The following is a 69,291-nucleotide window of genomic DNA, read 5'->3' as shown; positions in this document are numbered from 1 at the left end:
GGGTGCAGTTGCTGGTCTCTGTACATTCTGGAACCATGCGTGGTGAGTGCCCACGTGGGCAGAGATCCAGCACTGCCCGCTGCACTGGTATCTGGTAAACATTGAATAAATGCTGCTGGTATTTTCCCATCTCAACTCCACGGGCCTGCCCACAAAAACACCACCAAAAAAAAAACAAAAAAAACACCACCAAGATCCTCTCCCCATGTGTGTGTGTTTTTGTTTTGTTTTGTTTTGTTTTACTAATGCTCTTTTTTTTTTAATTTTATTTATTTTTAAAATTTTTACTATTTATTTGGTTGCGCTGGGTCTTAGTTGCAGCAGGCAGGCTCCGTAGTTGCCGCTCACCAGCTCCTTAGTTGCAGCATCTGGGCTCCTTAGTTGCGGCATGCATGTGGGATCTAGTTCCCTGAACAGGGATCAAACCCGGGCCCCCTGCATTGGGAGTGCGGAGTCTTATCCACTGCGCCACCAGAGAAGTCCCCCCACCGTGTGTGTTTTATATCAGTACATACAAATAGATTCCCAAGACGTTGCTGGTCCCGTGGCCCATAGTGTCCGGTAAATACTTAGAAAAGACTGGAAGGAAGAACCCCAAATGGAAGCCAGGATTGTCTCTGGGCACAACTAAAACAGGTGATTTTTACAACTGGAAAAACTGATGAAATTGAAGAAAGAGACATAGGACAGATTGTGGCAGGGGCGACCATGAGGAACCCAGGGTTGGGAAGACACTTAGGGGAGCATCTCTGGTTTAGATTCACAGTTAATTCCATGTTAGTGACACTAAATGGTGTTAGCTGAGCACTCACTGTGTACCAGGCCCTGCACTGAGCCCACAGGTGCATGGCTGCGTTTCCTCTTCCCCCCTGCCCTGGGAAGGAGGAGCGGGCCCTGCCTCTGTTTGTGCATTAGTCAGCTCCGGCTGCAGCAATGCTGTGTAATAACCACTCCCAACACTCGAGGACTTACTGCAGCAGCATAAGTTTTTCTGGTTTGTGGCTCTGCTGGGTTCAGGCCTGTGCCTCATGTCTCTCAACCCCTTGGACCAGTGGCTTCCCAGGGCATGTGCTTTTGAAGGTCATGAGACAAGTGCCGGAGGGTATCTCTCAAGGTCTGGGCTCAGAACATCACTGTGCTTCTGCGCGCATTCCAGGAACCAAAGCAAGTCACATGGCCAAGTCCAATGTCAATGGGGTGGGAGGTACAGGAGAGTTACCGGGCAAGGGGCATGGCTGTGTGATTCCCTAAGAGGGAGCAATAATTCCATCTACTCCAGAGCCCACCACCTGCTTGTGACCTCATCTCCTGGCTCAGAGTTGATGACTCCAGCCTGGACCTCTCCCTGGAACCCCAGGCTTGGTATTGATGCCCACTCCATGCCCTTCTGCGAGGTCTACCAGGCACCCCACACTTAACATGGCAGGGACAGAACTCCTGATCAAAGAGCCCCAGCACGCCTCCCCTGGGCTTCCCCTGTTTCGGTAAGTGGCACCACCATACATCCACCTGGGTCTCGGGCCCCAGACCTCAGCATCACCCTTGCTCTCTCCCTTTACATCATTTCCCACATCCACTCCATCGGCCAGGCCTACTGGCTCCATCTCTAAAACGTGTCCCACATCTGTCCACTTCTTTCCATATCCACTGCTAACTCCCCAGTCTGAGCTGCCTCCATCTCTTACTAAGAGGGCTGCAAGCAACCTCCGTGGTCCCTGCCCTCCCACCCAGAGCCTCCTGAAGCCCAGCTTCAACAGGGCAGCCAAAATGAACTCGCAAAAACATCCATCAGCTCACACCATGTCCCTGTTACAATCTTCTGATGGTTTCTCAATGCAACCAGTGTAAAATCCAAACTCATTCCCTGCCCTGCCATCATCCATCCCTCCTTCCCTCTCCAACCTCACCTCTGCCCCCTTGTCCACTGTGCTCCAACCACAAGGCCTTTGTCAGGTCTTAACATATGCAGATCTCGATCCTACCTCAGGGCCTTTGCACTTGCTGGCACGTCTGCCTGGAGAGCCTTCCCTCAGAGCCTCCCATGGCTCCTTCTTGTCCTTCAAGCACCACCTCCTCCCCAACCACCCTGTGTGACAGCACCCTGTTCTATTTTCCTAGAGCACATATCACCATTTGAAAGTATCTTATTTGTTCATTAGAATTAAGCTCCACATAGTAGGTGCTCAATAAATATTTGTTGAAAGAACTCTTTGATGGGTTGGACATGGGAAGTGAGGGAAGAGGTGAGAGAGCAAGCACTCTCCCTGGAGCTCAGCTGGTCTGGCGCAGGGTGCTGGGGGTGTGTGTGGGGCTTTCAGATGGGTCTCCAGAAGGGGGCATGGATCGCATGGGAACAACGGCTCTTGAGCCCTGGGCCCCGCCAGAGGGTGGTCCAATCCCTGCTGAGGCTTGGGACATTCTCACCCGCAGGAGCTCTCAGGGGCCGGTCTACCTGCTGGGCTCTCTCTATCTGGCCTCACCTGGCACTCCGGGTGAGACCTGGAGCATGAGATGGGGGGCACCTGGACCCTCCCACTCCAAGGCCTTAGGCTCCAGGAAGGCAGGGAGTCAGAACCCAGCAGAAAGCCAGGGCCACACCCTCAGTGAACAGGCAGACTGAGAACAAATCCACCTGCAGGTAAAGGAGCCAGGAGAATAACAAGGAAACAGTGTCTCCCACAAATGTGTGGCCACAGGCTTGTTCTCACGGAGGCTTAGGCTCTGAATTTATTCTGCCCCTCATGGCGCTAATGAGAGCAGCAAGTGCTACAAGCACGCTGGGAAGCCATTTGGCCATTGTTTCATGAGGGCACGGCCCTCGGCCTTTGATGCTGGTGGGTGCTGGGCGGTGTACCTGGAAAGTGGGGGAGTGGTGGAATGGGAAATAGAACGATGATCGACAGGCCCCTCCCCACGCTGACACATTTCTGAGGTTTGACCAGGATGCCAACTCTGGAGCACAGATGACAGCTGAGCTGCCCTCCCGGCCACGGCTGCAACACAGACTCTCTGGCAGGCGTGATAGGAAAGGACACCACCCGCACGAGCAGAGCGGCACATGGGGGAAGGCTGCCCGGCCACCCTGAGGCCCAGATGAATGGGGCAAGGCAGGTGGGGGTAGGCCTGCGGGACAGGTGCTCAGGAGATATCTGTGGAATGACTGAGTGAGTGAGCAAGGGGGCTTCCAGCAGACACACCAGAGCCACCATTACCCACGCGGTACCCACAGGTACACCGGGAGAAAACCAGGTGTGAGATACAGAGTGCCTGCAGCCCAGATACTGCTAGTGGGGTGTCAGACGGTATGGCCACATTGGAAAGCAATCTGGCTGTTTCATATACAGTTAAACTTACTCCCATCCCATCACCCAGCAATTCCAAGGAATGTGTACACGTGTGCACCAGCATGGGCGTACAAATGTTCACAGCCACACTGGGCTTGACAGCCCCAAATGGAAACGTCCCAAATGTCCATCACCAGGAAAGCGGTTAAGCCAATTATGCAGAACCATAAATAAAATACTATTGCCGTAAAAAGGAACAAACTACTGAAATACACAACGCGGATGAATCTCATCAGCCTAATGCTGAGCGAAGGACGTCAGACCCAAAAGAGCAACACGCCATGTGCTTCCATTACATGAAATGTAAGAAAAGGCAGAATGAAGCGATGGCGACAGAAATCAGAGCGCTGGTTACCTCGGGCCATGGCGGGTGGGCAGTGCGTCGGGGGAGGGCCATGAGGGAACTTTCTAGGCTGATGGAGATGACAGGTTTGGTGGCCAAAATTCACCAAACTCTACCCTTGAGATCTGTGCATTTTATCATATATAAATTAGACTTTATTCTTTTAAGTTAAAAAAGGTAAATAGGCATGAGAGAAGAAGGGACTTTTCAATAATATGGTAGACTAGATGCCTACAACAAAAGAGCCTACAAAAGTTGGATATGATATCACAAATATTCTTTTAAATGTGTAGTTAAACTGAAAAAAAAAAAAGGAGATCAACAGTGGCTAGAAACCAAAAGGTGGCAGGGAACCTGCAGGGAGATGGGCAGAGAGTAGGAAAAATTCCAGCTTTGGGGGAAGGGAAGAGAACAAGGAAAAAGTCTCCTTTTTTTTTTTTTTTTTTAAAAATTGGAGTATAGTTGCTTTACAATGTGTGTAAAAGCTTCCACTTTAGGGACTTCCCTGGTGGTGCAGTGGTTAAGAATCCGCCTGCCAGTGTTGGGGACACAGGTTTGAGCCCTGGTCCGGGAAGATCCCACATGCCACAGAGCAACGAAACCCGTGCACCACAATTACTGAGCCTGTGCTCTAGAGCCTGGGAGCCACAACTAGTGAGCCCGCGTGCCTAGAGCCCATGCTCCGCAAGAGAAGCCACCACAATGAGAAGCCTGTGCTCCACGAGGAAGAGTAGCCCCCGCTCGCCGCAACTAGAGAAAGCCTGTGTGCAGCAACGAAGACCCAATACAGCCAAAAATAAATTTAAAATAAATAATTTTTTTTTTAAAGTTTCCACTTTAGACTAAAAACTACAGGTCTGTTCTCATGAAGATTTGGGGTTTGAATTCATTCTACACGCAGGGTGAGAACTTAAAGTAGCCCTGAGTTCAGAGCGTCCTCAGGTGCCCAGTGGAAACAAAAGCCATTCTTCTAGGGAAGGACAAATTCTCATCCCAGAACACACTGGATTCCCCAAAATAAAGCTCTAACAAAGAAGGAACACACAATCCAAAATTACAAAACACACGGGGAAACAATCACCATGAGTGAGAGTTGGCAGACATAGTGACCGACAGGATTAGCACTGCGGGAACTTGAGATGGTGGATCCAGTATCTTACAGCACACAGAAAGCAGCAGAAAACAAGTCATGCCATTTTGGAAAGTCTGGCCGCTTGTAAGTTGGGATTTTTGTTTGGTTGGTTGATTTTTGTTGGCTGCAAGATTTTTGTTTTCCACGCCCAGTTCCTTTCATTCAACAACAAGCATTGGTAACCCAAGCTTTCACTGCATAGGGAATTCGGCAGCTGTGGGTTCTGGAGAAGTGGGCTCTGGGGCCAAATTGCAGAGCTCAAATTCAAGCTGTGATGTTTATCAGATGCGTAACCTTGAGCAAGGTACTTGGCCTTCACGTACTTTAGTTGTTCCTTTATCTGTGAGATGGCGTAAGAAGTAAGAGCATCTGCCTCTTAGGTTCTTGTGAGGGTTTCAGTGAGAAAATCCAAGTCACCTGCATGGTGCTTGGCACAGTGGGCATTCAATAAAACGGCACCTATCCTGATTCCTCTAAAATGAAAACGGAAACGGCTCCAGGTCAGGTCACCTGCTGGTCGGATTTCCTGCTTGGCCCGAATTCTGGACCTCTGTAGCATCCCTCCCCTGCCCTCCCATAGCCGGACCTTTGGACCTTTCTTTCACCTCGCCTTGCGCTGACCTCGGCGGGGGCGGGGCCCACTCCCTCCATTTCCCCCAAAGCCTTGCGAACACAGGCTGTTGCGCAGAGCAGACTCTTACCAAAGACCGGGGGGGTGGGGGTGGGGGGGGTTGGTAACAGATGGGATCTCCTGCAGCACCGCATGGAAACCACAAACCTGCCTCTCGTATTCATAACCACTCTGGGGTTCCCAGGCCAGCCTCCTCCCGAGGCCCCCATCCGACTGGGTGGGCTTCAACCTCTCCCTCTCTTGTTCCCTCTGCCTCCCTTCTCCCTCCCTCACGGCCCCTCCCCTTCCAGCTGCTTCTGCCAAAACCACATTTCTCCCTGGGTTTCTAGCCTCCCTCCTGGGTCCTGCCCTCCCCTCGCTGGCCAAGCCTGAGCCTCAGCTTTTCACACCCAAATATTCCATCAGGATGTTCTGCTGAATAAAAAGCCAGAACTGTGCCTCCAGCTTTTAAAATAACGGTGTTCCTGTCCTGCTCCATATTTCCAGGGCACTGATTATGTCTCAGAGACCCATGGGGAGGTCCCATCTCGCCCATTCTGCCTGAGTTATCCCTCTCCCGGGTTCCAGACGCAGGCTTGAGGGCCCAGCCTTGGCATGCGTTTCTCTGGTTCCCTCCGAAGGGCACGCCGCAGAGATGCCACACACAGAATCCCAGTGGACTCGGGGTGCAGACCCACCGGCCCGTGCACAGCTCATCAACGCCAAGACCTCACACACTCACACACGCACGTTCTCTCCATACTAATTCTCGCCTTTGATCGCGGCCTCTAGTCTGTCATCGCCACTCAGTGTTGACAAAGCAAAATACAAAATAGAAAGAAAGAAACCCGCCCTGTCACTTGGAATGTCCCTACACCCACCGGGCTTGGCAGTCCCCACTCCCGCCCCCGCCTTTGTATTATGGGTTTATGTCAAGGTATGTTGGATGCTAAATTAAATGTCAGCTCACTGTACGTTTCTGGCTCCAGCCGCAGAAAATGAGGAGCTGGCCTTGGAGACCATCCAGTTGCTCCTCTCCCCGTGCCTAACCGTGAGGGGTGACAAGCCCATTGAATCACTGCACAGTAGCTTTCCATGCCACGGGAAGCCAAGATAAATTTATTTTTAATGATAAATGTGACTGTCAGAGTTAAGTTGAGACAGCTTTTCAGTGAGAGTTGAGTGCCCTCGGCAGCGTGGGGCAGAGGCTGGGTGGACGAAGGCCAGAGGTCCCAACAACCCTGCCAGCCGGTCCCTGGGGCCCCATGAGACAAAGGTATTCAACATTCAGCCCACTTTCACTGAGCTCCACGTTCACTGGTCTCAGGCCCAGCTCTAGCCAACCAAAAGGATGGAGGCAGGGGACAAAGGGAGATACACTCCAGCAGTGCAGAGCCATGGGTTCAGATTCTGGTCCCATCAGTTGCTGTGTGATCTTGGCCGAGTTACTTAACCTCTCTGAGCTTCAGTTGCCTCATCTATAAAATGGGAATATTAATGACACCCATAGGCGTTTGGTGAGGATTACATGAAATAAGATATATTGCTGGGGCTTCCCTGGTGGCGCAGTGGTTGAGAGTCCGCCTGCCGATGCAGGGGACATGGGTTCGTGCCCCGGTCCGGGAGGATCCCACATGCCGCGGAGCGGCTGGGCCCGTGAGCCATGTCCGCTGAGCCTGCGCGTCCGGAGCCTGTGCTCCGCAACGGGAGAGGCCACAACAGTGAGAGGCCCGCATACCACAGAAAAAAAACAAAACAAAAAAAGAGATATATTGCTAATGAATGGTACACAGAACATGAAAAATGCTTCCTGAAAAGTAGCTATTATTTACATCATTTTACTAAGAGCACTCTTACCCAAGTTATGTAACTTACCATTTGGAGTCAGTTTTGTCATCCATAAAATGAGGATACCAATAGCTCTCGTTTATGAGGGTGGCTGGGAGGATACAGCGTGCCTGGCACAGGGCTGAGTGTAGGGAAGATGGGCAACGGATCACAGCTGGTCAAACAGAATTAACCTGGATGCTGTCACCCAGCGTCTCTGAACACTCTCTCATCTCCTTGATGAGAAGGCTCTCTTCCTTTCCACCTTCCTCATGTTGGCATGTCTCACTGCCTGCCCTGTACCCACTGCCTGCCTGCTAAGGGGGGGTGCCCTGCGTCAGGATCCCACAGCCATGCCCTCCTTTGGACTATGGTGGGCACCTGACCAAGGACAGCTGTCTTCGGCCGGCTAATGACCTATGATTGATATGTCTCGGCTCCAAAGGATGAGCAGGTCGAATCACAGCCCATCTCTCTGGAATTTAAACTAAAAATCCCAGACGAGAGTTTTCTGTTGGTGGGGCCATCACACCTAGGTGGCCACGGGCAGGAAAGACAAGAACACAGGGAATCGGTGAGCCAGAGGGAGAAGGGTGAGTGGACGCGCAGGGAGTGGGCAGTTGGGGTGCCAGAGCAGCCTGGGGGGTCCTGGGTTCCAGCTCCCCTGAGGCCCTGGCTGGTTCCTGGAATGCCCTGTCTTGGGCTGGCTGGAAAGCCCTGATCCCACTCTATCCCGCTGAGCGCACGTGGGCTGATCCCTGGGGCTCTGTGGACACCAACTTTGTCCAAAGGAAATCAGAGGGCGGGGCACTGTCCCCTCTGCGGGGTCAGCTGCACTTTTGCTCACTGAGATCTCCTTGGGCCGCTGAACAGGGGGGCCCATCCCCTCCCCAAGACACCACCCCAAGCGTGTCAGGTGAGGGCAGTGTGTAAGGCGCTGGGCAAACGCCTGCAGGCTCCTGGCAGAGCTGTGCCAGGGCTGACTGTTCTTCTGGGGGGCTGAGCAGGGGCCTCACCACAGAGGGGGTGATGGGTGAAGACCACGCCGACACATGCACTCACCACAGCCCCGCGGGCAGGAAAGTGAGGAGTCTATGGCCGAGCATGTGAGACAGCCTGACAGCAAACAGTGCCAGGAGGAGCCGCTAGGTGGCCCCCGCTTAGCTGTCCTACCGCCCTTCTGCAGGCCTGGGAGGCGATGCTCCAGCCAGCGGCCTCCGGTTGGCACCTGCCCGTGCAGGCTACTGTCGCTCTCCATCCTCTGCCTTTGTTTTTTGGCTTCACAAAATGCCTTCCCCCCAACATCCAGTTGTCCCCACCTTCACAGCCTGGCTCACACCCCTCCTTCTCCAGGACGCCTTCCCTGCCCACCCAGAGCAGATACCCTGAAACTCTTTTGGTCCTTTGTATTCCTCCCAACACTTAGAATCTCAGTTCAGGGTCCCCCCAGGGTGGTCTTCTGTCTGTGCATAGACACGTCTGGAGTTTACATCCTCTCCCCAAACTGGAATCGATTTGCAGTCCCATCCTCATGCCTACAAACCTCACAGTTCCCCCATTTAGAAGGGGGAGATTGTGATTTCTTATTCAATGAGAAAATTGAGGCTTGGAGAAGACAGGAAATCTGCCCAAGTCATAGTGGGAAAGTTGCTCAGGTGTTTCAATGCACTATCTCTCAGAACTTCACAAGAGCCCTTCTGAAGAACGTGCTGTTAACCTTTTAGCATCCATGGGGAAACTGAGGCTCAGAGGCACAGCTGCTTGCCCCAGGCCATCTGGCCAGGGCCCTGTGCTTTCCACTACACCCTTCTGCCCAAGCCTGATGGCCCAAGCCATCACCTGCCAATCCACAGGAAAGGCCTCTGGGGAGATATGCCATCCAGAAAGAGCCACGGGGCCAGGACTCCAACCCGGGTCCCCTGACTCCCAGCTAGTGCCGTGGGACCCACTCCGGGTCGCTGGGCTGCCTCCCTTGGGGCAGAGCGGGTGGGGCAGCAGGTGAGGCCGGCAGGCAGCCCTGGAAGGAAGAGGAGGCTGGGGACAAACAGCTGGCAGTTTGTGAACCCAGCTTCTCTGGGCGAGTGACAGTCTGCTTAGGTGGCAAGGGGCAGGGAGTGCCCCGGACCCCCACCCCCAGGTAGTCTGCTGCATCCGTGAGGGGCCGGGAGAGGGAAGAAGATGGGGCGACAGACTGGCAGCCGGCAGGAGAGAGACGAAGATGGTGCCAGGGAACAGCGTGGCGGGCCAAGGCGCCCTGGGAGCCGGGAAACAGCTTTGGGGAGAAGCGGGGAGCAGGGAATAGGGGGGTCTATTCTGAAGCTGGGGGAGCGGAAGATAAGGGGCCGCACAGAGGGACGGGGGTGGCAGTCGGTCAGGCGCCCGAGGCGGCCCGGGGAGGGGGCGGCCCGTCAGGAACGCGGCGTCGGGCCGTGTGGGCGCCTCCCGGTCAGAAGCCACAATGGCAGCTCGTTAACAGCGCAGATTAAGGACTTTGTCAATTACCTCTGAAGGCTGCACCGGGCGGATTAAATGCTTTTAAAAGTGCTGCCGATGGAAAGGGGCGACTAAGAAACCTCTCCCGGCACAAATCCCTCCTCTCCCGGGCAGAGGAGGAGGCGGGGGCTGAGGCAGCACGGGGCGCGCCCGGCAAACGCGGGCGATCGGCCGGGAGCGCGGCAGAGCGCGGAGCCGCTGGTACTCGAGACCGCGGCGCTGGCGGCTGCCGCGGTGGCGGAGACCCCCATTCAGCCCGCGGGCCGCCTGGGCTGGGAGGCGTCGGGCCGGCTCACCGTGCGCGAGCGCCGGGACACAGGTCTACCGACTGTGGCCGAAGCGCCCCCAGAGCCGGCTCGCGGGTCGGGGTCCGGAGGGGGCGGTCCCTGGTGGCTGGAGACTCCGGGACTGGGCGCACTGGCCCCGGGGTCCGGACTCAGACCTCGGAGACCGGCAGGGGGCGCACGCCGGCCGGCCCACACCCCAGGCCCAGCCCGGGTCTCAGGGTGAGCCCAGCGCCCTGAGGGGGCCAGGAGGAGCGCGGCGCCGCTCCTCAGACACGCCCGACGGCCCATCCCGGGCGCCCACGGGGCCCGCCCGGCGCCGCGCCCCCCGCGCACGGTGAGTTGGCGAGGGTCCGGCCCGGGAGGAAGTTTGCGAGGAGGCGGCCCCAGGGGCTCTCGGGCCTCTCCGGAGCCGGCGAGGGCCTGGCTGCCCGCGGCTGTTTACTGCCCTCCGGGCTGGGCCCGGGGGTCTGGGCCGGTCTGCCTCCTCTTTATTAGGCTTTGGGGAGGTGGAGTTTATCGCCGTCCGCAGTGTGTGCGTGTGTGTCAGAGGGAGACCGGGGGAGCAATAAAAGGCAAAGAGAGTACGAGACAAAAAAGACGCGGAGATTGAGAAGGAGGAAGGGAGGAGGGAGGAGGGAGGCGGGAAGAGGGAAGAGGGAGAGGAGCGCGCAGGGGGAGGCGCGGGAGGTGGGAGCGGGGACGGCGCGCAGCGCGAGCGGCGGGCAGGCGGCTGGCGGCCGGCGGCTCTCGCGCTTCCGCTCCCGCTGTCGCCCGCACACACCCGCGCATACGCCGGCAGGCACACACACTCGCACACCCGCACACGCACGCCCGCTGGCCCGGGCCGCCCCGGCGCTGGGCACCGAGGCGGGAAGCCGGCGAGCAGAACGCGCCCCTCGTCCGAGCCCGCGCCCACGTCGGCGCCTTTGCGCTCCGCAGCGGCGCGCCTCGCCCGGCGTCCCCGCCAGTCCTGCCGGAAGATGGTCAACGACCGGTGGAAGACCGTGGGCGGCGCTTCCCAACTTGAGGACCGGCCGCGCGACAAGCCGCAGGTACGCGCGGCCCGGATCGTGGGGACATGGGGCGGTGGGCGAGGCAGTGGCCTCTCTGGCCTGCGGGCTGGGCACCCGGGCTGGAGTTTGGGGCGTACCCCCGTGAGGCTCGACAGGCCCGGGTTGGGGCGGGCACCCTCCTCTCCTCCTCCTCCATAGGAGGCTTGAACTTGAGGTTCGGGCTGTGGATGGGGGCGGCACCCCTGCAGAAGCCCCTTTGCTCCACAACGGACTCAGGTGCACATCTGCGCAGAGGCAGTAGGGGACCTATGGAGTTTACAGTGTCACCGGCCCTTAAGTGTGAGTCTCCGTTTCCTCACCTCTACAATGGGCATCTGAACCACTAAGTATTCACCCTGAGCACCCCCTGTGCTAGGCGGCTGGCATGCGCCCCATCACCCCCATCTCCTCTGAATCCTCACACTTTAGCCAGCCTACCCCCGACCCCATACAGTAGAGAATCAATAAATATTTGCCTCATGTGAGAACCCTGGATATTGTGATTCTCCAGCTTTAAGACAAGGAAAGTAAGACTCAGGGAGGATTGCTTCTGCCCGAGGCTATGCAGCTCTGCTGGGATTTGAACCTGGATCCTTGGGCTCCAGGTCTGTTCATTCCACCCTTCCTGCTGCCTCTTCAGGGGCAGTGGAGGGTGCCCAGGGCTGTGGCCTGGAAGGGGGTGAGGGCAGAGCTCCAGGGCTGGCCAGAGAGAGGGCTGGAGATGGGAAGCTGAATGGAGGGGCAGCCCTGAGGCTGCCCCAGGCTGGGCTGCCAAGGGACTGGGGCAGGCAGGCGAGATGAGGAGTCCGCTCGGCAAGGAGAGGAAATAATGGAGCTGCCCGTTTTAAATTTCAAATTTCTCCCAGACAGATGTCATTGGGGAAGGAACAGTTCTTGTTTGCAGTGGCAGGAAGGGGGTGGCAGGGGCGGGCCTTGGCGGCCCCTCACTCCCAGGAGCGGCAGGCTGCGCATTCTGTCTGGAGTGACACTGCCGTGGCATGCCTCCACACTTTGCAAAGCCCTTTCCCGACCGTCTGCACAGTCTCACTTTCTGCAGCAGCCTGGGGGCTAGGCAGGGATGCACATGCCCACGTCACAGGGGGATGGTGGCTCAGAGAGAGGTCGAGGCACGCACCCAAGTCACACAGCATGTTAGCAGGAGAGCAAAGATTCAAAGCCAGGTCTGACCCCAAGCCTCTCCCAATGCCTTCCCGGGCTGGTCTATTCCTCTGTTAAATCAGGTGCACACCCAAGCCAGCCCCAGACAAAAAGTCCTCTCCTGCTGGGATCTGACTTTCTCCCAGCTTAGCAAGAGCAGTCTTACCTCTTCGACTTGTTCAAGCCATCTCCAGCCTGGCCCGCTCTCCCTTCCCGTTAGTTCCCTTACAGGTACTGGTTGCTTGTCATCTTGCCCTTTGCCAGCCTCTGGTCCCACACCAGACTGCCCATTTCCAAACCTTTGCTGTCTTATCTTCCCCCAAACACGCACACACACACACACACACACACACACACACACACACACACACACTTACTTCACTCAGGAAAACCCTACATATACTTCAAAACCTACTCAGATGCCACCTCCTCCAGGAAGCCCTCCCTGATGCCTGGTGGCTCTGCCTTGAAGTCCCAGCAGCATTTAGCCTGTGCTGCTCAGCTGCCTTTATCTCTCCCTGCCATGTTCCCTAGCCTTGAGTCCCTATTCCATCAGGAGCTCCCTGTGGACATGCACTCCTTCTGGGCCCCCATCCTGGGGTCTCCCCCTGAGTCCAGTCTCCTGTCCTTCCATGCAGCTCAGGTTGGGAGCTGAGGGATATTTGCTGAATTGAACTGCATGAAGCCCTGCCAGGAGGAACTGTGGGAGAGGAGCCAGCAAGTGCTGATGTGTCTCAAGGGGAGGTGGCTTCTGGGGGATCTATTTGAAATGTGGCTTTAAGGCCTCCTGGGTAGGCCCCAGCCTCTCCGCTGCTTCCTGGAAAATATATTCCAGCTGACACCAGGCCAGAGCCCAGCTGTCTGTCCCTTGGCATTGGAGGCTGCTGAGCGCTTGTGGTCCTAGAGGCCTGGGCCAATATCAAGCACCACTTCCCCACTCCACTCCTTTGGTGATCCAGCATATAGACAGGCTGTCCTATGCCAGCTCCAGGCTTGCCTGAAGATTCAAATACGAGACAAGGCCTTTCCTGTGCCCACTGTTGGAAGAGAGAACCTCACCTGCCCTGGTTCCCTTGGGCCTGGCCTTCTCTCCTCCTTTGCTTCTCCAATAGTTTCATCTTGACTATTGACATGCTGTGTGACTCTGGGTGAGTTACTCCCCCTCTCTGAGTCTGGGCTTTACCATCTGCAAAATGGGAAGAGCAATCCCTGCTTCCTCCTCACTTCACAAGGGCTGTTAACGAGGGCCGAGTGAAATACTGGTGTGCTTTGCAAACTGTAAAGCTCTGTGCACCCTTGAGGAGGGTCGCTCTTAAAGTAGCCTGTCCCTTTTTACAGGCTGTCAGTGTCCCGATCTCCCCTTTGCCCACCAGGGAAAGCAACTTGACCACCCAGTTCCCTCCAGAAGGGCCTGGCTGAGGTTCTTTAACAGGGCACTTCCTCCAGAAAAGATGCCAATGCCACACTCTTGAGTGCCAGCTGGGTTCATTTGCAGATCTCTCCTTTCTTAGTCAAACCACCCTGAGAGGTTGGCGGCAGGAACAATCAACCCATCTGACAGATGAGGAAACTGAGGCTAAGAGAGCCGCAGCCAGGACTTGAACCTGGGTCCTCCAGGGTGGCCGATGAGCCTTATTGGGAAGATGCAGGGAGAGACGCTGACTGCCCTTGGCTTAGCCCACTCAGGCACATTATGTAATTCCCAAGGAGAGGGCTCCAGCGCCCAGTGTGTGATCCCAGGGCATGCCCAGCACCCACTGCCACTGAAGGGCCTGCATCCAAGTGTTGCTGTTTCAGGGGCAGCCTTAGGCCGGCTCTGTCCCAGCCCTGTCTGGCCTCAGCTCCTCATTTGCTGGGTGACGTTGGACAAGGTGCCAACTTCGTTAGAACATCCCTTCTCCCCTTGCAGAATGAAGGGGCTCTCACAGCCTTAGGGCAGGAGATTACGGTGGAATATTTGCCAGGAGTTTGGAGTTGCTCAGATAAAAGGATATAGAAATAGACATGATTCTCCTAGTCTTGGAGTGTGGGGCAGGAAGTCACCCTGTAACCTTCTCCCCTGTTGCAGGGAAGGGAGGGCTTTTTTCTGAGCAGTCCCTGAGTCAAGCCACTCCACAGGGAGGTCGACCTCTGAACTATCCCAGGCCATGTCTCCTAATATTTTCAAAACTTTGAAAAACATTCCAGAAAGCAAAAAAAAATTCTCATTGGGAAGTTCTTCTTGATGTCTAACCTAAACCCTGCTGCATTTAATTCACTCAGTGACTATTTATAGAGTCCCTACTTCATCTAGGAGACGTAGCTGTGAACCTGTGCCTCGGGAGCTTAGAGTCTCATGGGAGGGACAAACTCACATCGTGGGATTATTACAAACCACGATGGGCACTATAAAGAAAACAATACACGCCTCTGTTGTCTTGTTGCTTGGGGTTTGGGTTGAGGTCACTGTGCCTGGGTTGAGAGAGAAGGAGGGTGAAGTAAGTGAAGAACAGGGACTACAAGTCAAGGACTCCTTCCTTCTCCTTCTATTTCCTGGGCCCCTCCTCTGGCCACGGGCTGCCCCACGGAGCTCACCTGCTAGCCCAGTGGTGTGGCTGTGATGGGGAGGCCAGGAGGCCAGGAGGCCAGGGGAGGCCAGGAGGCCAGGAGGCCAGGGGAGGCCAGGAGGCCAGGGGAGGCCAGGAGGCCAGGGGAGGCCAGGAGGCCAGGAGGCCAGGAGGCCAGGGGAGGCCAGGAGGCCAGGAGGCCAGGGGAGGCCAGGAGGCCAGGGGAGGCCAGGAGCCCAGGGGAGGCCAGGAGGCCAGGAGGCCAGGGGAGGCCAGGAGGCCAGGAGGCCAGGGGAGGCCAGGAGGCCAGGAGGCCAGGAGGCCAGGGGAGGTGATGCTTAAGCTGAACAGCATTTGCCAGATCTGTGCTTCAGGGACACCAAGGTGTGTTGGGGGAAATGACAGAAGCCAGGCAGGTGCAGAGAAGCACCAGGCGGAGGCTGGAGGAGGGCAGCTATAGCTGAGGCTGGTATGGGGGAGGCGGGGTGGGACCTGCTCCTGGGCCTCCGCAGCCCTGAAGGGGTCTGAGCACGAGTGTCCTGGGCCCTTTGCTATCAGGAGCGTCCCTGGCCGCCGGGTGGGGAATTGGTTGGCGGAGCCGGGAGGAGGCAGGGGGGCTCATGGGGAGATGGTTGTGGTGATGTAGAAGCAGATGACGGGGCTTGGACCAGGGCAGGGCTGGGGGCGTGGGGACAGAGGGGACCAGGGGATTAGAGGAGGTGGAGTGGACAGAGCCAGGTGCTGGCTGAGTGCGCGGGGTGAGGGAGGGGAGCACAGGGAGGTTTTGGAGGGGGCGGCTGGTGAGGCTGGTGCCATCCCCGGGTGGGAATCACAGGAGGGCTCAGGTTTGGGGTGGAGCGAGCCTGGTTTGGGGCTCCGTGGGCTGGAGGCCTGGAGCTGTGGGGGGTGGGGAGGGTGACCAAGACCCTCACAAGAAATACCTGGAGACCCTCCCTCATCTGAAACGGACCCGAGTGCCATCTGTGGAGTGACAGAGCTTGGGGGGCTTGGAGCCTCTGGGAGGGGGCAGATGTGAGCAGCTCCCAGACCCTTCTCTTTGTCCCCTAGAACACCTCTGGCCACTCCCCCCAGGGCCTTCCCGGTGGCCTGAGGCTTCAGATGGCCCTCAGCATAGGTCACATTAAGAGGCAGGACAGGGCTTCCCTGGTGGTGCAGTGGTTAGGAATCCACCTGCCAAGGCAGGGGACACGGGTTCGAGCCCTGGTCCGGGAAGATCCCACATGCCGCGGAGCAGCTAAGCCCATGCGCCACAACTACTGAGCACACGTGCCTAGAGCTCGTGCTCCGCAACAAGAGAAGCCACCGCAGTGAGACGCCCGTGCACCGCAACGAAGAGTAGCCCCCGCTCGCCGCAACTAGAGAAAGTCCGCGTGCAGCAACAAAGACCCAAGACAGCCAAAATTAAAAAAAAAAAATAAATGAATTTATTTAAAAAAAAAAAAAAAAAAAAGAGGCAGGACAGGGCACTCTTCCTCAGGGCTCATAGAACAAGCCAACGAGCCCTCTTCCCAAGTCTTTGGGACCCCAGAGTTTTGAGCAGAACATCCAGCTCCTCATTTTAAGGGGTCTCTGGGATCCCCCTTCTGCCAGGGTCAGGGGATAAGAGTCCAGCCCAGGTCAGGAGTCATTTGCCTGGCCGTGGGAGCAGATGTGGACTCCTGGGGAGAGGCGAGGAAGACTCCCCCAGGGGCTCTAGGCTGGGCAGGGGCTGGGCTGCCTGCCCCCTACATGATCCATGAGCCCATGTGCAGCTCTGAGTCCCTGCTGGGCCCAGAGCACACACCACGTCCCCCTTGGATTTCCCAATCCAAAGCCACACAGTGTGTTTCTGCCACGATGAACAGCCATGCTGCCAGTGGCTGGGGCGTGCCTAGGAGATGGGGGGGCTGGGAGCAGCCTTGCCTGGCCTCCCCCAGGGGGGAGACTTTCTTCTTCCCCCTTTGGTACAAGGAGTGTAGTCTCAGCCTACCCAGGGGAGCACGACCCAGCTTCCTTAAAAAACAAAGAAGAAGAGGGGGTGCGGGCTGGGCGGAGCACGGTGGCCGTGAGCCTCTTCCTCCAGAGCTCTCCTGGCCTCCGCCAGACCCCATGGCCACCTCTGGAGGCTGGGAACTCAGCGGAGGCAGCTGGGACGGACGCCACCCCTCAACCGAGGCAGCTCTGGGGCTTCCTACCCTCCACCTCTCCTGGCACGAGCCCATCCTGTCCTCCCCTGGGCTGGGACTTCGCGGACAGCCTTGGACCGTGGGCCAGCACTGGGGGTCACACAGGGGACGAAGCCACATCTCTCCAGCCGGGAGCTCACACAGGTGTTTAGTACCAGCAGTGGGTCTCAGACCCTGGTTCCTCTGAGGCTCACCGCCTGGGATACCTTCCCGATCTCCAGGCACCTTGCCCCTGAGAGGCGGGGGCCCTGTGTGCATCCTCCCGCCTCCCGCAGATCCCAGGGGTGTGGGCACCCCGTCTTCCCCAGCCCAGGGCTGATGAGTAAGCGCCAGACCCCCGCACGCCCCGCTGGGCTGCTCACGCCTGAAGCCCCCCCTTATCATCTCGGGCAGATTTCTTTGCAAGGCACGTAAGCGGCAGCCTATAAAAGCGAATAGCACTTCATGTTTAAGGTGATCTCTGAAGACTGATTCTCCTCTGCTGAGTGGCCTGTTTCATCTCCAGGCTCATCGTCCCCCTGCCCCTCAGGGGACACCTTGTAGCCTTCTCCAGCCCCTCCCCTCCCTTGTGCCCTCTGTCTTCCCACCAGGGACCAAGGGCCTGGGTGGAAGTGGATGCCGAGAGGGCTGGGATCCTGGGACACAGGAGGGACGAGGCCGGCCACTTTGCCTCGCCAGCTGGGGACCTTAATGCTCTTCAGTGGAGGACGTTGCTCAGAGCAGCTCGGGGCAAGGTGTCTCCCAGCGGACTCCGGGAGGGGCCTGACAGGGACTTACTTGCTGACACAGGGTTTGTCTCTCAAACCCCAGTCACACTTCTGGCAGAGGCGGGAATGGGGTCAGATGGCTCAGCAAAGAGTCTCGGCACAGATGGGCGATTCCAGAGTCACCCGGGCCTGGGTTCAAATGCTGGCTCTACCGCTTGCCTCCCATGTGACCTTGGGCAAGGGTCTTCTCTCTCTGAGCTTCAGTTTTCCCATCTGCAAAATGAATCCAACCACAGCAGGGGGGTGTTGGAGGTTTCAGTGGCAGGAACACAGTACGCACTCAAGGATTAGCGGTGATAAGGCAGTGCCTGCCCGTGTGGAACGTGTTGACCCGCAGTGACAGGGATGGGGCGGCCTGGAGGTGGCCTTCATTCTCTGCTACGCCATCCCAGGTGGGCACAGGGTTCAGCGTGGAGGTTATGGCCTCTGCCCTGCCAAGCACCGTAGGTCCCAGGGCCTTTGCCTCCTCCCCAAGCCAGCAGGGTCACGGAGAAATGACCTAGTACATCTGCCTGTCCCTCCGTCAGTCCAACAACCAGCCGCTCTGTGCCTTTTGTGGGGTGGAGGGGCTCATGGTCTAGGGCAGGTTTCCTGGACCTGGGCATTGCGGGTCCCCAAGTCCCAGATTTCCTTGTATCCACAGCTTTCATCAAATCCCCAAGTCCCCAAGGGAATCCGTGCCCCCAAAGAGGGTAAGAATCATAGTCTACGGGACATGCGTTCCCTCAGGGCAGGGCTGGGGTGATTTTCCCTCATTGTCCCCCAGTCAGGGACTGGCTTGGAGCCTGGCTCATGGGGACCCCGAGGAATATTGAACGGGTGTTTGAGTGAATGAATGAAGTCAAAGGTGATGACTGTATTGGTAAATGCCACCGTGGGGGGAGGGAGGGCTGTGGGAACACCGAGGGAGGGCCCCACCCATACCGGGAGAAGGGCTGAGGAAACAGTCCTGGAAGAGGTGACATCCAGCTGAGCCCTGAAGGAAGAGATCAAGTTTAGGCCGGTGGAAGAGAAGCAGAGGTCTCGGGCTGGGGGAGCAGCCTGTGCAGAGCTGACGACACCTTAGGGTCTGGCTGGAGTAAATCGCGTAGGTGTGGGGAGCCCAGGATGGATGTGCCCCCCGGGCCTGGGCAGGGATGGAGAGGGGAAGCGTGGAGCGTTGAACCCCATCACTGCAGCGACAGGCTAAGGAATCCTCTCCCTCATGTTGCCAGCAACACAGACCCCCTCCTTCATCCTCCTCTGGTGCCAAGTAGGAGATTCAGGAGTTACTTGTAGAATTTGAATTTATGGAAAAGAAGCTGTTTGCTCTACCATATTTTCTCATAGTAAAACGCGGGATGTAAGAGGCTATTTTATATATCACCAAGAAAGAAAGGAAAGTTGTCAATTACAATGGTAAGATTCCCCGCAAACGTCGGAGATGTTAAAATGCGAAGGGAAAAAAAATAAAACAGGGAAGGTACATCCTAGCATCGGTGACACAGAAATAGCACTTTGGGTGGAAAATAAAAAACCCAACACCTCCAGATGCTCTGTGCACATTGATCATGAGATAATAAAAGCCGCTAATATTTATTGCATAAACACAGCATGACAGGCACGGCTCCAAGTGCTTTAATATACTAACCCGTTTAAAGATGTGTCTTGGATTCAGAAAGTTGAAAATGTGGGGGAAATTCAGTGGTAGGAGATGCCTGGCCCTGGGGAGGAGGCAGGAGGCTGAGGGTCAAGTCTGAGCTCTGCTTCTAATCTGCTGTGTGACTGTGGGCAAGCCCCTGGCCCTCTCTGGGCCTCAGTCTCCCCATGTGTCCAATGCTCAGTGATTGCTTTGCAAGCTCCTTTTGGGCCATGCGTGATTCGGTCCAGCGAGTCTGGATTTGCTATACATCATGGTGCCTCCTTTAATTACAAGCTGCACTGGGTTCCAGCTTCCTTTGTACTTAGTCCCTACTGGGTCTGGGGGGTGGAGGGGGTGCTTTGTGAAGAGGTGGGGGGAGGAGGAGGAAGGAGAGGAAAGGGGGAGGGGAGATGCTCAGGTGGCCACCCTCTGCCTGGGGACTCGTGGCAGCCTTGTGCGCCTGCAACGGTCTCAGGACTCGGGATGTGGGTGCTCTGGGTTGAAAGGGACCTTCAGTGACAGGCGCCCGTGACCCCAAGGCACTCATTCCGCTGAGACAGCGCAGTGATTTGTAGCATCGCTGCTGTCACTGTTACAGCTCTCTTCCTGAGTCTGCACAGCGGGTACCTGCATATGGGGTGGGCATGTCATTATTGCCCCCATTTTACAGATGAGGACAACAAGGCTCAGGGGGGTGAAGTCCCTCACCCAAGGTCACCCCGCAGGAAATGACAGCTTGGGGACCTGAGTCCAGCCCGTCTGGCTGCAGAGTGGGAGTCTCCACCTCCCGCCCTTACCAGACCCAGGAGGGCTCCACGTGGGGAGATGTGCCTACCCCAGGCAGGCCACGTGGGCCAGGACAGGGGCAGCGAGGGAAGGGTGCCTCTCTCTCCATTGCTCTCCCCGGCTCTGCCTCTGTTTCTCTTGTCATCCTCTCCATCTTTGTCTCCCTACAAACTTTCGCTGTCTCCATCTTGCTATCTTTGGTGTGTTCCTGTCTCTGTCTCCCCTCGGGGACTCTGTTTCTCATCTCTGTGTGACTCCCTTCCCCCGTCCCCAAGAAGGGGACCCTCTGAGCCTCATCCAGGCCTCACAAAGGCCAGAGGCCCCATCCTAGGGCTGCCTGGGCCCTCCTCACCGGGCAGAGCTGGAGGCCCCGGTCTGCCCCTGATGCTGCCCCCTCTCTCTCCCGTCTGTTCCTCTGTCTCTGTGTCCATGTGCCTCGGGCTGGCCCACAGCGGCCGAGCTGCACGTACGCGCTGTGCACCGTGCTGCTATCCCTGGCCGTGCTGCTGGCCGTGGCCATCACCGGCGCCGTGCTCTTCCTGAACCACGCCCATGCGCCGGGCACGGCGCCCCCGCCCCTCGTCAGCACCGGGCCAGGCAGTGCCAACAGCGCCCTGGTCACCGTGGACAGGGCCGACGCCTCGCGCCTCAACATCCTCATCGACCCGCGCTGCCCTGACCTCGCCGACGGCTTTGCCCGCCTGGAGGGCGCCCAGGCCTCTGTGCTGCAGGCACTGAGCCAGCGCCAGCCTGAGCCGTGGCTGGCGGGGCAACAGGAGCGGGAACTGCTGGACACCTTGGCTGACCAGCTCCCCCGGCTGCTGGCCCGGGCCTCGGAGCTGCAGGCGGAGTGCATGGGGCTGCGGAAGGGGCACAGCACACTGGGCCAGGGGCTCAGCGCCCTGCAGAGCGAGCAGGGCCGCTTCATCCAGGTAAGGGTGGGCTCTGCGCCTCGGGCTCTGGGCAGGGGTGGCGGGAGTCAGGGGCACGCCGGCCCGGCTGGGTGCCTGAGGCCCGCGGCATCACTCAGTCCCCAAGTGCCCCCGGGCCAGGGGCTGTGGCCATTCCCGTCCACGGACTAGCAAATGAGGCTCAGGCAGGTGAGAGGGTCATCCAAGGCCACACAGCTGGTGCAGCCAGGATTCAAACCTTTACCTGAACGCCTTCCTGGTGACCTGGGTATTTGTGTAGCATCCATGGCGTCCAACAGTCGAGTCAAATCCAGGGCTGGAGGGGCTTCCCAGGCGCTCCAGAGCAGGTGAGACACCGGCAAGGCAGGACGTGGCCTCCGTCAGGCTAATGGAGGTTCAAGGTCATGTGGCTCGTCAGTGGCAAGCCCTCGCCCCAGTTGTGCCACGTGGCCAGAGAGAGCTGCACCCCCTCCCCAGATCCCCCCGTTCGCTGCCATTTGATGCCCACAGCTTTCCAGGGAAGGAGGGACCAGTTGAGGAGCTCAACCAGACCCGCAGACTGTCCTCACCACCTCCACCCCACCCCTGTGCCCGCCCCCTCCACCCCACCCCCACGCCCGCCCCCTCCCAGAGCCTAGCCAGGTCCCAGCAAGCACCAGGTAGATCTGGGTGAAGGGTTTCCAGCACTGACCACGCCTTGTGCACCAGCAAGAACTTCCCCCTTCATAGGATCGGAGATTCAGGATCATCTCATTGGCCCTCTGCCATTTTCCAGAAGAGAAAACTGAGGCCCAGAGTGGGGCAGTGATTTGTCCAGAGTCAGCCCTGGCATCTGGCCTCTGGAGCGCCGCCCAGCCTCCAGCCCTGTACCCCATGCCCCCCGTGACTTAGGTCCTTCGGGACTGGGAGGCGAGCCCCACCACTGCCATTGGTCCCAGCCCCTTCCAGACACCCGAGGTGACCAGGCATTCGGTCACCCAACAGCTCAAGAGCAGTGGGCCTTTTCCCTCCCTCTGAAGGCTGCAGCTGGAGAAATTACAGTCTTCCTCATCCTGTCTGGGTGACTGATGGGAAGGCGGCTTCCCCATCCTTGGGTGGGGTATTCAGCTGCCCTCCTGCTGCCCACCCCCCCTCCATCTGCAACACCCTCGCCCTCACATCAGCAGGGCTCGGGGAGACCTCCAGACGTTTGGGGGGCTCTGGGTGCCCCACCCCACTCTCCACATGGCTCAGCCCCTGGTCAGCCAGACCCGCCCGCAAACGCTCACCCTTAGGGCAGGGGTGGAGGATTGGGGGGAGGGGCCCGGGGTCTCCCACCCGCCCACCCATGCGGAGGCCTAGAGCTGTTCCTGTGAGACTAACAGTTCTGGGACCCAGCAGTGCCTTGGCTTACCTGATATATTCACTTCTCACAAGAATGTTTAATTTGACTCATTTCCCACAGACTCCGGGTGATTTCAGAGACCATGTGTCTTGCACAGTTAGGTCACCATAGCTCCTAGTTCCCCTTCTACAAGCTGCCCAGACCCTTAGCTGATCAGCCCAGACCCAGGTTTTTCAAAGCAATGCCTGGAGTCTCCAGAGCTGCTTGTTAAAAGATATGTCCCTAGACCTCACCCCCAAACCCCGCCAGGGTCCCAACAGTTCAACAAGCACCCACCCGGGTGACACATGTGCACGGATGTCGGAGGCCCGCTGGCCCGGGAGCGGAAGAGCTGAGAAGTTCTGTTGTCACGATTGGAGTCAGCACAGTGAAGCCTCCACCAAGCACCAGCTGTGGGACCTTGGGCACGTCAGGTGCCCTCCCTGGGCTGGGCCTCCTCACCTGTAACACAGGGATAGCACAGTCCATACCTGATAGGATGCGGGAGCTCGTGGCTGTACAGGGCTCGGCTGGCGTATGGCACGTGAGAGGGGCTGTTTGCATATCAGCAGCTCTTTTATTATGATGGTGGAAATTGTTTGTAAACTGAAGTTTCAGCCCATGGGGGACCGCCACTGAAAATCTTTTTTTGGGTCCACACTGGGTGTTAATAAGCGCTGTACAGCACAATAGCCCTAGGAGGTGGGGATCATTACCCCATTCTACGGAGTGACAGACTGAGGCTCGGCGTGGCAAAGTGCTTTGTTTAAACTCAAACAACTGAGAAGTGCTGGAAGCAGCAACTCCGATTTCACTGCCTCTAAAAGCTGCCAATTCCTCTTAATGCATCTGTGCGGCTCAGCGAGCAGGGACTGACTTTCCCCATTAATTCCGGGCATGTTTATATGTACATTTTCAGCTTTAATCATTTGCTGGTTTAAACTGAGGGCTTCCTTGCCCGTTAGCAAGAGCCAGCCGTGCCTGAGTTTCTCGAGCATGTCTGCATTGTCACAGAAGGATGGGCAGTACTGATTCGACTTAACCAATGCGCCCGGTGATCTTTGCTGCCCACACCCTGCAGGGCAGCCCCCTGCCCCCTGCTCCCTGGGGCGGCCTGCATCCCTCTTCGGGGCTCCCCCAACAGGGCCTGTCTACTGGACCCTGCAATGGAGTCCAGGGAGAAGCCCACCACCCTGCCCCGATGCTCCCACCGTCCCTCTCAGAGCCTCTCCCCAAGGCCTCAGCCCCACTGAACCATCAGCTCAGTCGAGGAGAAGCTGACAGGGCAACTAAAAGCTTTGCAGGGTCTCTGCTTCCAGACGAGCCGAGAATCGTATTTTGTAAACTGCCAGCGCTGTAAATTCCTGCTTTCCTTCTTCCAACGAGCTATTATTATCTGACAAGTGACGGATTCAGTGTGTAAAACCCAGCATGCTTCCACGCTCGCTGGCTGCAGCCTGCCCGTGACCCTGTCTCCCCTCTTCCGGGTCCCATAGCTCTCCTTTCCCGCCAGGCAGCCCGGAGGACCGCTCCTTCTGGGCCTCAGTTTCCCCATTTGTAACAAGCGTATGATGCCTCAAGCCCTCCCTCCTGGCAACACTGTGGGGGGCAGGTGAAGGGGTGGACACCAGAGGGCCCTGGAAAGTCAGAGCCATGGGGCATGGGTGGGAGTGCAGTCCCCAGGGCCCCACCTGTCCAGTGCAGACCCATCGCCCCTGCCTTCACAGCCTCGCTGGGGGGTCAGAAGAGACGTTGGGTGAAGGTGTTTTGTAACCTGGAAGGTGCCTTGCAGTGAGGTGGGCACCCAGGTACTGAGTACTGAGTGCCTGCTGTGGGCCCCACGCTGTGCTAGGTACTCCCCACGTTGTCACCGGTCCCCATAGCACTAGGGTCAGGGAGGCCAGGTTAGCCCCGTTTTGAGGCTTGGTTAATCACTCACCCGCAGCTGTGTAACTGGCCAGTGGGCGAGTTGGCGTTTTGAGCAGCAGGGCCCCCTTTAGTCAGCTCACTTGGGCTGAATGCACTGAACTGGATGAATCACAGGGCCTGGGGGCAGCGGGGGCACAGGTGTCTGCTGAAGCCACTCTGTCTCCTCCCACCCGAGCCCCTGCCCTCTGGGCAGTGGGGCTGAGACAGCCTCGGATGGGGGCCAGAGTAGGGCGGGGGCTGCCATCCCACCAGGAGCCCACCTCCACCTTTGGGACGGCTGTGTGCCCACCAGAGCCCCTGCCACCCTGGCACTCCGCCCACCCCGGTGCTCCACCCTCCCAGAGCCCCACCCACCCGGAGCTCCACCCACCCCGGAGCTCCACCCACCCCTGTGCTCCGCAGCTTCTCTCCGAGAGCCAAGGCCACATGGCTCACCTAGTGAACTCCGTCAGTGACGTCCTGGACGCCTTGCAGAGGGACCGAGGGCTGGGCCGGCCCCACGTCAAGGCTGACCTTCAGAGGGCGCCTGCCAGGGGATCGCGACCCCGGGGCTGCGCCAACGGTGAGTGGGGTGGGGCTGCCTTCCTTGGGTGACCTGGGTACCCAGGTTCGTCCCCACCTGCCCCACTAACAAGGAAACACTGCTGCTGTTTGCTGAGGACTTCCTGCTGCTGGGCAGCACTGAGCGCCCTACCTACACCCTCCTGTTGACCCCTCTCCCAGCCTGATGAGGCGGAGCTCATTGTACCCATTTTCCAGATGAGGAAAGTGAGGCTCAGAGAGGGTGCTCACTCACCAGATTCACCCAGGGAGAGGCAGGACCACGGTCTGACCCCAAGCCCAGTGCTCTAGAGCCCACTTGACATTGCTGGATGGACAGACAAGTCAGAGAGACCCGGGGACGGCGTGGGGGGCCGTGGCGAGGAGACACGGGTGCCAGGCCCAGTGCCCTGACGGCCTTCCCTGTCTCAGGCTCTCGGCCACGCGACTGTCTGGACGTCCTCCTGAGTGGACAGCAGGAGGACGGTGTTTACTCTGTCTTCCCCACACACGACCCCGCTGGCTTCCAGGTCTACTGTGACATGCGCACTGACGGTGGTGGCTGGACGGTGAGTCTCCGGGGCTGTGTGGCCAGCTCGGCCAGGCCCCGCTTCCTTTGGGCCCTGCAGATGGTCAGGGCAAACCCTGGGGTGACCCAGGAGGCTGTGCACATGAACCTGGGGTGCTCTGAGGGGCTTCTCACCCAGCCTTCCACCCTTGGCCTGAGCAGAGACCCTGGTGGTCTCCTGGCAAGGAGCCGTCGTGATTTCTTTGCACCTTTTGGTTCCTGCCTGGGAGGGAAGTGGGAGCAATGGAAAGGCAGGGGTGAGACAGCCGTAGGTGGCCCTGAGACCTCCCCTGTGCCAGGAGAAAGGGGTGGAGGTGGTGGGGCAGAGGCCCTGGCTTGAAGACCTAGGGGTCTCCAGATCTGCCAGCTGGGAAGCCCCTTCTAGAGCAGGGTCGGCCCACTGGTCTCCCACGGTCTCTGTCGCAATTGCTCAACTCTGCCTTCACGGGGGCGGGGAACGTAGCCACAAAGCAAAAATGCCTGGGGGCTGCATGGTGGCATGCAAGGGTGAGGGCGACATTGTTAACCATCCAAGCAGGAGGCGAGACGGGGAGGCCTGAGCGAGGTGGGTGGGCAGGGGCAAGCAGAGGCTCTTGGGGGGCGGAGCCTGCTGTTAGGAGCTGGTGGGAGAGCCGCTGAGAATCCCCCGAGGACCCCGAGACAGACACACCTCTAAACCTCTCTTCGAGCTCCAGAGGAGAGTTTAAGTGTACTGGATTCACATTCTGGGCCTAAAAGCGCTTTTGTTTTCCTAACTCGGAACATCTGAGTTACGGCCTTTGTGTCTGGGAACCCCTTGGCAGGCAGAACAGCTCCAATGCACCAGTCAGAGCCCAGAAATCAGAGTTAAGGGTTAGGACAGGCTAAATGAAGCACCAAGACGCCGGCCTGGGCCATGCATCTTCCACTCCAGTGGACTTGAAGCCAGTCTCCTGGGAAGTCAGTCAGGATTGGGGCTGGGAGGCGGGTAATTCCTCGGGCCCGGGCTTCGGGGCCGATTAGAGGGGAGTTGATGAGGTGCGCCGGCCTGCTCAGCCCTCCCTCTAGGACATCTGGATCAGCTGGCCTGGAAGAAAGGTCCATTCTCAGCTGAGAAGTGCTTGCGAGGCCGATAGACATTAATATCCATTTGGGATTCCGTCAAAAGCAATCTCGTCCCAGATACCTCTGGGCGTCTGTCAGGCTTACCTCCCTGCCACATGGAATCGCTCGGAAACCCAATTGCTTGGGAGGGAGCTGGCCGCCGCCTTGCTGGACCCCGACACCATCCACCCTCATTAGGCTCCGTGTCCAAGCTGCCGGGCCTCAAGTGCCAACACCGGTGGGCAGGACGCCTGGGGCCGCACATGTCAACTGGAGCCTGCTTCCCAGAGAGCCGGCCGGGCCTGGGCGAGGATGTGGCTCGGCATCCCTGCCCCCTTAGGGACACTTTACAGTTTATATACCGTGGCCCTGCCTGGCACTGTGCCAGCCCTCCTCCAACTCCTGGAGGCCAGCCGGGCAGCCCACGCAAGTCCGTGGAACTGACTGTCACACGGTGTCACTTGTCAATTCATGGACTCAACCACAGGGCGCCAACCACAGGCCAGAAGATTCCGCAGCAAGCTGCCGGCCGGGCGGGGAGCTGGGTGACTCAGCTGACTTGTGTGAGGGCTGTGGAGCCCCTCACGCCACCTGGGGTTACCAGAGAGGCTTCTGCACTGGGAGTTTGCAGCTCTGGGAGGTGAGGCAAGGACAGTGTTCCAGGCAAAGGGAAAACGTGCGGGGTCAGCAGGGAGGCGGCAGGGCTTGTTCTGGGACCGCGGTGGCTCCGTTCTGCTGGTATGGCACCCGCGGGGCCAGGGCCAGGTGGAGAGGCAGGCAGGGCCTGGGTCGAGTGGCTTCTGCAGGTGCAATAGGAATCGGGCTTTTACCTGGGGGGCAGAGTGGGCTCCTGCTGCCCTCAGAATTTCCCCACGGAGGGAGTGACCCAGAAATGTGGGGCTGAGGGGTGGAGGGGGCGCGTGAGTTCCTCGGGCCCTGAACCCTTGCTGAGGGCGTGGGAGTCGCCACCTGGGAATGAGGTCGGGGACAGATGGACACACGCCTCAAGGTGGCCTTTCCGCTGATGTGGCCACTGGCCCTGGCTGAGCCCCAGCCCTGCTCTACACTCACCAACGACCCCAGTGACCCAGGCCACAGAGGGTCACGCTGGTCAGCAAGGCCACTCCTGAACCTAAGACATACACCCAACCCCACCCCTGCCCCAGAAAAGAAGGGGGAAGGCAGGAAGGAAAGGCCGGCCCCTGCTGACCTGTGACCCTGGGCAAGGGTCGCCAGGTCCTTTGGTACAAGGCCTCCCGGGTCTACCCCTCATGCTCCCTTTTTGTACCTGTCACAGGTGCGGCTAAGCAATCACTGCCCAGGTGCTACCCGTCTATGTCCCAGCCAGGCTTGCGCTCCGCGGGGCAGCGACTTGTCATCTGGTGGCCACTGCAGCTCAGGGGTCCGTGTGGTTCTTGCACACCATCTGTGCTGCCTAAATACTTGCCGGACAGGTGACTGTTGGCGTCTTCTGGCAGTGTAACTTCACCTTTCGGATCCTCACTTTTCTCATCTGTTAAATGGGTTAATGTAGTGCTCTTCATTCATGGTGGGAACAGTCAGAATCCTCCACAGGGTGCTCACCGGTAGGGAAGGAGCAGGGGAAGGGGGAAGGGACAGCAGGGGTCCACGGGAGCCTTGGGGATTCCCTGCCAACAGAGGAATCTGGCTCCACCCTGCAGGATCTTACAGTCAAGCAGTGTTTTGTTTTGTTTTTTTGCGGTACGTGGGCCTCTCACTGTTGTGGCCTCTCCCGTTGCGGAGCACAGGCTCCGGACACGGACGCTCAGCGGCCGTGGCTCACGAGCCCAGCCGCTCCGCGGCACGTGGGATCCTCCCGGACCGGGGCACGAACCCGCGTCCCCTGCATCGGCAGGTGGACTCTCAACCACTGCGCCACCAGGGAAGCCCTCAAGCAGTGTTTTTAAAGGGGAAGAAGATTCGTAAAATCAGAGGCCAAATTTCCTCATTTGGAAGGTGATGCATGGGACGAAGCAGCCATTTCCAGTTCATCTCCCCGGCCCTGCGAGACTGGGAAGATCACATTCCCTCTTGGGGCATCCCCTTCCTCGTCCAGCCAGTGGGGTGGCCCTCGTATGTCACGTGGCCACCTTTCAGGGCCTAGGGAACAGGGTGACCATGCCCAGGACCCCATGTGTGTTTTATGGTTGGAAGGAGGGTCCAGCCCGGCATCAGCAGACTGGGTCCCCTGCTGTCCTGCCCCGAGGCACAGCCTTGTCCCCACCAAGATCCGCCTCCGCTGTGCGGCAAACTGGGCCTGATTGCCAAGCCCTCATCTTTGCATAATCACCAGCCGGGGCCAGAGAAATCGGGTCCAGTTCAGCGTCTCCTACAGTGGGGACCTGTGATAGGATTGATTCTGCTCTGCGCCCCCGTGCGGATCCACAGCAAAGCCAGCTTCCCCCAGCGCCATGAGCTGAGTGGCCCGAACCTGCGTCCTCTACCAGGCAATTTACTGCCTTGCGGGGTCGGCCGGCTCAGATAGGCCTCTAATTGGCTCCACTGCGAGAGAAACCCTCCCCTCCCACCATGCCCATTCCTGCCCTACCTGAGCTCCCCAGGTGGGAGGAAAATCCTTCTCTCATCAAAGAAGCCGCCACCTGAGCAGAGCCCAGCCCAGCAGGGGGATCAGGCTCTGGACAGATGAAAAGCTCCCCAGCCCCAGCCAGCATGCCTCGGGATGCGCTGGGGGTGCCGGGTAGCAGGACTTGGGAGTCCACCAGGGGTGCTGTCTCCTCCCTGTGTCCCACAGGCTGTGGTGGCAGGAGGACCTGCCGTGACATCAGTGCCCCAGGCTGTTGTCGGGCTCCGAACTGCTCTGGGGAGTCCTCGGAGGCCTGCACACGCTAACAATGACCACGGCGACTGGTGACAGCACCCCTCTGGTCCTTGACCCATTAGGTCAGAGAAATCTGCCTCTGTCCAGAGCAATTTGGATTTCTCAAACTTTGAACGTAGACAGGGTGATGCACGTGGAGCTCGGCCCGGTGCCTCAGCATCTGATAAATGGCAGCTCTGAGCGGTGTTTGCCAGGAGCCGGCAGGCACCGACTGCCAAGCCTGGGAAACGTGGCAGGGAGCCAGGCCCAGGGGTACCATTTGCAGTCAGAAATAAGGAGTGGGCCCACTTCCTTCTGGGCTTGGCAGCTGGTTCTGAAGGGGAGGGAAGTTAGACCTACTGTGCTCCGTCCCCCCCACCCGCACCGAGCGTACACCTTTTTCTTCATTGCGTCTTTGCCGTGATCCTGCAGGGGTCACCAAGGCGTTGCTGGTGGGGCCTTTTTACAGAGCGGGAAACTAAGGCTCAGAAAGGTCCGTGACTTGTGCGAGGTCACACAGCCCAGGAGAGGCAGAGCCGGGATTTGAACTCAGCTCGGCCTCCGTCCAGAAAGTGTGCTCTTGCCGCAAGCCCAGGCAGCGGGGCTGGGGTGGGCGTGCTATCCAGAGGTGTCCAGAAAGGATTTGAGGGGTGACTGTCTCCCGGGAGAGCGGGCAGAGTCTCCCCAGGGGCCGCCTTTGAAGGGCTGCGTGTGCTCGCCTGTCCAAGTTCTCTACGCTTTAGAGACAAGAACCCGCCTCCGCCACAGCCCCGCCACCCCTCCTCACGGGTCGCCTGCTCGGGACGCCGCAGCTGCGCAGCCGACACGATTCTGCCTGTGACTGGTTTCTGTAGCAGCTTCATCAGAGGTGAGGGAAAATCTCAGATGCTGCTTCGTGGGCTCGCTTCTCAGGCGGTAGAGACACACCCTCCCCGTCTCGGAGCGTTTGGACCCACCCCGCCTCTCTCTCTTGCGCCTCAGCTCCTCTGACCACCTACCAAGACCCTGCTCGATCTGCAGTTCGGCTGAGCATCTCCTCCTCCAGGAGGCCCTCTAGGAACACCCTCCCACCACCCCAGCAGGCAGCTCATCCTCCTCTGAGCTCCCAACAAATGTAACAATTGTTACCCTTATGGGGTGCCCCGTATCAACCAGCACATTTATCCTTGTGGGTTGGAGCTGCTATAATTCCCGTTTTACAGATGAGGAAACGGGAGCACAAGGATCAAAAGGACAGGCCAGGTTGGGAGCTGCTCTGCCCTGAGACTGCTGGCTTGTGCATCCATCCATCTCTCCTGGGGCTGTGAACTTTCTGAGGGCCAGAGTCCCGCATGAGTCCAGGCACACCATACGGGGTCTGGAGCAGCAAACCTGTCATTTTGCAGAAGAGAGAAGCCAAGACTTAGATGCTCACACTGCCTGTTGGCTGGAGTCTGGCTAGAACTTGAGTCTCCTGAGTGCCAGCCCAGGGCATTTTTTGGAGCAGATCTGGCTCAGCTATGATAAGGGCCACGGGGGATCATGGGTGTAGGGGAGCAATGTCCACCCGCTCAGCCGTGGGGTACCCCTCGGCTGCCCTCAGTCTTTGTGTACCGTCAGTCTCTCCTCTTCTGGTCTCAGTGGGCCCCCACCTTGAGGCACCCCCATTCTGCAGAGGTCACCCCACCTCTCCAAACCTTACTCTTCTCATCTGCCAAATGAGGGCACAAACCGCTCCCTCCCGGGCTGTGGCGGGGAGGGCTGTGACTGTCCTTGAAGGCACTGGGGTGACCACACAGCCGGGCCCCGACACTCGGGAAGACTCCACACTCTGGGCCGCGTGGCAAACAAGAAGCAGGTCGGACAGGGCCCGTCTGAGGAAGGGGCCCCCGGCAGAGACCAGACCTGCAGAGCACGAGACAGGCCCCGGGAGCCCGTCTGACACACACGGGAGAGTCAGCCGCTCTGCTGCACCCCTGTCTCCTGCCGCCCCAGTGCAGCCGCTCCTTCCTTTGAAACCGCCCAGCACCATCTGCAGGACCGTGTGGGCCCAGCGCGCCCCTGGCAGAGCCTCACGAAGCGGCACTTGGAAGACGCCGGGCAGCAGGCTGCTGGCTTCTGAGAATCCGCACCAAGAAAACGCACCCCGTCTGTCTTCCCACTCGTGGCACCTGCCCAAGAGGCCGCGGAAGCGTTTCTACATCAATCACTTTGCAGCCGGAACCCTAGGGAGAAGGCCCCAGGAGCCAGACTGATGAATGTTTTAGCCCTAAAATTAACAATTAGTTTCCCTACCTTTCCCCCACTTTTTGCCTAAGTGGGGACCCCTGTTCTGTGGGCAGCGTGGAGGAGGGGGATCAATCCTTTACTCGCTTCCCTCTTCTTATCTGGCTGATCCTTGCTCTGTGACTGAAGGCCTTCTCGTTGGTGACATCCTGCCATCTGGCGTCCCCTGAAGTCCAGCTGGTTTCCAGAAATCTGAAGCCACAGCTGCAGTTCAGCCTGAGCCTCTGAATCAGAGGAAACATGCTCCTGGGAGCCTTGCAGGACCCGTGGATGACCTGTGCCCTGTGCTCACTTGGAACACGCTTCTGCTGACCACGATGCACTGCGATCGGCTCGAGGGCAAGGCCAGGGTTTCGAGTCTGAGATCCCAGCCAGTGCCCAGCATGCTCAGTCACTCAGCGTTTGAACCAAGGAATCAGGGCAGCCCATGGCAAAGGCCGGCAACATCAAACTGCGGGTTGTACTCCGTGGGCAGGTGGAGAAATCAATTTAATGGGTTGTGATCAACATTATTTTTTTAATCAAATAGAGCGGAATAGAGTAGAACAGGATAGAGAATATTAGCGCCTATTCATCTTAAAGGCACGTATCCTTTGGGAAGCTTTGGCTTCAGATACAAACAGCTGTGAGTGTATGTGTCATGATGTGAGCTGCATTTCCCTGGACCACGGTCCAAAAGTCTAAAAGCCACGCGGCGTGGATGTGTCTTCAAGGGGTGGTTCATGCTTCGTTACCACTCAGGGTAAAGCGCCCGTGTTAGCAAACGATGCTGTGGCCTCTGAGCTGCTGCGGACTCGAGCCGTCTCGGCGGAATGCCTGCCACTCACAGCTGACTGCAGATACCTTCCCAGGTGGAGGAGAAAGGCAGGGAGGCCCAGGTGGCCTTGAATGTGCGCTCATCCCCTCTGATCATACACCCAGACCGAGCCCCAGCAGGGGCCCTGCCTGTTACTGGCGCCCAGCCCCGCAGGGCAGAGGGAAAGAGGGGCCGAGGACGGTGGCTTAGAGGTCAGCTCTTGCCTTGAGAGGCCTGGCAAGGAGGCAAGGGGGCAGGCTTGGGAAGCCCTGGCCAGTGACAAATGAGAGTGTGGACGTGGGGGGTAGGACATCGGCCTCCGGGTGTCCAGCCTGGCCTCAGGCTGAGGGGTGAGGTGTGGCTCAGACTGCCCACTCACGGCCACCTAACTTCTGGCCAGTTTCTGTCTCCTGTAACGAGGAGGGGGCCCAGGGGACACAGAACCAGCCTCCCAGGGTTGGGGTAAGGACGTGCGTGTTGCCGGGCAGGGAAGACTTACGCAGAGCATATGTTGTGGTCAGCTCTCAACCCCAGCCGGTCTTGGCCACTCTGCCCGTCCGTCCCCATTTCTGGGGTTCGGGTCCTGCCCGTGCCTGGAAGCGTGGTAACCCCACTTCTACTTCATAATAGCGGGAACAGGAACAATACCGATGGCAATACTACTACCAGCCACTCGGTAATTTATTCCTCGCTGAGGTCCAGGGAGGTGGGCTGATGAGAGCGTGGCCTGGGGCGCGGGGCGGCGGGAGGAGGAATGATTTTCCCAGACCACACCTTGGGAAATGCAGGGCCCAGGACCCGGCCCTTCCTCAGGGCCACCCTGGATTCCTTCCCAGATGCCGGCCCCGCTGGCCACACGCCACTCGTCAGACCAGTCCTACTTCCCGCCTGGATGGGGGTCCCCTGAGCCAGGCCTCTCCCCATGCTCCTCTGCCCCGAGGGCCCTGACTCAGTCTCCCCACCCTGCTCCTGACATGGAGATTCTCAGTGGAACGTTTGAGCGAATGAACGAGGCTTGGGGACGTGCCCTGGGACAGGAGGCTCAGGAGGAGAAGGGCCCAAGTCAGGAAGGAGGGGCTGGGTGTGGCCTGGGGCAGGGGCCAGGGAGGGGGAGGAGGGGTGGCCCTGGCCGGCCTGCATCCCGAGGATGTGGGTCTCCTTGGCTGGTGTGGATTGAGCATCTACGGTGTGCCGGGCCCCTGAGCTTACTCTCGGTGGGTCACCGATGGGGGAGGTGCTGCCGGGGTCCCCATTTTACAGAGGTGGAGACTGAGGCTCAGAGAGGTGGGGCAACTGGCTGGTGCTGTAAGGGGCAGAGCCCGAGCTCTAGAGCCCAGGTTTGTAACCACTGCCCCCCCATGCCCCCTCCCCGGCCCCTCCAGCCCTCCTCTCCCCCGCCTCCTCCTGCAGAAACAGGCTCCGCTGTCCGATGCCTTCTCGGGGGACCATCTGAGCTTCTGCCAGGATCAGGCCTTTCAAGGGGCGCGTGCTCAGGGTCCCGATCTGCAGCCATCAATACCTCTCTCCGCTGGCTCTCAGATCTCCGAGCCTGATCAAATTTCCTTCCGCGCCCGTCCCTTCTGAGGGCTTTCACGTGTCAGGGCTGGGCCAGGTTGCAGGTAGCGAACAAGAAAAAAAGGTGTCACCTCCCTCCTGCCACCTGAGGTCAGAGCTGCCCAAGCGCTGTGACGGATGGGTCCCCACGGACAGATGCGGAGCTGCGGGCAGACGCAGCTCCGGGCGGCTGAAATCAGGCTGCTTAGGGATGAAACGGGTGGCTCGCTGGTGCTGTGGCCAGATCTCTAACACGTCCGGTGTAGGCGTGGATGGGGGTGCTGGGGGCGGATGCTACCTCCCTCTGCTAATGAGCAAGAGAAAGGCTTGTTAGAAAGAGTTTGGGGGCGGGGCGGGGGGCGAGCTGGGAACAGGATTGTCAGTGGATCTTGTACAGACTCAAGGCAGCTCTGGCCTGGACTAGCGTGGTACTTATTTCAAAGCAATTTAACCGATGGGATTCCCGACTCCCAAACCAAGAATGTTATTAAAATGAAGAACAGAGGCAGCCGGGCTGCTTGTCAGTACCCGAGTCACACCCCCGCTGGCTGTGGACCCCTGGTCCTCCCCTGAGAGGTGGCCGGGGCTCTGCTTTCCCAAGCCCCCATTCATCCCCTGCCCAGGCTCTTTATAAGGGGGGATGTGCAGTGCGTGACTGCAGCAGGGGCGTATGGAGAGACAGAGCTCTGGTGGCCAGGCCTGTGTGTGTGTGTGTGTGTGTGTGTGTGTGTGTGTGTGTGTGTGTTATCGGGTTTTAAAAACTTGAGAATGGGGTTTTGTTCAGTTTTGTTTTGACCTGGGAAAAGATATAGGGACCCTTGCTCACCCCCTTATTTGACCAGTGAGGAAACTGAAGCCCCAGCAGGGATGGGACCCGTCCAGGGTCCCACAGTGGGGCGGCAGAGGTGGGCCTGGAAGCCAGGCTTCCTCCACTGCACCCCAGTCCACCCCGGTTCCTTCTTGAGGGGACGTTTCAGGGCCTGGGGGCATTCGGTCCGTCCCCCCTCGGGCCACCGCGAGACTCCCGAGTCCCTGCTCTGCTCTGGGGCCCGGTGGGAGCTGTTGAGGGAAATGGAGGCCCAGCCCCTGCTGTCCCCAAGCAGGCAGGTGAAGGGAGAGTGTGGAGCAGGGGGACGCACGTGGGGTCCTGGGAAAGCTGGAGCTAGCTCTCCATCCTCCTCCTTGCTTCACAGGTGTTTCAGCGCCGGGAGGACGGCTCCGTGAACTTCTTCAGAGGCTGGGAGGCGTACCGGGATGGCTTCGGCAAGCTCACGGGCGAGCACTGGCTAGGTGAGCCTCCTGATGCCCGGCCCGCGGGGTGGCCTGCCCTCTCCCTGTGTGCCACGCCCTGTCACGTCCGAGCCCCGTCCTCACATGGGTGCCGTGTCCAGTGTGAAGGAGCTCCACGAGCATGAAACCAAAGGCGGTGCGCTCGCGGGGCGGGGCACGTCCCGCAGAGATGTGTGCTTTTCCTGCCGGGGACGCCCTGGGACTTGGTCGCTGTCCTGGATCAGGCAGCTGTGGCCAGTGCAAGGGCACTGTTCCAGGTGCTGGAGGACCAGGACGACCCCAGTGCTGCCCTGCGCTTGGGGGTCAGCACTGCCCGATGCTGTGCTCTGGACACCGCGGGCGCATCTCCCCAAAGAGCGGCCGGTCGGCGCTCCTGGTCACAGCTCCCACGGTCCCGGGGCCGGCACGTATTCCTTGCCTGGCACAAAGAAAGGGCTCAATGAGCTTATGTTAATATTATTATTATCACTATTATTTACTTACTATTTATCTTGAAATTCACTCAGTATTTTAAAATGTAAATATCTCACATAATTTCATTCTAAAGAATGACATCTGTCAACATCGCAGGTCGGAGGTCATGTATATATTTGGCAGGAAGCTGTGGCCTGAGATCAGGTTTGGGGCTTTTTTGGTTTGTTTGAAATATCATTCACTATTTTAAAGGGCACAATTCAGTGGTTTTCATTATCAGTATTTCTTTTCTCCTTTGGCCGCGCTGCGCGGGGGATCTTAGTTCCGCAGCCAGGAGTGCCCCCTGCGTGGGAAGCGCGGAGTCTTAACCACTGGGCGGCCAGAGAAGTCCCTCTGGTTTTTAGTATATTCACAGAATTGTACAACCGTCACCACGATCTAATTCCAGAACATTTTCTCCACCCCCAAAAGAAACCCTGTGCCCCTTTAGCAGTCATCTCCCATTTATATTTTTAACATAAAATAAACATATGTCATTGGAGCCACGTACCCACCCCGCCCCCCGCCCCACCCCCGAGCATCGTTTGAATGACCTTGAACACCTCACGGCATACCTGTCCCCCTTCAGCTTTCTTGGGCACGGATTTTGGGAATCTTCCCCAGCCAGGCAGGACGGGAGAGCAAGGTGGAGGCATGTGGCTGGCCGGGAGCACTAACCAGGGGGCGCTGGGTGCCAAGGTCTGGGCTCCAGGTGGGGGTCAGGAGGGTCCCAGGTAACCCAGGAGAAGGTGGGTCCCAGGGGCGGGATGCAGATGCGTGCCTACTCTCCTGTGCACAGAGGCACCTGCTTTGCACTGTCATTTGCTTAATGTCTATCTCCCTCCCACCTGGAGTCCATGAGAGGGTCAGGACCCTCTCTGCCCTGACCTCCACTGTGTCCCCAGTGCCCAGGCGAGCACCAGCCACAGGAAAGGCCAGACACCCCAAGATGGACCTCGTGACCTCAGCCCCTACGTACCACACTCCTGCTGTGTGCTCAGCCCATTTTATATACATCAGCCCTGACACCGCATGCCCACACAGGGGGGATGGAACTGCTGTGTCCTCTCCTTTTAGGGATGAAGATACTGAGGCCCAGAGAGGTGGCAAGTAACCCAAGTCATAGGCTGGTGTGTGTGTGTGTGTGTGTGTGTGTGTGTGTGGGCGCGCACGCGCACGAGTCGGGGAAGCCTGAGCCGGATTCACATGCTGGAGTCCATCCAAGCTCTGAACCATACCCTGAACTGAGTGAATGAAAGCAGGGCAGGATAGGGGTCAGGGGAGAGAAGATTCCAGGTGGCGAGTCCCTTCCCCATCCCCTACACCCAGGTGGATGTATAAAGATAGGGAGAAGTTGGTCAGGTGGGGACCCTGTTCCTGCAGCACCACCCACCCACTTGGAGCAGCACTAGTGCCTCTGCCACTCCCGGCATCTTAATTGAAATCTGTCGGCAGCCACCGGGTGTGGGAGAAGCATTTAAGCGGGGCCCTGATTAGCTCCTGACAGACAGGGAGCCCTGACGAGAATGTCAACTTGAGCCCAGCCCTCGACTGCCCTGCGCTCTTCCCAGCCTCTGCTTTTCCACACTCTCCTGTCACCTTCTCATCGTGTGTTTTGTCTTCTCCTATTGAGTTATGGGAGCTCTTTATATATTAAGGTTATTGATTCTTTGTCAGATACACATGATACATAGTTACTCCTGGTCATTTGTCTTTCAGCTTTTTTTTTTTTTTTGGTAACATTATTGCTTATTTCCTAGAAGTTTTCAATTTTTATGTAGTCAATTCTGCTAGTCGTTTCCTTCCTATCTTCTGAGTTTTAGGCCCTGCTTTCCCCTCCTAGTTTTATATCAATAAAAATTTTTTAAATAGCAGTATTTTTAAAGTGCTTTTTCAGTGTTAGGTGGTAGGTTCGGGTCTTTAATCCATCTGGGAGCTCATTGGGGCGATGATAGGCATCTCAGTATTCTTCCACCAGGGTCTTCCTCCCCACTGTCTGTGATCTGAACTCTGATAGATGATGGGGTTGGATCTTGGCTCACCCCCAGGGTTGTGAGCAGCCTGGCAGATCAACAAGGGCTGGAGAAACCCAGAGAGTAAAGACTGAGGGGGAGGTAGAGGCAGGGAGGGAGGTGGCCTTCAGGGGAAGAAGGGTAGAGGCAAGGGGGACCAAATCCCAGAGGAACCCGGCCCTCCCTCAGGGCACCCTCATGGGCACTGGGGCTGCGCATGGAGCCCTGATTCGCCCGGAGGAGTGGGGTGCTAATGATGGGCACCAGCGACCACTCAGTGGTGGGGAAAGGAATCTTCCAGCATCCCCACTGGGCTGCTCTCCCTCTTGCCCTATTGCTGGATCAGATTATTTGTCCTGGGCAAGAACTGAATGACATATTTTTAAAGTCTTGGAGTACGTCAATCAACTTGTTAACAGTAGTTAATTCTAAATAATTGTTTACAAAAGATGATGAGTTGGGAAGATACATTTTCACTTCATTTTTCAGGTACTGCTGGATTTTGTTCCTTTGTTTAAAGACCATGCGTTATTTTCATGATGATGATGTAAAGCAGTGTCCATTTTGAAAACATAAATAAATAGAGTTCCAAAATCGGGGGAAAAATACCTTAAAAACAAAAGTACTGAATGAGAGCACAGCGTCTGGGCAAGTCTGCCTGGGTTCAGGTCCCAGATCTGCCACTTACCAGCTGTGTGACCTGGGCCAGTTCCTTAACCTCTTGGTGCCTCATTTTCCTCACCTCTAAAACAGGGAAAATAAGAGCACCTGCCGGGGCTTCCCTGGTGGCGCAGTGGTTGAGAGTCCGCCTGCCGATGCAGGGGACGCGGGTTCGTGCCCCGGTCCGGGAAGATCCCACGTGCCGCGGAGCGGCTGGGCCCGTGAGCCATGGCCGCTGAGCCTGCGCGTCCGGAGCCTGTGCTCCGCAACGGGAGAGGCCACAACAGTGAGAGGCCCGCGTACCGCAAAAAAAAAAAATAAAAAAATGTAATAGCACCTGCCTCATTGGATCCTGACAGAAGCAGCAAACGCCTGGATAACGTGTGCAATGGGCCAGGCGCTGTTCTAAGAGCTGTACAGGGACGCTTTGATGACACTGGACTCGTTGTCACCCCGCTGGCTTCATGAATGCACGTGCAGCGCTCAGGGCAGTGCCTGCACTTTGCCGTCCCGGTGGGGAGGTAGCTGCTGTCAGTGTTGCCTGTGGTCTGCCCTTGACAGCTTGGAAAGCCCTCTGGCCCTCCCTCCACGGGTGTGCAGCCTGGGGCCCAGAGAGGGACAGCAGCTGGCTGTGAGCCTCCCGCCCAGGGAGGAGCGAGAGAGGCAGGGAGACGAGGCCCTTATGCTCCCGAGGCTGGGTCCTCGGTGAGGAACGCGGCTGGCTGCTCTGAGGTTCTGGCGGGTCTGCTGTCTGTACGGCTGTTGCTCTTTTCATGGCTCCTTCTCCTTCGCCCTGGACCTGGACCCTGGACCAGAGGCTTTCCTCTGGGCTGGGTGGGGAGGGGGGTGCCGCACAGCCCTCACACCCTAGGGGCGTGCACACGCTGACCCGTGCAGGAAAGGAAAGCGGGGTGGCGGGGGGGGGGGAGTGGCTGATGAAATGTCACTCAATGCTGATAACTTGTAAGGCATTTAATTAAATGCCCTCTTAATCAAGAGGTAATCAAACCGGCAGGGAAGCACCTTGAGTGTGAGTGAGTGTGCGGAGGGGGAGGGGGAGGGCCTGGTGTGAGACCCCCAAGGAGGGCGCAGGAGAACTGAGGAGGGGAGGGACGGGGTGGGGGAGGAAGGGGGACAGGGGTGGTGAGGGGCCATCCAGAGCCAGGCCCCAGAGACGGCAGAGGGCACGGTCTTCTGCCTCTCATCCACGAAGCCAGCATTTATTGAGCACCTATTGTGCGCTGGACCCACCCTCAGATGCTAGGGTTCTACAGTGAGCGGGACAGTTGTGTTGCTCTCTCATGGAGCTTCCACACGGGGTGGGGGGGAGGCCCGACAAGGAGACAGGCGGCCAGGACCAGAATGATAAACACCGATGGGGGCACCTGTATTGGCAGAGGTCCTTAACCTCCACAGGAGGTCAGGCAGCCTTCCTGAGGAAGTGAGACCTGAAAATGAACAGAAGGTAGCCAGGTGAGGAGTAGGGCCAAGTGTCCCAGGCAGAGGGAACAGCATGTGCAAAGGCTCAGAGGCCAGGGAAGTGCATGTGAGTACCAGATCCCGTCTGGCTGGAGCCCAGAGTGTCAGAGAAGATAAAGGTGCCATCACCCCCAACCCAGAAGTTTCCAGACTCTTCCTGATTCCTGCAGTCTTTCTACCAGCCTTCAGCTTAAAACATTTGGAAAGCACAGCCTGACTTAAAGCGAGCACAGAGAACATGAAACATGAAAAACTGTCAGTCCTGTTTCCTGCCAAACACAGGCCTGCAGGAAGAAGCAAGTAGCCCAGGACTGACAGCATACACTTGGCGGTGGTTGTCTCTTTCTCTCAGCAGCCACGTGAGCTTAACTCTTGTCTCTCCTTGGTTCTCTCTGGGGAGGTCACTTCCTAGGCCCCCCCAACTTCTCCCACCGTTCTCTCCCCCGTTCCAGGGCTCAAGAGGATCCACGCCCTGACCACACAGGCAGCCTACGAGTTACACGTGGACCTGGAGGACTTTGACAATGGCACAGCCTACGCCCACTATGGGAGCTTTGGCGTGGGCTTGCTCTCCGTGGACCCCGAGGAAGATGGGTACCCGCTCACTGTGGCCGGCTACTCGGGCACTGCAGGTGGGGCTCCAGGCTACAGCGGGGATGGGGAAGGGCAAGGGTAGCCTAGCAGTCTCCCCAGCTGGGAGGACAAAGGCAGTCTTTCCCGGCCAGGATCAAGGCTTCTCACTGCCACCTCCCAGTCCCCACTGGTCCTCACACCAGCCACATGAAGCTTGCAGGGCCTCACCTGCAAAATCACCCATTTTGCAGATGAACAAAGTGAGCCCAGAGCCAGGAATCAGGACAGCTGGAGTCTGGGCTCTGCTGAGTCTCTAGACCCCCTCTGGGCTGTGTCTCTCCTCTCAGCAAGGCAAGAAAGCAAGGAAAGGGAGTGTGTGACAAAGCTAGGAGGAGGGAGAGGCTGCCTAGACGCAGGGACAGCCTTAGGGACCACCAAGGCGGCACCGTGTGTGCCTGTGAGCTGCGTGGACAGCGAGCGTGGCGGCGGGGCAGGTGTGCACGTACGTGTGTGCACCAGTGTGCCTATGGGGGGGCGCGCATGTCTGCACGTGTGCACGCGCACATCCTGGACGCACGTCCAGGGGACTGCATTGTGTACGGGAAGCTGTGATGCATGCACGCCCCTGTGCCCCCGTGAGTACACACCTGTGTGTGCACCTGCGCAGGGGACTCCCTCCTGAAGCACAGCGGCATGAGGTTCACCACCAAGGACCGAGACAGTGACCACTCGGAGAACAACTGCGCGGCCTTCTACCGCGGCGCCTGGTGGTACCGCAACTGCCACACATCCAACCTTAACGGGCAGTACCTGCGCGGCGCGCACGCCTCCTACGCCGACGGCGTCGAGTGGTCCTCCTGGACCGGCTGGCAGTACTCACTCAAGTTCTCCGAGATGAAGATCCGGCCGGTCCGTGAGGACCGCTAGACGGGCGCGCTGTCCGTCCCCGCCCACCGCCCGTCTCCGCCCCCGCCCGTCCCCTCGCCATCCCCACGCCCACCCCGAACTCCGCTCCTGCTCAGACGCCCGCCCGCCCGCCTGCCCGCACATGACTGACCCGCTCTCGCGATGGAGTGGGCCAGGTCAACCCCGACACTAAGCACCCCCTGAACAAGTGAGGCCACACATCACCTTCGCACTGTCCCCACCCACAATTTGCCCCGGCTGCTGCGGGCCGGGCAAGTTTGACCACCCCAAATTCTGCCTGCCCAGACTTTGGCTCCTGGGCTGTTTGCCTTCCCTGGGCCAGGAATCTGCCACGTGCTCCTGGCAGCCCTTCCACTTTGCCAGCCCAGACACCTGGAGTGATGGGCATACAGAGGAGGGGCAGATGGCACCCCTGGAGCCCTTTTAGCAGACAGAGGGAAGGGTCAGATCTTTCTGGGTCACGTTTGAGGCCAGCCTCCCTGGCCCTCCGGACCCCTCCTCGTTCCTCTGGTGCCTGGAGGTCCGCCCTCTCTCCCAAGGACTGGGGAGTGGCTGGCGCTAAGGGCTGCCTGTGCCCATGGGCTGGATGGCCACATCCCGCCACGCCCCTCGGCCAGGCTGGGGTGCAGCTGCCTTCGGGAACTCGCTCCCCAAGGTGACTGAGATCAGTTCCCTGGAGCCCTTCCCCACCCCCGAGCCAACCCGCTGTCTCTGCAGGCCTGGGACGTCCCCAGTCCCCTTGGCCGTCGTGCCCGCCAGCCTCCTGTCTTCCCGGGGCAGCTGGAGCCCCGCCCCACCCCGTTCCCCTGCCTCTGGAAGGCAGGGGCGGGGCCTGCACCGCTGGGCTGCGCTGGGCTGTGGCTGGGCTTGTACCACCCCCGCCTCTGATTTCCAGGCAGGGACTCTGGGACCCTAGGACCTCCTAGGAGCAGGCCTGGAGGGTGAAGCCTGGACTCAGATGGGTTTGGTGGCTGTTACCGGGTCAGCCCGGACACTGCTGTCTCAGTGGGGAGGTCGCCCCCTGCTGTTGACTGGGGGTGTTGCCACCTGGAGTCGGGGGCAGGGAGGGCCTCACCGGGCAAGTGGGGGAGCCTGAGGTGCCCGCCAGGCACTCAGAGACATTTCTCACTGAATCCTCTCAAAGCCCGATGTACTGTTACTGCTCCCCCAACAAGAAGCACAGGTTCCCAAGGCCAGCGGCCAGGACGAGCAGGGCTGCTTTTCCACGTTCCTGCCTGAGGGGACCCGAGGGGGCCAGGAGGTCAGCCTGGAGAGCCGCCCAGAGGGTGGGCAGCCCAGCGACCCCTCCTCAGGCAGGGGGGAAGCCCTCCTCGGGCTTCCGATACAGGACACCTGAAGGCAGCCAAGTGGGTGAGTGCGGGATTCAGCTCTCCCTTCCCCTCCCACCAAGCTTTGTGCTTCAATAATAATTCAGAGTCGGCCAGGGGAAGCAGGAAAGGCCCCGAGCGCCACTGGCTGGCCACGTGACCTGGCCGGTCCCCTCTAGCCCCACCTGGCTGTCGGCGTTTGGCAAGGTTTGCGGGAGGAGACCCCATCCCTGCCCTCCTGGCCCTCAGCTGACATCAGAGACGGCCAAGGAACAGGTGATGACAGCTCAGTGTCACCAGGGCGGTGACGGGAGCACACAGGCGCGGGCGGGTAGGGGCAGTGTGGCAGGGGTGTGTGTAAGAAGACCCCAGAGACCCCCTGCTGGCTCCTTTCCCATCCTCTAGAAGCCAAGAGAAGCAGCCCACCTGGGCCGCTGGGCCCCCGGCCACGAAGCAGAGGCTGGATGGGCCCTGCGTCCTCATCCCGGGAGCCCCCCTTCCCCCTCCCTCCCGCTCCAGGCTGGGGCGAGCCGCTGCTGCCAGCCTCACAGTGCCAGCCACTGTTTAGAACGTGCCAAGCACTTTCTGATCTGTCATCAAACACACTCCTGGTGAGCGTGATGTTCATGGATTCACAGATGCGCGTGTACATCAGGAAGTTCAGGGGCGTTCGTGCCAGGGCTTGGCCGAGGAACAGACGTGCCACCGCTTGGGCCTGGCGGGGGCTGGGTGAGGGTCTTTCAGGAGCGTCTGGCCGACCTGCAGACACTGGTTCCTTCCCACCGGAGAGCACCAGCCCCGGTCCCAGCCCAGGCCTGGCACCACTGGGGACACGGCCGGACCAGATGCTGGCTTAATGGGCACAAAGCCCGTCACGGTGAGGACAGATAAGGCCAGCGCACCCCCTTTCCTAAAGGGCATCCCTTCACAGGCTGGTGCTGAGCACAAACAGTACCTGGGCCAGGAGGCTGAGGTGAGCGAGGCAGGCCTGAGCCCTGGCCTGGAGGAGCTCACAGTGTGATTTCGGCGCAAATGGCTATCACTGGAGATGGGAGTGACCACAGAAGGAAGGGGGCCCTGGGAAAGCCGGGGGGAGCGGCAGCTCGGCCGAGACCGAGGGATGACAGATGGGTGCAAAGGTCACCCATGGTCACTGCACCCGAACCCTGACCCACGATGCCTGAGTTGATGGCTTGATGGTGGGGTACCTGTGGCCCAGTTGTACCACGTGACCTGGCTGACACCCCACCTCCCCCTTCCTTCCTTCTCCCATGAGGAGAGAGCCAAGCAGGGGAGGGGTGCTCTCTACACTGGGATCCTCAGGCAGTGCATTTATGCCCCCAAAGCTTCCGAAAGTTCCTTTCCACAAGCACAGGTAGGTTCTGTGGGATCAGCCAATGGCCACATTCCTTGTCCTGCAAACTTTGGGTACATCTCTGGGGCGCCACCCAGCTGGCCACCCCTGCTCCCCGAGTGCAGAGGAGGGACGCACGCTGGGTTTCCACCCTGATGGCCTCAGCACAGTCAGCAGGAGATGAGGACAGAGCTGTGGGCAGGTCTCAAATTGCATGTTCCCCCTGCAGCCACATGTAAATAGATTGTATAATGTTTGCCTTGGGGCAGAAGCGATATCCATATCCCAGGGCCCACCTCTTCCTGGGTCCCCCACAGCCACCCACCCTCATCCACGCAGGCCTCTGGCCTGGCAGGTGGGAGCCCCGCCACCCAGGATTCGGAGGATTCGTGGGGTTCATCAACAGGACTGCCAGCTGCCTCTGCTACAGCAAAAGGGGAGGGCGGGGGTGGGGACGGGAGCAGGGCTCGGACCGGCGGGGTTTAAGGAGCCACACGCCCACCGGAGGACACATTAGAGGATGTACAGACAAGGACATAAGGCTTTGGTCCGAGTGCTGGGGCCTCCCCAGGGCCTGTCTCTTCATCTGCTAGCAGGGAGAGGACCGTCCCCAAACCCTGAGTGGCCACGCAGCTGGCAGGACTCGGCAAACCCGGAGGGCTGAAGTTGGACCTCGGCGCGACTGGGGGGCAGGGAGTGGGGAACCGGGCTCTGACCTGCTGTGCCCTCAGGCTGCCTGACTCCACACAAGACCTGCGGTGGGAAGAGGGGCGGGGCTAGGAGGGAGCTAGAGGCCAGCGCAGCTTGCGATGGACAGATGTTAGTGCGGCCTGTGTGCACTTGTCGTGTGTGTGGTCCTGTCTCCAATAAAGTCTCGTGGTGACTGACTCGGGCCTCTGCCCCCCACCCTGCTCAGCGCCCCACAGGGTGGATCAGACACCCCAGCGTTCCAAGACGCCTCCTGCACCATTTCCCCAGCGCCGTTATTTCTGCATGGGAAAGTGTTCCCCAGACAGCTTAGTGCCCCCAGGAGCTGCCCGAGACCCTTGGGCAGAGCCGGCTCCACACCTGGCCAGCAGCCCCGGGGTATGGCGTGGGTGGAGGGGAGGCCGCTTCCCATCACAGTCCCCAGGGTCACAGTTGGTCCCTGTGGGTCTCTCTTGTGGCCGGGGCTGCAGTCCTGAGGAGTCGAGACTCTTTATTAAGAAAAACAGTCCCTGATGGCTGTTTATTCATAAAACCAATTTGCAGCTTAAGGACAAAGCAATCTCCTGAGTTTATGTGATGAAATCCAATATTTATCGAGTGCCTGTGTGCAGGGCCAGGGGAAGTGAATGTGCCCCACGTCCTGCCTCGGACCGACCTGCGAGGGCACCCGTGGCTGGAGCGTCCGCACTGCCCGCCTGTGCAGACAGAGGTCTCTGCCGTGCGGCCCGAGGTCTCCCAGACCATCCTCAGCATGACTACTCCCCTCCGGAAAGCGTTCTCACCAACAGGCGTGCCCTCCTGCCCACTGACGGCTCGTATCAGGCCCCCAGGGACGCCTGGGGGTGACACCCCTGAGCCAGGCCATGGGAAGTCACTGAGGTGATTGTGGCCACCCAACTCCCCAGGGGCCACCCCCCACCCCCACCCCCAGGCGGGTCCCTCTCCTGCCGCCACCAAGCCAAGCTGCTCTGGCCCGGTTCACGGAATCTTCCCCAGATCCAGTGAAGTGCGCTTGCACACCACCTTTTGGGCCAGGAGTTCTGGAGATCACCTGGCAGCCCCTGGAGTTGGGAAGCTTGGCACCAAATCTGGCATCAGACTTGGCTCCAGGTGCCCCTACTTGAGGGCTGGGGCCGAGGAGTCATACTCGCCCCCAGTCTTGCCCCCCAGGCAACCCATGCCCAACACTTGAGACCTTCTATGGCCACTTGCCAGAGCCCCAGGCCCCCGTCCTGAAGGGAGCCAGGCCAGTGGTGGTTTTCACAGCAGAATTTTCTTGGGGCCCAATGTGTCAACGGCCAAGCGGAGCTTTCCTCCTGGGGGGGGTGTGGCCCTCGGGGCTCGACCTCACCTCTGCCCTCCCCACTCTCCACAGCTGTCCCTGAGGAATTCCGCAGAACATAGCTTGGGAACCAAAACCTCTCATTTTACACCCGAGGGAACTGAGGCACAGAGAGGGTAAGCGTCTGGACCAAGGCCTCGCAGCGAGTTGGTGACCCACTGCAGGCTGCACTCCATCGTTAACCAGCACCCGGTGTCTCAACAAACCAGCACTAACCAGGGAGATAAAATGACACTGCCCCTCCCATCTCACGTGCACACGTGCACACACGTGTGCACACGTGCATGCACGCGCACGCCAGCCCCTCAGAGGCAGCCCTGGCTCTGCACCTGCTCCGGTTGGCCCATGGGTGCACCCTCTGCCCTCACCTGCTCTCAAAGTCCTCACCCTTGCCAAGGGAGGCCAGAGTGCACGCCACCCCATCCCGAGGGGTCCAAAGGCAGCCCACGCTCTCTGCCTGTTTCTGACCTCATTCCTGCCGCAGACGGGGCCGGAGAGGGGAGCGCAGGACAGGGCTCTGACTTGGGAGCCTCGGTCTCCCCACCCTCTCACCATGAGGGGGTAAAGACTCCGGACCCTCCCTTAGGGCACTGGGGGCGAGGAAGGGTCTTCGAGGCCGTCTATTCCCGTGGGGGGTGATTTTCCGCCCCCTCAGTCCCTCCACCGCCTCAACCCCACAGGCAAAGGTGACAGGCCAGCTAAATGGGGGCCCTGGAGATGGAATGCTCTGTGCTCAGTCCCCGGCCTGGCCCGCACAGCTCCCCCCCAGACAGCTGCAGGGCGGCCGCAGCCTCACCGAGCACCCGATCACTCTCAGTGGAGGGAAGATCTAGGCCCGGCGAGAAGCAGAGGCTGGGGCAGCGCTGGGCCTTCTCGGCGTCTGCTGCTGGTCTCTCAGCAGCGGTGGGACAGGAGGAGGGGACGGGCGGGGGAGGGACGCTCCTGGGTCTGTGGGCGGCTGGACCAGTCAGCAGGGCACCCATGGGCAGCGCTTCCCCGTCCTGGGCGCCGGCCCTGCACCTTGGCTGGTGGCTGGAGAACACTCTGTAGAGCGCTCTGCCCAGCCAGGACCCGCACCCTGGCTTAGCCGCACAGCCCCCCTGTGCCCGGAGCAGACTCCAGGGACGCTCTGCGATCACACAGGTGCAGGGGGAGGGATGCAGCAGACTTTGCTGTGAACAGTCGGGGGGTGGGCGCCCTGAGGTGTCCCCCCCTCCGGCCGTGGCCACGCCTGGACCAGCGTGGATCCTCCAGGGACTCGGCGCCCACAGCACAGCCCCCTCCAGCCCCAAAGCCCACTGTGGGGGGTGCGGTGCAGGTGACAACTCGTGACGCGCCCCATCCTGGCCCGTAAGCTCACCTGGGGAGATGACAAACCCCACTTGGGTTAACGGCCTCATCTCCGCGACTCACATCAGAGAGGCAGGTGAGTTTTGAAGACACTCGCTGGTCCGTCTGTCCTTTCCCAAACGGGCCGCAGGCACCGAGCCAGGCCCTGGGGCTATGGTGATGGGAAGACTGAGCTTCCCTTCTAAGGAGCAAACCTACCACGGTTCGGGGGCCATGGGCTTGAGAGAGGGGCTCGCCAAACCCCCTCTGCGCCCTCTCCCACTGCCCAGCTCAGACTCTTGGCACCGGATGCCCCTCATAAGGCTCCAGAGCAGGTGAGCTATGGCACCGAACACAACCTCACACCGAACCAGAGTGAAAGGCCAGGGCTGGCTTCACAGGCATCTGGCCTCCTGAGCCCACGGCAGCGGTGGTGCTGGCTGGGCGGCGGGTGTGTGAGCAGCGAGCGCAAGGCGGATCCCACAAAGGCAGACCCCTGTTAGGATTCTGCAGGGTGGGCTCGGATGCCTCTTCCAAGGGTACTCAAGGGCCGCGCCTGTGACTCATAGTTAAGGATGCTGCCTGCACTCCTCCGAACAAGGCGGGCCTCTGGGCAAAGGGCAGCCCCGTCTGGCCCTCTCATCAGACCACATCCTGTTTGTGTTGGGTCTTCTATCAATGTGGTCCACACTGCGCCCTCCTTCACCACCAGGTCTCCAATGGAATCCCAGGGTCAGGAATGTGCAACAGTCAGAGCGCGCCACACAAGTGCACCCAGGGGGCCTATATAAAGCAGGCAGAACCCAGGAGCCACACCTCCTGGACAGGGAACCCAGAGCAGCTCTGCCCAGCCCGGCCCAGGGTCCAGCGGCCCTCCTGGGAGCAGGCCTACAGCATGGTGAGTACAGCCGCTCCATCCCCAGCAGGAGCCCCACTCAGGCCCTCCTCCAGGTCAGGAGCTGGGCATGGGCAGTAGGAACCACGGGGACCCACCGGGCTGGGAAGGCCCAGAGAGGCGGAGACAAGCACCTCATCTTGCAGCCCAGGGCAGCACAGAGATTGGCCACAGGTGCCCTCCAGGGCTTGGCCCCTGGTCTTGCATCTGTGCTGGGGCCCAATTTTCGGTGTTAAGTATCCCAAGCTTCCACTAGGTTCTTGAAGAGGTCCATGGTCCCCCCAAAGGGGAGAAGTGTCACTTCCTTCTGTGCATCAAGATGCCCCCCTTCTTGAGACCCAGAGGCCATTCCCAGGTGGATTCATCCACCAGATGGAATCCCACCCAGTCCAAAAGCTGTCTGCATTGCTTTCTATGGGGAGGAAACACCTTGTGAAAAGCCCCTGCTCCATCCAGGCTCCGATGGAGAGGCTTCCCTGAAGCAGGTGAGAGGTTGCTCCAGCCTCAGGGGATGAGGGAAGCTTAGGAGGACTGGGTTTGGGAAGAGGAGGGCTGCTTTGATGAATTTTTTTTTTTTTTTTAAGCTTTCTGGCTGAGTATACTTCAAAATGTCTTCAAGGGAGCCATTTCTGGAAAGAGCTCCGGGGGGTCTGCGCTATCTTCTCCAGAACCCACTCTCTTTATTCTAGCCTCGGTTCTACGCCTCAGAGGACCAGCCAGCATAGACTCACCGTGGTCGTTACCAAAAAGGCTTCCTTTGCAAGGGAACGAGCAATTATTGCCAAGGGAGGGGCATTTTGGGAAGCTCTATTTCTGTTTCAAATCCCCCATGGACCGCCATCCTTGGGGTAGAGCGGCAGTTCCTGCATCAGGCCCAATTAGACCTGGGCTAGCATCCCAGCTCTGTCACTTACAAGACTGTGACAAGTTTGGGCAAGTCACCTGTTTTAAGACCGCTCCCTCCTCTGTAAATGGGGATAAGGGATGCCCTCCTCTAGGAGGGACGGTATCAGGTACGGACGGAAAGCACTGCCCACAGGCCTGGCACGCCAACAAGCCCCCTGGCCGTTAGGATCAGGAACCCCAGAGGCCCCACTTTCTAGCTGTGTGGCCTGGGCACAATCTCTTAGCCTTTCCGACAGTGCTCTTGCCTGAAAAAAATGGGAATAACCGTGCTTAAAACAAGGTTTATCGTGAAGATAAAGTGCAACCGTGCACGTAGAGGTTTCGCTCACAGCCTGGCACACAGGTGGTGCTCAGCAGGGACTGGCGGCCACTCCTCTACAGGGGGACGTCTGAGTTAGGCCTGCTTTCAGGAGTAACTCGTTTCCACGTCAGGGAGACATTAGCAGAGCGTCCCGGCTAAACAGCTTAACCAGACCCATTCATTATCAAGTTGAAAACTACGAGCGATTGATGCTATTAATTTTCTAGCCCACGGCTCTGAGATGATATGGCCCAAGAATCAGTAATTATAATACAGGAAGAACGAGCCCAAATTTGCTCGGCTCTCCCGGGGCTGTCTGTAAGCCATCCCAGCAGCAGTGGCGTTACAAGTGTTCAGTTGCCAAGGCCGTCAAAGATTGCAGGAGAGGCAGAACCAGCCTAATTGGTGCGCTAGGCTCCTGAGCCTGCTAAGACAACAAAGGCCTGGTCCCCCGACAGGGTGACACTTCCTCTCGCTGCCTGCGAGCTGGGCTCAGCCGAGCCACCAGCTTACGCCGTTGATGGCTGCCTGGGCCCTGGGAAGTGTGCCGTGGCCCAGGAATGCAGCATGTAACCCTCCTCTCTCTCCTCTGGCCCAGATGACGAGCCCTTACTCGCTGCCCTACCTCCTCTTCTTGCCGCTGGGTGCCTGTTTTCCTGTGCTGGACACAGAAGAGCCTGCGGACGCCGTGGGTAGCATCGGAGGCGAAATATGCTGGGCCGACCTGGCAGGGGGACGCCACTTCCCCTGGGGCTCCCCTGGGTGGCCGAGAGCGCCACACCCACACGCCCTGCTCGCCATGGCCAAGGAGCCACCGATGTTGGGCAGAGCGTGTGCCGGCTTCACGTTGAGGCTCGGGAGGGAGCAGGACGATGGCAGTGAGGTCACCGGCTTCCTTCTGGGTGACGGCGAGAAAGCTGGTGGCCTGTTAGGGACCCTGGCAGAGGAGCTCAACGGCTACAGTAGGGAGAAAGGCGGCTTCAGCTTCCGCTTCGGCCAGGGACGGAGGGGCCATAGCACCCCAGAAAGGGCTCCTCCGCGACCCCCCCCCCGCCCCCCCCCCCGCCGTTTCCATTCCCATCTTCTCCTCGAGCCTCAAAGACCAAGACGCTGAGAAGGTGTAGGTATTAGTATAATGAATTATAACAGGAATTATAATAGCAGTGGGTTTGGTTAGGTGGGCGCTTACTTTTGATTTCCAACTTTGCTGAAGCAAAATTCTGGATGGTGTCAAAAAGGAGGTGACCAAAAGCAAGTCCCAGTCAAGAAGAGAACACTGCTGCTGGTGTAGCTCCCTGGCGGGCTGTTGTCTTTCGGCCCCGTCCGCTGCGGGGATGGCTCTGAGCAGTCCCCTGGCCGGGGTGGCATGGAGCTGAGGATACCCGAGGACGCCGTTGGGCCGTGAACATGAATAGGCAGAGCTGGCCGTGCTGGCCCCGAGTTGAAGGTTGGTGGACTGAGCGATTACAGTGGGATAATCAAAGTTTTGACCGCCTCCATCGGGACGTCAGTGGTTGACATCCAAAGCGCAACTGTGAGCGAGCACGTTCCGCTGGGCACAGAGTATGGTTCTGAAAGTTAACAATGGAAAAGAGAAATCTTGTTCTCCATTCCATTAACACAACATCCCCCTGGCAAGAAAACCTCATCCCGCTGGTGTTGAGATGCCATTCGGAACCACCTGCCCATCCCCTTCTGACAACTCTCCTTCTCGGTGGTGCAGCATTTGCCAAGCCAAGAGTCCCGTGGGAGATGAACGAGGAAGGAATACATTTTTGCTGTAGCAAGGTTGCATTTCCAATGTTCAGACTATGAATGTGTTGTCTCTTTTGAAATAAAAGTGGTAACAACTGCAAAACTGTAATGGAAAGCCCGCCTGACTCTTGGCTACAGGTCCTCTGTGCCCCAGGAACTTCGCTTTCCTGAGCTGCAAGTGCTTTAACTTTGGGGAGATGGAAATCGTGTTGCATGTACCCACACACTGCTCCCAGCATCCCCTTAATTGGCAGTTGGTAAAATACCCATGGCCAAAAGTATAGGGAAACACACACAAAGTGCATTTCCCCCTCCCACTAGATTGCTCTCTCCCTGGTTTTCTCTAAGCAGGGAGCATTCTGAAAACAACTTCTCTACCCTGAGGGAAGCCGGCGCTGGGCCTGGAGTGGCAGCAGCCCGGTGGGGGGGTGGGGGTGGGCAGAGCACCTCTTTCAAGCGCTGCTTCGGTGTGTCCTGCATCCCATCCCGAGTCAGATCCAGCAGCCTGATGCTGTTCACTCCTAGGCTGGCTTCAACTGCTGAGATGAGAACCTGTATTGATGTTCCCATGGCAACATCTCCCCTCCTCCTTTAGAGCTATTGCTTGCCCCTGGTTCACAACTGAGTAATTTTCCATTGGGCTGTCACAATTAATTGGTAGATTTTTATTAGCCTTTTAGAACCACACCAGGCAGGGCCCAGCTTGGCACCTTGGAGCATTTCACAGTGTTTTCCATTCTATTAGAGACTTTTTTCCCCAGTAGCAGCTCTCAGTCCTCGACAGCCAGAAAGCCACTTCATTAAGGGGTGACGGATCTGAGCCACACAAGAGGCGGGCTGACTGGGGAGCAGAAATGGGCTGGAGAGATGGGACGGGAACACAGGAATCAGAACGTCACCTTATGCTGAGGCGAGCCGTCTTCTCCTGGGGCTCCTCCCTGCTCCCCCCGATGCCTTGATATGCGGGCCCTGGGGCTCAGGGCCGCTGTGACAGGGGCCAGACGGTGACACTGAGTCTGGGAGGCACATCATACTCTGTCCTCTGCCACTGTCGAGGAAGGGATGATCCAGGATGCCTCCTGCCAACATGACAGACAGGGTGGGTCTTTGTCTGTTGGTGAAAGAGGCAAACACTCAGCCCTCCAGCCACGGAAGGCAAATCTCAAGAAAACGAGCCCCAGTGTGTCCATAAAGGACAGCCCTGGTGCTGAGACTGTGCACTACAGGGTGGCCGGATGAAGGAAGTACGGTCCCATTTCAGGCTCTGAGCCAAGCATGTGCTCATTTCCACTCTGTTAAGGGCGGTGAGGGGGCAGCAACCTGGGTTACCCCATCCCTTAGCTCATTTATACACACAAAGAAGCCAGAGAACGTGCTCACGAAAGACCAGGTGAAACAGAACAGACCAGAGGCCAAGGGCAGAGGGACGCCCTGTGGCAAGGGCCCCTGGCTGACGTTCTCTCGTCAACTTCTACTCTTAGGACAAAAGGAGCCGTCCCTGTGGTCACTAATTGTGAGAACTCGGAGGTCACCAAGGTGGAGACACTCCTGCATGTGTTTACAGCCACTCTGGGTATACACGGGCTGGTTTTTAATTTAGTAGGATTAGATTAGCCTTGATGGAGAAATCTGAGATAAAGCGGGGAGGGGGAGAGCCTTCAAAGCAGAGGATATCCTGTCATTAGTCTTTCATCATTGAACAGAAATCAACAACAAAGCTGTTCTTTCCAGTTGCTTGTATATTTGAGCTCAATAACCCTGGAAGGCAGAGCAATCAAACTGCTGAGGGCATTGATCTGTTAGATCCACTCCCACTACATTTGGCTAAATTTCCTCTTTACCACCTCCCCCCCCCCCCCGCCCTCTCCACCCTACTGGCTCTGTCAAGGTTTGGGGGCCTCTCGTGCCACCCCACACCCTCGCTCTCTTCTCGGTGGGGAAGTTTACTCCCCAGATTAGTGAAGGTGAGGCTCTTCGGAAAACACTTCTTTTGGAAGCGGGGAGATGAAGCTCCCCGGGGCCGCCAGGTCCGCTCCACCTGGCGTGGCAGCGCTCTCTCCTCCAGCCCAGGCACCCGAGAGCTCTTTGCATTCGCCCATTTTATACATTCAAGACAGAAAAAAGGCTTCATCTTGGTGTGTAGATCTCAAGGTATTTAGCTATTAAAACGGACGGCGAATATTTGTCTATGTTTTCTTGTATGTTTGAAATGTTAATAAAAATGTCTAAGAAAAAAAGAGATTCGCGTGGCCAGCAAGCCATCAGGGCACTGCTGTAGTAAACAAGAGGCCACCTCGTCCTAACTTGGTGCTGGTGCCCAAGATGCTGCACGACACACTCCACTGGAGACCCCAACCCAGGCAAGGGGCTTTCACCCTCCAGGCAGGGAGCTGGGGCCCCGCCCAAGATGGTGGGCGACCAGGAAGGAGGGCAGACATGGGCAGGGGATACTGTGGTTGGGCAGTCTTATCCCACCTGATGTCTTCTGTACCGAGATGACACTTAGAAATCGATCCCCCAGAGCACTCAGTTGGGGAACCCTGTCTATAAAATATCCCCGACACCCAAAAAGCTGGGCTAGCTGTAATTCTGAATTCTTCTCTTCCATGATGAAGGGAGGAGCCTGGCCCTGGAGCCCAGGTCTCTGCTAGTCATGGTGGGGCCATCTGGACCATCGACAAATTCATCTGGCACAGCAGATGTTAAGCTGGCACGTGCTGTGTGACCTCGGGCAAGTTGCTTCACATCTCTGAAGCCAGCTTTCTCACCCATTAAATGAAGACAGTGACAGAACCTCCCTCATTTAAACAAAAAAAAAGGTGTGGGTGTTCCACGTAGTAATGCAGAGCGCGTCTATAATATCTAAAAGCACTCACGTGTGAGCTGTAATTCTAAGAAAACTTTCATCGCAATATCACACACATCCGGAACGTGCCCCAATTCTAAGTGTAGTCTGATGAGTGTTCACCCAGTGACACACCCATTAGCCAGCACCACCCAGACTAAGCAAGAGGACATCACCTGCCCCCAGAGCTCCCTTGTGCCCCGACCAGGCACGAGCCTCCTTCCCGCACCCCGGTCACCCGCCCCCTGACTTCTACACCAGACTACATGCCCGTTGAAGTACATGGGAGCCGACGCATTAGCATGTCACCTGGCGGCTGCCCGGCATGACACACCACGGAGTGGGGCGAGTTTGTCCCACCCCACTGCTCCCCGACATTCCACGGAGTGAACACCCCGCACGTACCTATCCTCCCTGCTCTTCATGACCTTGGGTTGTTTCCCGTTTGGGGTTCTTCAGTGTTTGGGGTTCTTTTTTGTTATGTATATATATATTTTAACATCTTTATTGGAGTATAATCGCTTTACAATGGTGTGTTAGTTTCTGCTTTTTAACAAAGTGAATCAGCTGTACGTACACATATATCCCCGTATCTCCTCCCTCTTGAGCCTCCCTCCCACCCTCCCTATCCCACCCCTCTAGGTGGTCACAGAGCACCGAGCTGATCTCCCTGTGCTATGAGGCTGCTACCCACTAGCTATTTCACATTCGGTAGTCAGAAAGAGCAAGTGTTTTGTTAACACTGTGACGCTCGAGGTTTGTATTTTGCGGTAGCACCAACAGAGGCCGCCCGCCTGCGGGGGGCTGGGCCCTCGGGTACTCACTCCTTGGTTCTGCACCTTGAGGGCGGGACTCAGAATCCTCTGAACACCGTCGTGTGCGCACACGGGTACGTCTTCCTGGGGCTAAATCCGCAGTCCTCATTTGGTCCTCAAGGGTTTCTCTGACCTAAAAGCAGGTTAAGGACCACTGTCCTAGAACGGCTAGACCCAAGGAAGTTTCTTGGGCTCGGGTGACAGTCATGGAAGATTCTCACTTTGGAGAAGAGTCTTCTAAGACCCTTATTTCACACCGGAACAGCCGCCAAGGTGGCTAGCGTGTACACGAGGCTGCGTCCCGGCCTCACCACGTGTGAGCTATGGCTGGACAAGTAAACTCCAGTCATAGAGCGTGGGGAAAACGGGACAACGCACCCTGCCTAAGAGGCTGCTGTGAGGCTTCCGTGAAGGGTCCACGTCAGTGTGGCTGTCAACATAATCGCTCTACGCCCTCTTTCAGATTGCGAGCTGTCACTCAAGGGAAGAGCGCGTTGCCTGTGGAAAAGCCCTGGACTCGGGAGGTCTGGTGTCAAGTGATGGTTCAGCCACTAACAGACTCTGCGGCCTGGGCCTGGGTCCTGCCTCTGTGAGACGAGGGGAGAAACGGGTCCCGGGGGCCGTCTGCAGCTCCGGCTCGAGCGCGCCGCCCGACGTGCAGCACAGCCGAGGTGCAGCCGCCGAGGTCTCCGGGGAAGAGGCTTCACGGAGCCGTGTTCTTCAACGTGCTTTGGGGGACAGGCTCTGTGTCCTCTGACAAGGCTGTTGGCGTAATAAGCACCATTATCAGAGGGTGCTACTCACTCCCCCCGACTTCCACTTTCCAAGCTGCCAGCTGGCGTTAAATGGAGACCAAGACGAGGACTCGTCAGCACCCTCCTCGACAGTCCCCTTGGGAGAGGTCACAGCCCAGCCCGGGCCAGCACCCCCTTTCCTTCCTCATCCACACAAAGAAATCAGATGCCCGGTGCGTGGAACACAAGCGAGGGGTGCTCTGGGGACCGATGACAGTGGCTGAAAGTGAGCTCAAATGTAAAGAGAAAGAATGCACTTGGGGAGCGATTAACCCTTTCAGGCCAGAGAGAAATCCGGGACGCGACCTCCTTCCCCCATTTCAGTGACACCGTGACGGCCTGACAGGTGGCACAGCCCACTCTCAGTGCCGCCGCCAAGAGCCAGGCTGCTGGCAGGTAGGTGTCAAGGGCACAGGAAGGGCCTGAGATGAGGACAGGCTTGTGAAACGGCCGATGCGGGATCGTTCTATTCTGTAAGACCCAACACGGAGACCCCGGCCCCTTCGGGAAAGCCTGACTCCTTCCCTGCCCACACGCACGCCACGGCTCTGAACAACAGGGAGGAACTGCAGACCAAAGCAACCTGCCCACGTGCTAGTGTTGTAAACATTTATTTAAAAAATACTACGGAGGAGAGACGTGGATTCAAAAAACAGAGTCACATACAGAAACAAAATGTATTGGACTGAAAAAAAAAAAAAAAAAAAAAGACACCATAGGCATTCCGGAAGGGAGGACGGTGGAAAACTATTTACACATCATTTATAAAAGAGCAAGTCTATAAAAAGAGTGTAATACCAAAGTATAAATGCAAAATATAGTGGCACATCATGTGAACAGGAAGAGACCAGTACCTCACAGAAACAGGCAGTGGAGGGAACCTGGGTGGGCTTTGTTTTGCTTTGTCTGCAAGGCCACTGGCGGTGCTCTGGCACCTCCCTCGGTCTGTGTAGCACAGCAGTCTGGGGGGCAAAGAGGTGACGTGCTGTGAAAACAGCGTAAAACGACTCAGAGGACACCACCTCTACCAGAGAAATAAAATACAAATTTAGGTGATGAGCGTAAAAATCGGGCCTGTGCAGGTCACGGGCCCTAGGAGGCCTGGGGAGCGGAAGGTGGTTTCCTCCTGGTTTCTCCAGGGGGCGCTCCTGAGCGCGGCGAGGCCCAGACAGGGGCCCGTCGGCCTGCTCTTCAGCAGCGGCTCTAGGTCAAGGTCAAGGACACTGGGCTCCTGCCCTAGGAGCCTGGTCCTGGACAGCCTGGGGGAGATTACGCTGCTCTCTGAGACCCTTTCTGGGGGTTCATTTGTTTGTGATTTTCTTCATCCCTGATGAGCCCAACCGAAACATTAGGTTAAGTGTTGCTCGTGGTAATTAAATAAGACATGTGCCCGTCAGGGTGCAGCCAACGCTGGCTGGGCTTCGGTGCTCCAGTCCCTTTCCTCCTCTGCGTGCACTGGCGCCCAATGGCAGCTCCTTCCGTATCGGAGGCAGCTGTGCTGAGGGCCGAGTTCTGAAAGGCTTCAAGAACTCCAGAAAGCTGAAGGCTGGCTTGTCACCGGGAAAGAGCCCTGCAACCGTCTGCTTTGCCTTAGAGGAGGACGACAGAGCGGAAAGAGGCCAATCGGAAAGCGAGACCAAGCGCCTCTTCAGGGCACCTGGAAATTCGGAGGAAGGTAACCCTGCGCTCACCGCAGACCGGCCCAGCCCTGGGCTATCTCGGCAGCGGCTGCTCACCCACCGCCACCCCTCCCGCCTCTGGAGCCCCCGTACGCTGACCAGCGACCCTGCTACCCTTAAGACTCAAGCTTTCTATCCAGGATTAGCAGTGCATGTCCCAAGAGAGCCGGGAACTGGGCTCTAAGGACACGGAGAGAGTGGGTGACAAGGAGCCTCTCCCACATCACGGGCCTCCTCGGCTTCCCCACCTGTCCCGGGACCCGGAGGCTGGTTGGTTTTAGCACCCTGTTTTACCCCCCAAATCAAGAGCTGTCCTTCACGTGAGGAAATGGTGAGGGCACCAGCCCGCGGCAGCAGTGGAGGGGAGGGTGGCCAGCTGGTAGCACTTCCCAAGATGCAGTTCTGGAAACGTGTCTTCGGCACAGGAGGCACGAGGAAGGTGAGTGCACAACCTCTCTGCGCAGGGTGAGTGGAGGCGACCGTTCCCAAGGCCTTGGTGACACAGCTCCCACGCAGGGTACTCGTTCTTGGGGTGAAATGGAGGCGAAGGCATAGCCAGGGGAGGTCCTCCAGAAAGACAGATGAAAAGGAAGTGCTCATCCGCCTTCCCACCTGCCCCCAAGAGCTCAGTTTTGAAGCACGATGTGGGAAAGAGGCTGGCGTGCAGTCCACAGGGCAGGAACCCCACAGATAGAACTCGGACAGGTGCCCAGGGAGCCCGGGCTGAGGAGAAGGCAAGCGCAGGAGAGCGGCGGGGCCATGACGTAGGTAGTAGGGCTGCACTCCACGGCGGCCTCGGCCCTGCCCAGCGCAGAGCTCCTGGGCCAAGGCCCCAGCTCGCCGGTCCCGTCTCAGCCACCGTCACGGGCACGGGGGAGCCCTCACGCGCTGCAGGCTCCCGACGCCCGGCTTCTGCTACCTCTGCACGATGTCACTGATCTCTTTCACGGAGCTGAGCAGTTTGCTGAAGTCCTGCGTGGCCGCCGGGCCGCTCCCTGCCGTCGCCGGGCAGATCTGAAGCTCCCGAAGACTGTTCTCCAGTTTGTTGATGGCCTCGCGGAAGGCGAATTTGTTCCTCATTTGCTGGATGGAGTCCACATAGCTCACGCAGAACGTGTAGAGGTTTTTGCCGGCTTCCAGCACGGCGCTGTGGCTGGCCATCTGCTCAGAGTTCTTGGAGATGGCCAGGCACAGGGCCTCGGTGCCGTCCAGGACCATGCCCTTGGTGATGGCACCACTGGCAATCCGCTCCGGAGGCTGGCGGGTTTTCCGAAGAGACACGCGGGTCGATATGAGAGGGATGAAGGCGGTGGAGGATGGCTGGTCCCCTGCCAGGGCAGACGATGCTGACGGCAGCGCGGAGGGAGCAGGGGCTGGGCTGGTCGGGGTCCCCGCTGGCTTGGCGGACGACTGGGGCTTTGGCATGGACGGGAGCGCGGGCTTTTTGACGCCCTCTCCCAGCTGGCTGGGTTTGGCAGCGTCACTGTTCACGGCACCCACAACCAGAGCCATGGGTTTTGCTTTCCCACTGGCACCCATCTCCCCGGCTGCTTCCTGGCTCGGGCTCTGGGAGGCCTTCCCGGCTTTCCCCACGGAGGCTGGAGGAGGGGGCGGCGGGGCGGGTTTGAGCTTGGACAATTTCCCCTTGTCTCTCCCTGGGGACTCGGAGGAGGGCTTGTGCCTCCTCACTCTGGACTCCTCGGCAGGGGCCTTGCTGGTCCCTCCAGAAGCACCTGGCCCTGCCCTGCCGGTGGGGGGCGCCGGCTCAGCAGGCGTCCCCAAGGCACTGGACTTCCCAGCCTCGTCCTTGTGGGGAAGGCTGGAGGAAGGCGCGACCACAACCTGCCTACGGAGGAGTTTTGGGGTCAGGCTGGGAGGGCTGGAGCCCGGGCTGGACTCGGCCGTGTCTTTGAAGACCTCGTCGGCTGCTTCCTCGGTCTTCTTCACCAGCCTGGGTGGGGGAGTGCCTGTGCCTCTGGTCACCTGGTCAGACCTGTTCTCACTTGCCCGCTTCCGAGGCAGAGCTGGCTTCTCACTCTTGTGCCCTCCAAATGTGGACGAGTCAAACTGTCTTCCCGTGGACTGCAGATCCCGAGGCAGCGTGACCGACCGCCACTCGGTGTCCTTGGCGCCGTGGGGCACGCAGGAGGCGGAACAGGACCGCAGGAAGCGCTTGCTGGAGCTGCCGCCACTCTCCTCCTCGCTGGCTGCCAAGCGGCTGCTGGTCAGCGTGCTGGACTTTTTCCACAGGTGGGGTGACCGGAAGCCTGTACCCCCCGACTCCCGGAAGGCTCCATTGGGGACGCCAGCCCCGCTGCTGGGCTTTAGGGACTTGGCTGGCTCGGCTGCGTCCGCGGGCGCGAGCGCCAGCGCCCCGTTGCTGATGTCTCGGCCTTCTTCCTCCGGGGCCCCCTTGCGCTCCGGCTGGCCGTCCATCTCCCGGAAGGAGCTGCTGCGTTTGGGAGGCGTTGGGGCTGTTTTCTTCTTCTTCTTGATCAAGGCACTGAACAAGTTGGTCTTCTTGTCTTTGGGGAGGAGGCGCTCGTCTTCATTTAGGCCGCCATCCTGAGGACCTCGTTCTTTTCGAGGGAGCAATGGAGACACGGCAGGCTCGTGGTCCAGAGGATCTGAAACACATGGGGAAGAGTTTAATGACTCCAGGCCAAAGGCGACTGAGTGAGCGGGGAACCTGCCTGGATCAGCCGGCCTGTTCCTACAGAGCAGCCACGGGTCCGGGCACTGGGCTCTGACAGGCCTGCGTACGGTCCCACTGCCAGCCACCTGGGCGAGTTAGTTCTCTCTGCTCATCCCCGGCTTTCTCATCTATAACACGGAGGACATTAAACCTACCCACAGCGCTGCTGTGAGGATGTAATGCGATAACGAACGTGGAGCAATCACAGCTCTTGGCACGAAATTTCTCAGTAACTGTTGTCACTGTTGTTGGTATTATTATTAGGAAAAGCTTAGGTCTCTCTCCTTGAAGACAGCACAGCAAAAAGCGGGGACACCCCCAGTCCCCTCATCTCTTTGCTGGTTTCCTTTAAAGTAGCAGAGTCCCCTCAACACCACTATCTGGAGAGTAAAAAGCACGACAAGGACAAGCCCAGGGTCAGAACCTGTGCCTCTCGGACCAGTCAGCCGCTTGAGGCTCCCACGAGGACGGTCAGGAGGGAAGGGGCCACATACCACACGGTGCAACGACAATGGGCCATTATGCTTGGGAAACAAGATGGGTGACCTTTTAAAATTTTTAAATGGGCATTCTTTAAATATGAATAATAGCTCCTAAGAAATCTTTCTGCTGTTGCCAAGCTCCCCGCGAGTGAATGACAGAACTCTCCCTCCGAGGGCGGCTGCGAGCACGGTTGCCGTCAGTGCCCTGTAACTCAAAGCTGAGGTAGCGGGGGCCTTTGTGAGAACACCAGGCGGCGCACAGGGCTTCCGAATCAGGGGAAGCCAAGGACCTCCCCAAACCTTCATCCAGCGGAAGAAGGTGAAGAAAGTGAAATGCTAATGAATTATGCACAGCTCTATTTCAGGGCTGAACAGCTAATTGACACTCCTGGCTCACCATGAGATTACGTATCAAAATACCCGTCAGATGAATACTGATGGGCATAAATGAACACAATTGCTTATCAGTGGGCTTTTATAAGCCGCAAGTTTTCATAGCAGCCTCTCCTCCCCACACCGTTCCACGACCTGAAATCAGGGCCACTAACAGAAGGACGCGGGGTCCAGATTCCGGATAGTCTACATGCCATCAAAGCGGGGTGCGCTAGGTGAGCTAGACGGTCCGAGGGCGCGCCAAGAACGCACTCGAATTTAGGTTCATTTCTTATGTAAACCTTTCAAGTGTATACTTTTGCTATATTTTATAGTATACATGTCTGTGCAGTAGTACATACACATACCTATGTATAAGACCTGCACGCTCAACTTTTTTTTTTACATCTTTATTGCGGTAGAATCGCTTTACAACGGTGTGTTAGTTTCTGCTCTATAACAAAGTGAATCAGTTATGCATATACATATGTCCCCATCTCTCTTCCCTCTTGTGTCTCCCTCCCTCCCATCCTCAACTTTTTAAAATTAACATGGGTACATGATGAAAAAAATTGGGAATCATGGGGTCCACAGATTCCGGCTTTGTCCTGCCCCTTCCCATTCACCCAGCGTGTGGCCCATCAGAGCATCACCCAGATGCTGGGCCTGCCTCAGACACCTCCATTCAGTTGGTCTGCTGTAGAACCGAGGCTTCTGTATCTTTTCTTTTTCTTTTTTTTTTTGTTGGGGGAACTGCTAAATCAGAACAGTCTCGCTTAGAGTCAAGCCCGGCACATAGGAAGCACTGGATCAGTGTTTGCTAATGTTACCCCCGATAGCACCTTGAGAGCCCCTTTTCACCACTCCCACCGCCCTCGCTAGTCTAGGGAAGAGCACCAGAAACGGTCTCTTCTCAGAGACCACGAGGGGACACCAGCTCTCCAGCTCTCCACAGGTGTCTCCTGGCTCCGTCGGTGCCAGGGAGTTTTTCGTATCAGCGCTTTCACAACGAGCTGCGCTTCGTTTGGTTCAATATTTTATTATTGCTGTATCTGCCGCAAGAGCAAGCACAAACGCTGTGAATGATACACGAAAAGGTGGGTTTGTTCTTAGTAGGTTTCATAAGCACCACTGCCTAAGCCAATGGCTCCTAAATGACGGGGCAGGGGCTTGCTGTAGGAAAAGGAGAACCTTCCTCTTCTCGAAGCTGGACCACTAACACGGGGTTTGCCTGTCTTTCTGTGCAGTTTCCACTCACTGCTTCCCATCTGCCTGCACTGGCCCTGAGGGTCGACTCCCCCAGACCTCAGGCGGGTGCGTGCGGGTGGTGAGGACGTACCAGTCTCTCCTGGGCCCTTGGAGTGGGGCGTCTCGGGCACGTCGGGGGCGTCTTTGTGTTCGGCAGCTCTCCTGGAGGTTCTCGTCTTGGTGGGCAGCTCTGGGGCCTGCAGCAGAGTACCTGCAACCCCTCGCATGCCTTTCTTCCCCAATTCCTTTTCCACTTCTAAGAACCACCAAAAAAATCAACAACAAAACCAGCAGTCATCAGTAACGACGTCATTTTGGTATGTTGGTTTTCTTTTTCTTTTTAAGACAAGAGTAGTCATCTATACACAGTTACAGAAAAGAGATACACATCCTGAGGAAATAGTACTTGAGTAGTTTTCAGAACCCTGGCTGCAAGAGACAGAGGGCCACCCCCCGCCCAGCTTTCCGGTCTCAGGTAAGCTGCTGGCCCACGCACTCTAGCAGGAAGTGTGGACTGAAGGACTGGGCTGGGTCCCACACGGCCGTCCCTCCCATCCCAACCTCTCTCCCCACTGCAGGCACCCTAAGGACCAGCACTTTACCATCTGATATGCTGGATTCCTGGAACATTGTTTCAAAGGCTTGGTGGATTTCAGCGAAGGAGGGCCGGTCAGAGGGATTCCACTGCCAACCTGGACAGATGAGAACCAAGTCAGACTACCCGTGAGGCCTTGCTCACAAGCAGGGGATGAGAAATTCTCAAGGAAAAGTCTGGAAGTTAAAGCAGCATTCCAATCCTGCTAACCATCTTTTGCTATGACAAGTTCAAGTGACATATGCCATTGTGCCCTGTTGCAGGCATTAAGAATTTGGGAAGACTTTAGATACTGGCAGGAATATGGATTATAAAATGCCAGGGATACGCTGACAGCAACAACTACATTTACAAACATATTCTTCCCAACCTGCCCCCAGCAAATGCAGAAAATTACTCAACCAAGCAGCCTGCCTCCTATCTCACCCTCACTTCATGGTTATCGAAGTCCGAATCCCTCACCAGTAAAGACGTGCTAATTAAAACAAGATGAAAATGAGGATTAAGGACTGACTGATAAGCCCCAGTGTAGGTGAGGACGTAGGGTCCCTCTCACATGTTTCTGGTGAGAATATAAATTCATATAAACTTTTTGGGAAAACAATTTGAGAAAATCTATCAAAACTTAAAATGCACACGGCTCTCTGAACCAACAGTTCAACTTCCGTAAGTACTAGCGTAACGCACAGAGGCATGTACGTATGAGGGTGCCGGTTCCTGTCTTGTTCATAATGGCAGAAGACAAACAAATGTCCGTCCAAAGAGGACTGGATGAATGAATAAATCATGTAATAGATGCCAGGCAGCTACGTAAGGAAAGACACGAGGCGAGAAAGTGGGAGAGAGAGCGAGAGAAAGAAAGAGCACAAGCTCTGAATTACGGACACGGAAAGACACGCCTGTTACACTGCTAAGTGCAAAAAAAAAAAAAGTTGAGGGAATAAATTTTTATACATATATATAAAAAAACGAGTGGATAAAAGTCACCTGGAATATTTGCCTACTATACCAGAAATTTGTATTTATTAATAAGAAACCCAGGTTTGGTATCTATCAATCTCATTTTTGCATTAAAAACAAAAAACACTCACACATAAAATACTATGGGTAAATAAAGGCATACTGAAAAAGTGAAAAAAAAAAACAGGTAGCAAACTGTTACATTAGTTGCTTCTGAAGAAGGGGAATGAAGAGAGGAAATGGAATACTTCGATTTTTTTTACTTTACATATATCCTCCTGCCCTGGGTATATGTAAAGTGCCCACAGAGACTTCTAGAACTGGCGGGGGAAGGCTCACATGCTCGCATGAGTTCGTAGACCTTCTCTGGGCAGCCTTCCGGGCGCTCCATGCGGTAGTCTTTCTCTAGGAGTTCATACACCTGGGACAAGTCAATTCCTGGGTAAGGTGACATGCCGTAGGTAGCAATTTCCCAAAGCAACACTCCAAACGCTAAAAGAAAAAAGAAACAGCAGGATCGTTCGAGATGTGTAAGGTTTAACTACACTGCACTTAAAACTGATGAACTGTGCAGCAGACGTCAGAAGTTACACCCTCAGAAGCAGCTCAGACGCTGACATTCTACCCGGCTCTTAATGACCAACAGCCCCGGACAGAACAGGACAGAATGAGGTTTTCCGTTTACTCACGCCCACCGACTAAAACAGAAGGAGAGAAGAGGCCTGGGTTGCTCAGCCCCTCCAGGGTCTTTTAGGGAGCCTAGCCATCTTGTTGGGAGATGTGGTGGAAGGAACGTAGGACTGGAATTGAGGAGGCCATTACTACTCATGGCTCTGTGAGCAACTAGTCATGTGCCTAAGACAGGCCACCTCTCCTTTCTGGGTACATGAGATTATCTCTAAGGGCCCTTCCAACTCCAAAAATTTCATTAAAATCTTACAGAACGTTGAAATTCCAGGTCCCATTTAGGAACCATAACTCCTTGGAGAAACAGGTGATTCAGGTCTGGGGCAGAGAATGAACCTGGAATATTTTATCATTCCAGATAGCAGAGATGCTATAGAAGACTATAGGGTTTTGTCAAAAGGACCAGGAACAATTTGAAGTCCCCACTGGCCAAAGATGAGACAATCTGAACGTCAATTTAAAAAACAACTGCAGTGGGTTAATCAATAATATACTTAAATATATTTAAATCCAAGAGCTTATAATAATATCACAAAAGAAAAACAACAAAAACCTGGTCACCGTTGGAGGGTATTAAGAAACCAATTTGTTATCGTGGAAACCGGTAAATAATGGCAAGGAAGCAAACATTTATCCTATCTTTCCTGTATGAACTGTACCTTTACTATAGCCAAACAGTAGGGGAGAAGAAGTTTCTTCTTATAGAAGTATTGAGCTAATAAATGCATAAGGAATGAGAATTATCATTTGGCAACCCCTAATAAATCAGCGGATCTAGACCAAGAGAGAAAACTAAGAATTATGGGCCTACTGTTGAAAATGTACACCCCTTCCTATGAAGTACTCTTACTAAAAGAAAAACAAGTCAAACTCGAACGTGATCAAGCTGCCTCGATCCCAATGCCCGTTATCTAGGGAGAGTGAAGACTGAAGAACATGACAGATCTCACCACAGGGGTACAGTGAGCAGAATCCAGAGTGTGGGAGACTTTAAAGGACAAATGACGGGATTTCTTCAACAGATAACTAGCAAGGGACGCAGAGGGATAAAGAAGGAATTTACACTGTAGAGGAGACCTAAGGGCCACTGTCAACTAATAGCACTGTGAGATTCCTATTTCCATCCCAATTTAAACACACTGCTTAAAAAAAAAAAAAAAAGGGCTTCCCTGGTGGCGCCAGCGGTTGAGAATCTGCCTGCCAATGCAGGGGACACGGGTTCGAGCCCTGGTCTGGGGAGATCCCACATGTCACGGAGCAACTGGGCCCGTGAGCCACAACTACTGAGCCTATGCGTCTGGAGCCTGTGCTCCCAACAAGAGAGGCCGCGACAGTGAGAGGCCCGCGCACCGCGATGAAGAGTGGCCCCCGCTCACCGCAGCAGCTAGAGAAAGCCCTCGCACAGAAACGAAGACCCAACACAGCCAAAAATAAATTAAAAAAAAAAAAGAAAAAAAGCATGACTTTCATGATTTCATTGGAAATTTGAACACTGACTAGATATTTGATAATATTCAGAAATGAATCTCAACTTGTGGTTATACAAATAAAAAAGTCATCTTTAAGAGACTTATATGAAATATTCATGGACAAGATATTATGCTGTCTGGGATCTGCTTTGAAATAACAAGGGTCGGGGGGGGGGTGGGCAGGTGTACAGGATGAGAGGCACCATGAGGCGATGACAGCAAAGCTGGGTGATGGGTGCCTGGGGCACGTTAGGTAACTCTGTCTTCTTTAGTGTATGCTTACAATTGGCATAATAAAAAGTTCTTTTCAAAAAAGTAAAAATAAAATACTGTCACATGAGGCTTCAGAGGGTAATATTCTACTTGAATCCCAAACCAAACTATACAGCATTCTCTCCACAGAGGAAGACTCTGGGTGTCTGCAGGGTGGGCCGGCTGCCCCTGCAAACCTAGGCAGCAAACTAAGAGTGAAGACATAAAGATGGTGAGTGGGGGAAAAAAAGTTAATCTGAATTATTTTGGAAGAAAAAAGCTCACTTTTACTTCATTTTGGACAGCAAACAGGGGAGAAAAGATTTTAAAATGAAAAAGAAGGAAGAGAACTAAGTAGTGAAAAAGAAATGAAAGAGCAAGAAAGAGGAAGTGAAAAAGCAAGGAGAGAAAAGAAAAACAGGGAAACAGCCCCACCCTGCATGGGCGAGGGCGAAACCGGAGCAGCAGCCCTTACCCCAGACATCCGACTTGATGGAGAACTTGTTGTAGGCCAGGCTTTCGGGTGCCGTCCACTTGATCGGGAACTTGGCCCCGGCGTGGGCTGTGTAAGTGTCCCCTGTCATTAACCTGCTCAGGCCGAAATCAGCCACCTTCACCAAGTGGTTTTCCCCTACCAGGCAGTTTCGGGCAGCAAGATCTCTGGGAAAGGAAAAAGTTAATCTGTGAGAGTTTCCGGCTAGCTTTCCAGCTTCACAAGTCCACCACCGTTGTCTATAAAGGTGCAATACCGACAATGGGAAAATGGAGTCCGGGCCCCCTGGGGAGCAGCGCCCGTCCCTCAGCACCCACCGCGCTCCCACGTGCAGAGGGTGGCACAGGGAGCAGCCTCCCTGGCCCCATGACCTGGAGCAAGTTAATCACCCTCGGATTCACTTATGCCAGCCATAAAATGAAGGTGATAATGACGGTGCTTACCTCTTAGGGTGGTTGTGGGTGGTAGTGAGTTAATAGGTAAAGCACTTCGACTGATGCCTGGAGAACAGTGTCATCTAAGCGTCTGTTCAGTTATTATTGCTCTGTGCCAGGCACGGGGCACAAACGCATAGGCCAGGCCTCAATCTCGAGAAACTTAAATCAGACTGAGCCTCGCTTGTCCTATTCAGACTTGATAGGACAAAATTTAAAAAAAGCCCACGACATCCTTTACCCAAATGTATTTCCCACTGTCCTATTTCTTCCTGATGCTTATCCAAATGTGTCCTATAAATTCTCCCCTGTGCAATCAGCTTCCTCTCGCCTCCTGATTCTCCCTGGGAAGTAGGGGTCTAATCTTTGGTTCACGGACATTAACCATGAAATCGCAAGGCAAACTGGAATGAGGGATGAGAAGACGCACCAGCTTAAGGCGATGGCTGCGTAAGATAGCCGGCTCATCAGCGATCAGAGGGGAAGGAAATACAGGAGAGTTGTGCCTAATAGGATTTTGGTAAAGCACTTTAAGTTTGCTTGAACGAAGAGAGAACGAACCTAGCCGTGCAAGGCAAACCAGGAGTCAAGAAATCTCAGTCTGCAGCCTCAGAGGGTTCACTTTCTTGAGTGACGGGAGCATCTGAAGGAGGCTCTCGTGGAGCAGAGAAAATCCGTCTTACGAGGAACCGCCAGCATTTCACACATGCTACCCTTACTCCTCACTATGAAGTCTCAGGTACAGGTTTCATACTTGAGTTAATTGGGTAGGAAAGGTCACCACGGTGGCGGGGAGAGCGTCTTGTGTAAAAGACTCCGGCAAAGCCCATCAGGCCCCGTCCTGCAGAGGCCGTCACTTTGCTAGGAAGCCATTTCCACCAGTAAAGAATGCAAAGACCAAGATAATTGTGGCACACTTGAAGGTCAAAACACTCCAGGCTTTAAAGCAGCAAAGACGCTTAATTCAGAACTACGTATACACAATTCTGACAGTAGTGGAAACATCCCTGAACCAGATGACAGCAAGTTAAGCAGACAATGAAATGATAATAATGAAGAGAAGGAAAAACACGCAGCACAGAAACAAAACCCACACACGGCTGTTACTGAGCGCTTGTGTAAAAGCAATGCCAACGGCTCCCGGGAAGAGGTCATAACTGATGAACCCCGGCCCTGGAGGAGCAGAGAGCGCTCTACTCCAGAGGGAGCCGTGATGATTAGAAGGGGCGCCTTTTATAAACTTCATTCAATATTCCTCTTAGCCCAAAATGGTTCCGAAGTGAAATATTCAATACTTTTCAGGCTGCGGATGAAGCGCTCTGGAGGTCCAGGGGCCAGGCCGGGCTGAATTTAGTCCCGGATGCACGCCCGAAGCCGGCGGCGTCAGGAACCTGGCGTCTGCCTTTGCTCCAAGGTCCGATGAGCTGCCAGCACTGAAGAGAGAGGCTGAGCCAGAAGACCTCGCGGGTTGGGGCTTTGTGTCGAAGGATGCCCGCGCCCCACGCGCGCCCCACAGGCCCGCGGCGGGGGCAGCTTGGCCGGGCTCCTACCTGTGGATGAAGTTCTTCTTCTCCAGGTACTCCATGGCCGATGAGATCTGAGTGGCCATGTAGAGCAGCACCACGGCGTTCACCTCTTGCCGGTTACACTCCCTCAGGTAATCCAGCAGGTTCCCATACGTCATGAACTCAGTGATTATATAGAACGGGGGCTCCCGGGTGCAGACCCCTGCCAACAAGACAAGGCTTCAGTGTGCTGCCCTGCTCCCGACTGAACACATATCACAGAAGACGAGCCCTGAAGAACTAGGCTTCCGAAACGGATTCGGACTCTGCCCCTGCGTCCTGGGCCCAAGTTCTAAGATGGTTCCATGCACTGGTGGGTTGAGATTATGTTCCTGTGGGAGGGACGTGGCCCCACTCTTTCCTTCCTCTCAAGCCAATGAACTTCAACAGGAAGAGGCTGCCACTGAGTTCATAAGCAAAGGCCGGGCCACATCAGACAAACTCAATCACTGTTAGTTTAACACCCACCCCCCCCCCCCCCCCCCCCCCCCCCCCCCACCCCGCAATCGGGTATGTCTACGTACAGAATCACTTCCGTGAAGGAACTCTTGAAATTCTTAGGTTTCAGATGCCAATTTGCATTTGACTGCTTTG

At 57.2% G+C, this 69,291-nt stretch overlaps 2 protein-coding genes across 6 annotated transcripts in view; one reads left to right on the top strand and one right to left on the bottom strand.

Annotated features, from left to right (window-relative positions):
- The first annotated feature begins 10,746 nt into the window (after positions 1-10,746).
- On the top strand, positions 10,747-41,394 carry FIBCD1 (fibrinogen C domain containing 1). The gene is made up of 7 exons (XM_029203435.1): positions 10,747-11,088; positions 20,605-21,084; positions 24,758-24,917; positions 25,328-25,464; positions 35,194-35,290; positions 40,347-40,526; positions 41,135-41,394. The coding sequence occupies exons 1-7, from the start codon at positions 11,017-11,019 to the stop codon at positions 41,392-41,394; spliced, it is 1,386 nt and encodes a 461-aa protein (XP_029059268.1). The 5' UTR covers positions 10,747-11,016.
- Positions 41,395-56,360: 14,966 nt separating this feature from the next.
- The window catches only part of ABL1 (ABL proto-oncogene 1, non-receptor tyrosine kinase), a 134,218-nt gene continuing 121,287 nt past the window's right edge, over positions 56,361-69,291 (bottom strand). For 3 of the 5 annotated variants that reach the window (XM_029201798.1, XM_029201797.1, XM_029201799.1), the window contains exons 6-12: positions 68,683-68,860; positions 68,428-68,565; positions 66,681-66,865; positions 64,137-64,289; positions 62,845-62,934; positions 62,334-62,498; positions 56,372-60,072 (exon numbers count right to left, since the gene is read on the bottom strand). In XM_029201798.1, the coding sequence (XP_029057631.1) occupies positions 58,361-60,072; positions 62,334-62,498; positions 62,845-62,934; positions 64,137-64,289; positions 66,681-66,865; positions 68,428-68,565; positions 68,683-68,860 (2,621 nt within the window). In that variant the 3' untranslated portion in view covers positions 56,372-58,360. Of the gene's footprint in view, positions 60,073-62,333; positions 62,499-62,844; positions 62,935-64,136; positions 64,290-66,680; positions 66,866-68,427; positions 68,566-68,682; positions 68,861-69,291 lie in introns of all 5 variants that reach the window. The other 2 variants (XM_029201800.1, XM_029201801.1) reach the window with 2 other exon arrangements.

This window comes from Monodon monoceros, unplaced genomic scaffold (assembly GCF_005190385.1).
Source record: "Monodon monoceros isolate NGI ecotype Baffin Bay Population unplaced genomic scaffold, NGI_Narwhal_1 Super_Scaffold_5, whole genome shotgun sequence".
In the NCBI taxonomy this organism is placed as follows: domain Eukaryota; kingdom Metazoa; phylum Chordata; class Mammalia; order Artiodactyla; family Monodontidae; genus Monodon; species Monodon monoceros.
Note: the sequence above shows the minus strand (reverse complement) of the source record. Positions and strands in the feature narration are given on the sequence as shown.

Excerpts from the sequence above, each read along its gene's own strand:
- FIBCD1 (XM_029203435.1), top strand. The coding sequence starts at position 11,017 with ATGGTCAACGACCGGTGGAAGACCGTGGGCGGCGCTTCCCAACTTGAG. Across the intron at positions 21,085-24,757 it reads AGCAGGGCCGCTTCATCCAG|CTTCTCTCCGAGAGCCAAGG; the intron begins GTAAGGGTGGGC and ends TGTGCTCCGCAG. Across the intron at positions 25,465-35,193 it reads CTGACGGTGGTGGCTGGACG|GTGTTTCAGCGCCGGGAGGA; the intron begins GTGAGTCTCCGG and ends CTTGCTTCACAG.